Raw genomic sequence first — 72,089 nt, 5'->3', positions numbered from 1 at the left:
ATAACAAGCAATACAGTAGTGCTATGTTGTGTTTAAATAAAGCATCTGGAAGGACAGTTCTGTGGAAAAAGGTATATTGATTGGAGTTGCAGAAGAATATATTGGGTTAGTTATGTAAGTTTCATATGTAGCCCCTGATGCTGATTGCCCAAGTAGGATCTGTTCCAGTTCTGATTTTTAACAACCTACTACCAAATCTTCCAATAGCAAGGGGGCTGTAAAGAGCTATTTCCAACAAACAAACAAAACAAAAAACAAAAAACACCCTATCTCTAGCTGTCAACTATTTATGACTTAATTATACCATTAAGGAATAGCATATGGTACATCAATAGTATAACACCAATACAATAGGAACTTCAAACGTGCTAAATTATTGAATTCAGTGAGTGAATCTTCTAGTCTGTTTCTTATCTAGAAGGCTGAGCAGTCTCCTTAAAGGTATAGCACATTTCTAAAAAAATACATATTCAATCTAACGCATCCTTCTTGCACCTGAGCTTTCCACTCTACCACCAGGCAGAAGGTGGCCTGCAACAGTTGTCTCTGTGATGAAGCTTTTCTCACTCTTTTAATACCTCCTTCTTCATTCCTCTTTCATGGGTCAGGTCTCCAATCTGAGCATTCATCCTCTTCAAACTCAATTGTCCCTCAGATGTTCAGCTGATCTTACTGGCCTCTCTCCATCCATGTTGGCCAAGGCCCCAACAATCAAAACCCTGAATTCTTTGCAATTCTCAAGTTGCAAGGAGTGGAATCCCAGTTGGATATGGGGTATGTGTGTGTCCCTGATCTGTTGGTTCTAAATGCCCTTCCTTCTTTCCTTCTTCTATCCTGTGACATCCAAACTTGGGGCTTTCAGAAGCTTCTGAACTAATTCTCTGGCTATTTGCAAAACTAGCTTCTTTCTCTTCCATTTTATCCCCCAATCCACTACCTAATCCACCTAAGGCCTAGTTAAACTGTCCTTATCTTATCTCTAGTTTCTTTGTCCTGCTTTTGTTATTTAACCTAATATTTTAACTTTTTCCTGACTTGCACCAACTTTAGTGCAACCGGGTATAAATTGAAAAAAATGAATTCTGGAAAACATATATAAAGCTCATTGAATTAGAACTATAGATATGCTAGATTTCTTTTTAAAAAATCATTGAGAAATTAAATGGAGCAAAATAATTCCTATGTACATGTAGAGTGGTAACAAGATACTTTTCCACTGACCCAAACAACCTTAATTCATAATCTGTTTTTCAAACACATATTTTTTTGTGAACAGATTCCCAGATAAAATGCATTGAATACTTGTATCATTTCTATAGAAGATTAGTTTGAAAGAGAAAACAATGGAAAAATCATGATGTTGACATGCAGATTTAACATGAACTTTTCCCTGGTGTTTCACAAGGATCTGGCAGGCATGGAGAACACCTTTAAAACATCAAATGTCTGTTTAATTTTTGCATTTCTACCTTTATCATTGTACATTAAAAAAATTTCCATTCCCTTTTTGACTGTATGAGTCATAGAATACAAACAACAATTCTGTAAAAGTTCACAGAGACTCTATTGGGAAACACTGGGTAATTAAAAGGGAAAGTTATGCAGCACCAAAATTGTGCAGTAATAATGCTCGGCAAAAGCTTCCAAAGGGAAAGTAATTTTTTTTCCCTACTGGAAGCTTTGCTAGAAATGATGCTGCAATTCCCCAAATGTAAATTTAAAACAATCAGTAACTTTCACTTTAGTATAGAAAAAATAGACTTTTACTTAAAGAAAAATGTAGATTAGTCACAAAAAGGAGCAACTTATTGATATAAAATAACATTTCTGCTACTCCATTTCCATTTCACCCCACCCTAGAAATGTGACCTTGTTGCTTGTTCAGCTCAGCCATTCGGTTTACAGTCACTGGCCATTCGGTAAACATAGAAACTTGCACTTATAGGCCTGATGGCTGGGGGACAAGTCCTGGGATGTTCGTGAAGTTCTATCTCCGTTGGCTAATCAACAAGGAACATCAGGCTGTCATGGGACTTAGATGACAGCCATTCTTTCTCCTCCTTTGGAATGTCAGTAGGTTAGATTTGCCAGATCAAAGTAGGACACCTCAGGCTGTGGGACACAATCTACATTTAGACTTTCCCACCACTTTTACAGAGATGGACCATCACAGCTATCAGAACTTAGGGATTATGGATAGAAGGCATCATGTCTTTTGCTATCTCATTTCCATCATTTTTGAAGTGTTCCTTGTGAATTAATTGATAAGACAATTAAAAAATAGAGATGGGTAATTCCAGCCATTTTGCTTTTATTGTACTTCTCAGTTACAAATTTTGTTTGATTCTGCTCTTCATGAATTTAGCAGGAAAAGTTGACAGGAATATTCATATGCGTTTCTAACATGCATATGTTTGCATGTACATTTCATAGTATGTGTACTTTTTGCAAATGTTTTCATAGAAACATGCCATTTTTCTCTAAATTTCATACTTTTGTGTTTATTACTCTTGACTGTTCATATGTATATGAATCTTGTAGTTGCAGACCATACCATTAACTTCTGAAAAGTGCCTATTTCATTGTATACCTCACATGCTTATATATTTTTGGCAGTATGAAATAGCTTATCAAAATACCTGTTGTGTTTATGAGAAACAAGAGCTGAACTTACAAAGGTATGTTGCCATCTTCTGCTGTAGAAGCTTCTAAAACTATAACTAGGCCACAGGAATTATAAAGAAATAGGTCAATAGTCACAGCTCAGAGGGAGGTTTTTGATGCATGAATCTCCAATGGTGGTCTTAGCCCATTCAATTGCTACCCTACCCCTCAGCTATATGTCTTCCCCAAGAATGACAGAACATACTTCTGTGAACCATCTTAACTATTTGATAGGTTTCATACCATTGATTTTAGTGGTTAAATAAAATTTAAAAAACAAAATATCATAAAATCATATGTGTTACGTTTGTTAAAACAAAAAAGAGTGTGTAACATTGTTGGTGCTCTTGTATTGGTGTTAATGAACATATGCAAGATTGGCCATGGTTCCACCAGAAGCATGGCCCTATTCCGTTACCTTGTTAGCTTCCAACAAAGTGACACTGATATAGAATCTTCTTTCCAGCAGTTATCTGCTGGCTCCCCTTGTTGCCTCCATTTAGAAAGTTTATTTAGCATACTTTTTATAAGAAAATGTCATTGGGACTTCTGATGATATGTTTTAGCTGCTGCAAGTGGACTTCAATATTTGGGGGCTGGGAAATTTAAATATAATTTTAAATTTGTTTTTATTCCTGTTTTATTACACAGAATTCCACTACAGTTGACAATTGTTTGTGATGTTGTCTTAAGAAGATGTTACCTGTAAAAATGGTAAATAGAGCCTTTCACTATAAATTTCATTCATTCATTCATTCATTCATTCATTCATTCATTCATTCATGCATGCATCTTCTAGGGCTGCCCAATTGCCAAGCAACTAAGCACTATGCAGAGAGTTAAAAAGCATTACAGCTAATCAAAACTAATACAATAAAAGAACTACGCCAAGGGAAGACAAAACTCAAAATGCATAATATTCCATGGGGTTCACCAATCACCCTGGCCCAGTGCCTGCAGGAAAAACCAGGTTCTGAAGGCCTCCCTAAAGAACAACAGAATCAGGGCCATAAGGAATATGGGGTGGGGGTGGGGGGGTGCTGTTCCAAAGAGTAGGCATACTGATGTATATTTATAAATATATAAATATAGCAGCTTTCTCTCTCCAGATCCAGAGATACAGATACGTGCATCGAATCATGAAGGAGGAGGATTTTAAATCAGAAAACAGGAAGGAAAAGTTTTAAGGATCAGCCTCCCAAAGATATTCCATATACATTCAAACTGTGCTGGATCCAGGAAGCATTATCTTGAGTCATGTAAGCTGGATACAAAACCAGCTTGAAGCTACTTGGATGTCTGATTCAAGAATTTATTACACACACCAACTTTCAATGGAATATGCTAGCTTTCTGTACTGCTGGCTGTTTCACAGAATTGTGTGGTCAATGATCATAGAGGAAAAAATATTTTCTCTTGGGTGGGCTGAACCTCTCAACATATATAACAGAAAACTTATTACCGCATAGCATTTCCATATGAACCTGACATATTTAGTTGAGTCTGGGCAACATGGGTGGGAAATACCATGTGTGAATAAATCAGGATTTTTTTTTCAAACTTTAATGCATATTCTCCCATCTGGAATCATTGTTAAATTTATACAATTACACTATATAATTATACTATTAAATTTGTACAATGCTCCTAAAAATGCCAGAGAGCTAATGATTGATATATATATCCCTCATTTATATTCACACCTCTTTGTTTCTGAAATTGCATTCCCACAATGTGTGCAATATTCATAAACTTGCTTCTGATATATGTTTTCTTAAACATTTATGGTTTCCTCTGGACAGATTTCTGGTTATTTTAAAAAGTGCAGATATTTAAATGAAATTGGAAAAAAAACCCCTACAGTATTGACAATGGTGAAAATCCATTTAGGATTGATTTAACATCTGTTGTAAAAATAATTGCTCAAAGCAGCTGTGCTACATCTCTAATTTGGAGAACATCCAAGCCACCTCCCACATTATTTTGTTTTCATGTAAAATACCCTAGGGTGGAATGTAATGAAATTTCACTGACAAAAACAAATGATCAAAAATAGACTTCATGTCTGACAAAAAAGAGATGCTGAGTTTCAAATCTTTTTAGAAACACAATGCTTTACTTTGAAACCCTTCTCTCAAAATTCTGAAATTTCTCAAAAGCACCACTTCTTGTACTTCATATGAAAGCAGATGCCAAGATTAAGTGTTGGATGAAATCCTTGCAAACAATATCCTTAGATATATTTGCTTCCCTCAGAATTAAGAATTCAGGGAGGCTAATTTTCCTGCCATTACCATTCTCCTCTGGGGGGGGGGGCATTAAATTTCACTGCCATCACCATTCTCCTCCTCCTCCTCCTCCTCCATCTTCACCTTCATCACCAGAATGCTATATACTATAAATGTATTAGCCATGTTTTGTGCAAGTTTGACAGCATCACAACTATAGATGACCCTATGGTAACAATAACATTTTTGCCTACAATGTCATATTTCATGTTTCTTCAGTTATGCTATCACTCTGCTGCTAGGTGGCAAATGAATGAAGATGAGCAGTAGAAAGTTGCATGAAGAGAACATTGTCACTGTATGAGAGGACCTAGTAAGTCAGCAAACCTTCAGTTAAATGAAATCTTTGTGGGTGGAATTCAGAAATGAAAAGGGTGTTCAAGGGAAAAACAACCAATGTTTCCATAGAATCATAGAATTTGAAGGGGACATTTAGGTCATTCATTCCAGCCCCTGCTCAGTGCAGTAATTCCAATTAAAGCACCCCTGACTGAAGTTTGTCCAATCTTTGCTGGAACACATTCAATGAAAGGCAGCTCAACATTTTTTGTCAGTAATTGGCTCTTCTTTCAATTGGCTGCTCTTACAGTTATGAGATTTTCCTAACATTTAATCAGATCTGCCTTTTACTAACCGAAAGATCATCATTTTGTGTTCTAAGTCTGCATGTATTCTAAAAGAATTTCCTTTCCTGCTTTTAAAGGTATCCTGCTCAAATCTAAATGCAGCAAGTAAATATAATTAATAGGCTGTAGGTAAGACCATATCAGACAAATATGAACATAGTCAGGATTTCCCCCCAAAAAGGAATAACTCCCTGGTTTAAGATGAACTTGAATCTATTCTTTCTGTGATCTGTTAGAAAGTCTGAAAATCAAATCCTGCACTAATTGCCTGATACAGTATGCTGAATGTATGCAGCTGTCTGGAATATGTAGAATGCTCTTCATGTTTTTAATATATAACTTCTTCAAGTGGAACATAGCAATAATAATATAACAAATTATAATAATGAACAGAGACAAATTAAATACTTCATATATATGTGAAGTGTGTGTGTGTGTATATATATGTATGTGTGTGTGTGTGTGTGTGTGTGTATATATATATATATATATATATATATATATATAGTTTTTATTGAAAGCTTTAACAACAATAAGAAGAACTAATACAAACTAAAATAGAATGAAAAAGAAGAAAGAGAAATGAAGGGGGGAAAGGCTAAAAGTGCAGAAAGAAAGAAAGGAGAAGAAAACTAGAAGAAAGAAAAAAGGATATATAAAGAAAGATATAAAGAAGTGGCTTCCAATCTTCTTCACAGTAGTTTTAAGTAGAATTATATTTTAACCTCTTTCTCGAAGGTTACATCATGACTCTCTACTTTCTATAGCCTATCCTGTCTAATCATCAAAACCATAAATCACAAGTTCATTTTTTTCTTTTTTACGCAAAAAGTCCATAAGGGATTTCCGGTCACCAATAAATACAAATCAAATACTTCTGAGACATGCACATGTCATTTACTGCCAAAGGTCAATGCTATTTTGAAAGCATTGGGCATCTTGAGTGCGATGGCTTGTTGGTTGAAAGCTGACATGCAATAAGCGACCTGCTGTGATCTCTTCAAAATACTGTACCACTAAAATCCCACCTTCAAACACAACTGCACTTCTATTATTCCTTAGGTGCAATTTCCAAGTATCTGAATTCACCAAGAAATTCAGCATCAGTGTAACCATGTACTAGTGAAGCCTCATAGGAATCATCTGCATATATGGAGGACAGATAGGCAGGTTCTTCCAGGAGTTCTTCTTAGAGGCATTTTCTGTATGGTTTGTTTTTAAAAAAATGCAACCACCAAGGGAGAAATGATGCAGAAAGTAGGAACTCCAAACCCCCTTTTCTGTAGGCCATTTTGCTGTAAACATTATTTAGTGTGGTTTTATTTCAGGTAAAAACATGTTTTCGTAAAAAATTAAAACACACTTTTCCTGGGCACATGGGAAAAAACCTGCATTATAGCTGACATATAGCTGACTCTCCCTCAGTGGAGGAGAAATATATAAAAGAGCCTGGTGAATTTAGAAGGAAGGATGAAGACCCACCCCACCTGTCATCTTAGCTTCTTGCTAGAGTTGCTGAAAAACTCTAGAGCAAGAATTTTATTTGAATTGTAATTTGAATTGTAATAAGATGGGTTAAAGCCATTTCAAATGCACAACAGTCTGTCTTGCTTTTGATGCATAACTCTAGTTCTCCGTAACTCTATTATCATGGACAGATCACTGATTGGTCAGCTTTAAATTGGCATTGGCTACAAACCTCTGCAGTGATAGAGAAGCTACCAAAATGTTCTGACCAAGTGCTGGATGGATCTGAATGGTTTTCTGAAAATGCTTAGGAAATCGCCCACCTTGTTTGTCAGTGATATTGTTGAAACTTGGTCAAGCAGTAGAAGACAGAAATAGCCTAGGCAGTTGACACAATCGCTCCTAGGTATCCTCTCCCCTCCTGCAGACGAAATTAGCACTTTGGTTTCCCATAGTACTGTACAGTGAAGCAAATAATTAGAGGGATGGAGCACAATGCAAATGGAGGAGCCTTTGGGAAGGATCAGATGCAAAACAGTGTTTTAAGGCACATTTGATATGTTCTGTGACAATCCATGCAAAGAAGAGGGCTGAATTCTATGCCTCCATTGTGTTGGCACAAAGCAGGCATCTCTCCCACAAAATATTGGGGGAGAGACGCCACTTGGGGATCATTGTGAGCAATTTTCATAGTTTGACTGGATTTGCCCCAACTGTGGCTTCAGAGTTGAAGCAGACCATTGCAAGATGACCTTTTATCCTGTACATATGGGTCTCTATACCTTGTAAAATTTAGGATGTGGACAGGTTTGCAAAGAAATCAGGTTTCTATCCTTGTCCCACCTGGCTGATTAAATCAGCTAGCTTGGGATTGGCCCCATGATTAAGAGAGGTGATCATTGCCTTCTTGAGTGTAAGATGTGTCTCCTCCTCCTTAAAAGAGGACATTATGTTGTATGACCTTTATAGAAATAGCCCTCCTTCAATTCAAAAGTGCTCTGTGATTCTAGGCTAGGTCTCAAACATTCCATTCTGTGATAAGGTGACCGAGAAGCAGTGGCCTTGCAGCTCCAAATGCATTTGGATGAAACTAGATATCTAGGCCCATTTCAATCATGGCTTCATCCAGGATAAGATCTTGAGATTGTTTTTGGATGCCTTGACTGATAAACAGTGTCAGAAACTACATGAGGGAAATAGAATCTCCTAATTCTTCCAGACCTCTTGGTGGCTTTCAGTATCAACAACCACAGTATCCTTCTGGACTAATTAAGCATTCAGCACACTATTTTGCAGTGGCTCTGTGCCTTCCTGTCAAGTGTCTCTGGAGGAATGTGCTAAGAGATCAGAATCATTGACTTGTTATGTCCCACAGACTTCTATTTTGTCCCCTATATGAAAACAGTGAGGGGGGTAACTTGGAGGTTTAAAGTGGGGTGCCATCAGTGTGTAGACAACAATCAGTTCTATTGCTCCCCACCATCTAACTCCAAACCATTCAGTTCTCCTGAATATTGCCTAATCTTGATAATGGACTAAAGGATGGAAAGCAAGCGAGAAGCTGGTGGTAAAAAGAGAACTAGGCTCAGGAATTGAGATTAGCCTGTTTGAGATGTGACTGTACTCCCAGAAATAATAGATCCACAGTTTAGGAGTGCTGCTTGATCTCAAGTCACTGGATTCACAAGAGAGAGCTGTGATGAGGACTGCATTTGCACAGCTGTGGGTAGAGCACCAGCTGTTGTCCTTCGTCACTTGGTCAGACATGTCAGCATGTCTTGGCCACAGCCTGTCTTAACTACTATACAGCAATGCTCTTCATGTGAGTCTACCCTTGAAAGTATCCAGAAACGGTAATTGTTGCAACATATGGTGACCAGGTTGCTAATTGGTGCAAGGTATGGTGATCACATGATCTCTGCTCAGAAAGACCTGCACTAGTTGCCAGCTGTCTACTGGGCACAGTTGAAAGGGTTGGTGTTGCCTGATTATTGAAATCAGCAGGAGAGGCACATCCTCTGTTGCTGTTTGAAGATGCCTTCTTCAGCATGGCTCCCAGGGTATGGCAGATACTCTCCAAAGGAGGTGTGTTTGACTCCCACTTTCCAGGACTGAGGAAAATGGCAAAAATGTATCTCTTTCACAGAACCTTTAATTGATTTTAACAGTATCAGTGTTAATGTCATGTTTTGTAATTTGTACTTTGGTTTAGGTATAAGCTGCCTTGAATCTTATATAAGCAGAAAAGCAGAGTATACATTTAATGACAAACCAACCAAAAAAGATATTCTGTCTAGAAATGCTAGTGTTATTCTAGAAAATGGGAAAGACAAAACTGTTACCTCAACCATTACCCAAACTGTTACCTCAATTGTTCAGTATTCAGGGAATATACATCATTTCTCAAACCAAGTAAATGATGCAATCCTGGACACACAATTGCATATGGGTGTACTATAGAGTGGGGAAATGTAACAATTTGAGTTTACACAGGTATCTTTAAGGAAGCAATATGTTCCCCTTGTGAATGGTTATGTTTCATCACCATTGCAAAAACAGGAAGAACAAGCAGCACAATGACCCATATTTCACACAAGGCAACACCTGCTTCTATTAGTCTCTCAGCCCTCCTGAATTTTTGTTTTAATTATTTGGGGTTTTGTTTTTGGTTTTTGCAAATCTCACAATCCTGGAAATTCCCCCATCTGTGTCTTTCTCTTTTGGTGAGCATGGAAGAATTGCTCTATCAGTACAGCACAGTCCTTCACTTCTCTCTGTGTGCTTGATCTTTTAAATAAAAGCCAAGATTAGTTTTCATGAATTTTCTCAGCATTTGAGATGATTTATGTAAAAGATATGTGTTATGGAGAATACAAATTACCCACCTCTGATTAATGTCATATGCATTGATTCAATGTAACATCTCTGCACTGCAGTAATTACTTTTGTTAAAAGTATTCAGAACTTTCTTGTTTTGCAAAATTCAAGCAACGTGCCAAGAATGCTGCACTTCTGCTTTTAAGTATGCTTTAATGGGCCTCCTTTGTAAAGAAGATGAAGATGTAATGAGTGTTTAGAAAGTAAAAAGTGCACTAGAGAGTGACAGAACTAAGTAGTTCCAATCTACTTCGACATATATAGGTGACAGAAATAAGAAAATACATCTGTCAGCAATACAGATACTTGTCCTAAAGTGGGGCTAGCATTCCAGAAACTGGACCAACTGTCCGATTGAAATCTACATCCAAATGCTTCTTTCTTCCAAGGCATGTCACTAGTTAAGCACTAGCCAAAGCTACAGTGTTGCTTCTAGTACATGAAAAACAGCATTAGCTAAACTTCCCTTTTCTACACAATATTTGAAGAAGCGGAAAGTCTGTGATAAGAGGAGTTCCTCCTTTTAGTTTTTGCTCGTTTTTCTTTAAGTGATATGTTAAAAACAGGGCTTAAGGACTGCAGAAACAGGGGGCTTGAAAAGTTGAAATGTTGCATTTAATTTAGAAAAAAGTGTTTCTATTAATGAAAGCCAATCCCTATTATCTACTGTAGACATCTGATATATATTCACCTTTTTGGAAGGTAAGGAGGAAAATGAAAAGTGGTTATCTGAACTAACATGAATAGAAGGGTTTTCCACCAAAGCAAAATCACCATGGGAGATAACTCTGTATGTTGAGTTATTGCTTCCTGCTGAGTAAACAGAGACTATAGGAGGAATATGGCAGTCAGTTTCCAGGGAATAAACTTACTGTGTGAACAAATACAGACAACAGGAGTTTGACTGAAAATTTCAACAGTAGAAACAGATAAGAAAGAGAGTAACTAGAGAAATTAGGTTTTCAGAGTTTGTCAGGTTCCTCAGACTGGGACTTGGCTGTAAATCCACAATCCCCCATTCTACATAGTTTAACTTGGCTCTCAGCTCAAACTCAGCAGAAATTTCTCAGATGCTTGACACAGGACAGCTAGATCAGAATCTTTCCTGAAAGCAAGACTGACATTACATCAAACAGTTGATTACCATCTCTCAGCATTAGGATGCAATTCCCTCTTACAATTTAAACCCATTGCTGTTTCTTCTCACCTTTCCCAGGTTTCAAAAGACTCTGCTCTCTGCTTTATAGCCTGAAGTTGAACCATTGCTGATTGTTGGCATAAATGACATCTCTGCCCTGAGAACCTCTGGTTCTTGATTTTTCTCTCACAATTGTATGTTCGGCTGTGACAGGTGAAAATGTCACCCTCTTAATAGTTGCTGATTGCAAGGTGAATGTCCCGAGACCTGCTGATGGTTCACTGTAGGGGATTGAGCAACTGCTTCCTGCTGAAGAAGCAGAGATTGTAGGATGGACATGGCAGCAAACTTACTGAGCAAGTGAAAAGGGAGAGTCAACAGTTGCTGGGGGGAAGAAGGGGGGAGCAGAAAGAGAGTTTTAGTTCCTAAACAATTTTCTTTTTAAGCCAGCAATGTGCACTTAGCTAACCCATGAAGAGATCAAATAAAAGCTTTCTATGGCAGTGTGTTAAGAAACCAGACTGAAGATGAATGCACAGGATTCTGCAGCTGTAACTTTCAATGCTTGTAGCAGATGGCTTAGTACAGTCTGGTATTTATTTACAGCAAGTGCAAACTTGTTGTGGGGCTTGACAAAAAAAGTCAGAGGATTGAAAAAACAAGTAGTCAGACTTCAGCTGATGAGAGAGAATAAAGATTTATCAGATCAGACAAACAAGGTGCTACAGAAGGTGCTATCAAAGAAAACAATTCACCAAAAGAAAGATAGTAAAGCAAAGGAATAAGATCCATGGATTATAAATGTGACAATCAGAAGCAAGAGATGTAGAAGACATTCTGCCACTAATGATAGTCAGAAACAGCTTTTAGGGTCTTCCAAAATAAAAAGGCTCTGAGTTTTTAGGGGAAGGAAAAAACCCATTGCAGATCAAGGGACATGATGGTGGATGTGGAAGAAATTTGGTTGTGCCCTTCAAGATGACAAAGATGGAAAAAAATATTTATGATAATTAGTGATTTTCTACTATGAGGAATCAAAACAAATGTGTGACAATTGGGCCCATCAACTTGGGAAATGTGCTATCTGCCAGTGGCACAGATCAGGGACTGACAAAAAAAGCTTCCACAATTTATCAAGTTCACCAAAAGTAATCTCTTCCTGCTGAACAATGTGGCAACAAATAATGCTGAAATGAATGGCATTGTTATGGACTCTGAAAGTCTAAAAAGGAAACTTAAGAACCTGGAGAATCAGGTGTCTTCTCATGTATCCTTCCCATCCACAGATGAAAACTGAAAGAAAGAAAATGACCCTGCAACTCAATGAATAGCTACACAAATGATGCTGAGGAGAAAGATTTAGTTTCAGATCATTCTAAGTCTCAGAATGTTGAACTACTGGAACAGGGTGAGTAGCATTTTACAAGGACGGTAGAAAAGCGTTTGGCCAAAGCCTGGCAAACTGGATTAACAGTGCTTTAAATTGAATTGTGTGGGGGTAACAGACAAAAAACACTGAAGTTAGGACCTCAGATAAAGAGTTGTGATTTGTAAAAGGAAGTGGGAATGTTGTTGCATTAGGGATCACTAATACCCAATGTATGAGAAATAAACAAGGTAAGTTTGACTCATAGTACAGGGAGAAAAGCATGATTTTATAGGTATAATACAGATTTGGTGGGATGATCCAGGACTGAAATACAGTAGTAGTAGTACACAGTTTGTTCAAAAAATCAGAAGGAATCTGGTAACACCTTTCCTGACTCTTCATCAGATGTATAGAATGGATTGACTGACACAGAATTTCATACATTGCATAAATTACATACATCAAAATCACATACCAAAGGTCTCAGGCTATCTCAAAATGTCTCAACAAACACAAGGGGTCTTCAACACATTACAGTTCTTAACTGATAAGAACTTGTAATCTGTCTCACATGTAACCTGCATCTGCAATAACCAACTTGTTTTCCCTTCTTCCCCACCTCCCCACCTCATCTGAATGTAAATGTTGTATCAATCAAGTCATTCTATGGATCTGAGGAAGTGAGTTGCATTTTATTTATTAAATTATCTATCTATCTATCTATCTATCTATCTATCTATCTATCTATCTATCTATCATATTTATATAGCCGCCTGTCTCACATAAAGTGACTTATGAAAGCTTATGCTGATGTTACACTACATGTTAAAATGCACTATATTCTCACCTGCTCAGAAATTCAAGTAAATGAACTTGGTGATAATGTAGAGAGCATCAAGGCTAAAATAAGTTGAACTACAAACGAAAACTATACTGTTGGTGGATTACCCACCCAATCAAGAAGAAGATATAGGTGGACTTTTCCAAAAGCAAATTGCAGATCTTTCATCAAGGCATGAAATGGTAGGGATTGGAGAAAGTCATGACTTTTGACTTCTCTTGGGAGACAAATTTTGCCAAATACGATCCTTCCAGGAAATTCCTGATTTATTCTTGCTGACAACTTTCTCCTTCAGAGGATGGAGGAAACCACCAGAGAAGCAGCTATCCTTAGCTTGATATGAAACAATAGGGATAACTTTGCTGAGGAAGTAAAACTATCTTGGGAGGAAAGTGATCATGCATTGCTAGAGTTCTAAAGGGAAATGAGCTGAATGCATTTCTTGAACTTCAAGAAAATGTTTTTAAATAAACTCACAGCAACAATAAATAGGTTTCCATAGCAGCAGAAGCTAATGAAAAAAGAGCTCGATGGACAGTTCTTTTTTTAAAAAAGGAGATATTGAAAGCACAATTGCAAACAATTCCAATACAATATAGAAAAAAATAGAAGACAGCAGAAGAAACCAACACAGCTGCACAAAAAGCTTAGTGAAAACACAAACTGACACATATAGGATATAAAGAGAGAGAGAGAGAAGCCACCAAAGATTTTACATAGATAGTCCATAACTGTAGAGATGGTGTCATGAAAACTAAAACTCAGAAGGTTGAAGGATGATAAAAACAACAGCTGGTATACTAGCTGCTTAATGAAGATGATGAAATGTTAATAGATAACAAAGAAAGGCAGAGCTATTCAACTCCTAATTTAGTTTGGTCTTTTTCAGCAAGAAGATATGTACTCCACCAGTCAACTGTGAATAACAGGATGAAGGGGCAAGACTAAAGTTTGGAACTGATATAAACAAAGAATGGTCAAAGAATACATATTTATTCTGGATTACGTTAAATCTCTAGGGTCAGAAGAAAATTACATACTGGAATTTTTGAGGAGGGCAAATAATTGCCTTGTCCTCAGAAGGTAGGATCAGAGAACCAAAGGCCAATCAATCTGACATTGCTAATGGGGAAGATTCTAGAACAAATGATAAAGAAATTAGTCTGTAGGTAGTTTGAAAATAATGACATAATTACTAGAAGTCAGAATGGAGTTATCAAAAATACATTTTGCAGATTTACCAGATTTCATTTTTTTGATCAGATAATTTTCTTAATAGATTGTGGAAATGCTGTAGACATAATGCATCTTGATTTCAGCAAAGCATGTGACAAAGAATATGCTATTAGCATGCTAGTTAAAGATGGCATGACAATTAAGGGGACACATTGCTAGCTGGAAAATCATACTTGAAGGGCACTTCCAGTGCAATGGTGAATGGTGAACCAAAGATGGCTTTGCTTTCAGCGGAGATGACAACCATGGAAAATCATATTTGAAAAACACTCATCAAAGGTTCCACATTAGACTAGAGTAAGGTATTGAGTAAGGAGCAACAAGATTCAGTTATGGACCCTATACTCTTCAATATTCTTATTAATGATTTGGATGAAGAGGTGGAGGGAATAGTTGTCAGATCTGCAGATAGCACAACAATGGGCAGAATAGCTAATAATTTAAAATACAGAGAATACTTATGAAGGCTTCAGTCAAACTGTTTCAGAGAAGGCTGACATAGATAATCAGGGAGGCTACAAGCTATTTTTTATGAAAACAGGCTGGAGGAATAGGGAATCTTTAGTCTTGAGAAGACGAGGACAGATAGCAGTCTTCAAATACCTGGAAGAATGTCACATCAAAAACGGTCTTCTGCCATCTTAGTGTGCAGGACATAGAATTTAAGTTATGGAAAGAGATTTTTCTTGGTTGTTTAAAAAAACATTTCCAATTGTAAGAGCAGTTTGACAATAAAAGCAATTACCCCTCCAAAATAATGGCTGTGTTTAAGCAGAGACTAGACAACAATCTGTCAGGGATATTATCTAAATGGCTCCATCCAACTCTATGATTTATCTGATTTATTTTATTCAAAACACTCCTGTGGGATACAAATTGCTCCCCTTAACCACACTGGAGTGTGTGAAAATAACAGTGGAACCGACACATTTGCAATGTCTCTGGGGCACAGGTGAACAGATAGTTGAATATAAGAAGAAGAACCTCTCTGATGGTGAACAATAGAAAATAAATTCTACTATGAAAAACAACAATAATATTTTTAGGAGGCAGAGCAATGGCCTTGATGAGAAACACTTGCCTGAATACAAGTAAGGATATTATCAACAGAGTGCTATTAGCTGTTTAATGAAGTGTTCGTTTTCTCACTAACAGGGAAGTGAAGGATTTATTGCTATTTCCTGTCAAAATCCACAAGCTCTTCATGATGACAAAATAAATAAATTTTTAAAAAAAATAGTGCAAAGAAGGATTTTCCCTGTTCTCTAAGACATCCTTGTGCCATATGTAATTGATATCTGGCAGGTAGACTAGCAGAAGTTCTTATGGGTTTGCAACTTCAGTAGGTTTATTTGCAGAATCAGTTTATCAGACACATTGTATAATTAAGTTATAATTGCCATTCATTTTGCATAGCCCACTGTGCCAGCCAGGGATAATTGAAATCTGCTTAATCTTACTACTGCTAAATAACTTCAGAACAGTTAAAAAAAAAATAGAAACATGCTTATTGTGTCAGAATAATACAGCACAGACAGTTGAAAGATGTCTTTAGTTGTAACTGTGTTAATGTAGAATTTTCCTTCTTCTCCTGACTCAATTTTGGCCATGACTATGTCCTTGCATGCTTCATCAATGATGTAGTTGCTGATGCAGTCAAAGACAGGATCTGCCCAGCTCCTACTGACCACTTTAGGCTGCTGAGGGCATGTCCCCTCCTCTCTGGCCCCTGGAGTAGCCTTCCATGGCCATTTTGGCTTGAGCTGTAGGAGAAACTGGAATCTGGCTTCTGCAGAGTCATGTGCCCTGACAATGTCTGACCAGTGGGCTCCCAAAGTGCTTGTCAGGTTCTATATATGCTCTTTATATATATGGCTTTAGCACTGTTTTGAAAAAGGGCTAGACCTGGGTTGAAAAACAGGTCTGGTAATCTCCTGAGAGAGCAGTAGTCTTGTACTGAGTAGAAGATAGATTTAAGCAAGAAGAGAGCCAGCTTCTGCCAGATGTGCATTGCTGGTTCTGTGGTACAGGTTTTCTGCTGTCAAAGGGGCTTTTTTGTCAGGGACATCATCTTTACAGCTTTAATTACTTTGGTGGGGGAGGTTTCATTTTGCTTATCGGCTGTTTCCAAGTGCTGGCCACAGCCAGTCACCATTAATTAGCCTTATGTTGAAGGCCACTCAAGGGCAGAACTTGTTTGCTATCAGTTGCTCCATTCCACTTCACCATGTCTGTGTGGGGTCAGCAAAACTACTTGGGGACATGGGTTTAGTGTGGTTCACCAGAAGTGCTAAACTTGTGGTTAAAAAACAGTTCTATTGCTTTTTCAGAAGAGTGCTAGATCCACGTTGAAAGGTCACAGTGTGGAACACCTCTGCATCTAACCTGTTAGGTGGACAACTTGAGAGGTAGCTAAACATGCTGATCCAAGCACTCACCTACACCCTATAGGTAGAGAAAATTATTGCCTGTGGTTTTCAGACCAACAGGTACCATTTGGTGGGAGGGAATGTGAAGGAAGGGGGATCTACTTATCCCTTTCCTCAACTTATGCTGCAGAAAAACATTAAGGAGGCACTGTTCATCAGCCATGTAAGTGAGGGAGAATAGGGCTCTTTGATGAGGGCAGCCCCCATTCGGTTGTATCCTTTTCTGCTGGCTCAGGGATTTAAAGTGGCTGCCTGCTTGTGCCCTTGGTTGTTACAGGAAGTAACTGGTTTTTGGCAATGTACATTGCACGCAGCTGATTCTATGCAGAAATATACAGCAAGAAGTCCCACTGAGTACAGTGAGGCATGGCTCCAAAACAGTGTGCAGGAGAGTGATAGGACTGAGTGGCGACATACTAGACTGGAAGAACCAGAGCCATACAACAAATGGGTTCATTTTATAGTGGGAACACCAATGTGTGAGTTCTTTTGTAAAGGCTTCTGCCTTTGTCCTACCTGTCAGTCTTTCACAAACAAGCAGCAGAGAGATTTAAAAAAAAATATGTGTGGGGAGGAAGATTCCTAATGGAGTCTGCCTCAGACCTCTGAACAAAAGTTAAATTTAATCTTTCCAGCTAGTTGTAGAGAAAAAGCAGTATGCCAATCAATTCTCCTGGGAAGATCTCTTATTTTATTCTGAGCAAAATAGATTTGCAGTCTTCCACGGGCCAACAAACATCCCAATTTACTGTACTCTTTTATCAGGAAAGTCCAACTTCTCAGCATGAGGAATAAAAGTATTCGGCTCTACCATGGCAAACTTCGCCTGAAAAAATGAATAAGGTGAAGGGTTTTGAGCCTTGCTATATGTTTCCAGAGCTTCCCGTCTGTTTCCACAGAGAACTGGAAAGTGGACAAGAGGATTTCGCAGAGTATCCCAAATGGTCTTTAATTTAGGAGAAGACAGAATGCTGAATGGGATCTGGACACAGATCAACAAAGATCTGGATCTCTTATTCTGTAACAATAACAGCAATAAAATGACCTTCCCCTTCAAGTTACAGAATTGAAATGAAGGACGTTTGAGACAATGGAGCAGAGATTTTTGTGAGGCAAAACTGTGGGCTGTGTTGGGGTTTTTTTTCACTCAAAACATCTTGATAGCTCAGGAACTCTTTCATAGTATACTGTTGCCCAGACTTGAGTTGGTGGATCTCAGGGTTCCATTAAAAAGCAAAGTAGACTCCATGGTGCAGAAAGGGACATGACTTATTTTTCGCCAGGTCTGAAGAACCCCTAATCCACCATGCTTCCAGTTGAAGTGGCCTTTCCCACCACTGGATTGGGATTATCATTCCAGAACTGGTGGAGAATGGCAGCGGTTGTAATCCCAACCTGCAAGATGTCAAGCTGGGGAAGGCTGAGTGAGAAGGGGGAAGGCAAGGCACAGCCAGAGCTCTGGAGAAGTGTTGTGTATAGATGACAATGATATTCTCTTTCCCATTCTTGGGATTGCAAGACAGGGAGGACCTGAGAGTTGCCCTGCTGCTCACTCTCACCCATATTGTGGCTACTATCCCAGAAGTGTCACCGGACAAATACAACATCCTTTCCTTGCTTGAGAATTAAATTCCCTAAGCAGGAGAAATGGAGACAGTTCATTTTGATTTTGCACAAAAAACACATTTGGACAATGGAACTGATAAGGTCCTGTGTGTTTTGAGGCTGACTATGGTTTTTGAGAGAAGGGAAAGCCCTCTGTACATGCTTTGAGGTTCCTATGATGTTATTTTGGCTAAGATCAAATATACTGTATTCTTATCTATTATTTTGATTAATTGATTGATTGATTATGTGCCATCAAGTCATTTCTAGCAACCACATAGATAGATTTTCTCCATGACGATCTATCCCTAACGTCATTTCAAGTCTCCCAATGATGCATTCATTGCCATTGTAACTGAGTCCATCCACCTTGCTGCTGTCCTCTTCTCTTTCCTTCCAGCTTTCCCAGCATTAGAGCAGCTCCTTCTCCTTCTCCTTCTCCTTCTCCTTCTCCTTCTCCTTCTCCTTCTCCTTCTCCTTCTCCTTCTCCTATGCCAGGAATCCATTTATGATTACAGCAGGAGATAAATTTGACTAATAAATGAATAATAGTATTATTCAACGGCTGAAACTTGATGCTTAAAAAGGGTCTGTTCCTTGCAGAAAATAAGCTCTGCAACAGCAATCCATTCGATGCTGAACCCTTCCCGTCTGCCATCCCTGCAGCAAATGTACAGTAATGGTTTTATCAATAGTTTTGCTCCCTTCATCTTCCCACGTCCCTCGCATCCTCAAGTCCAGCTTTTGGGAAAAGAAAAAGAAAAAGAAAAACGGTGGTCCTTCCAGCTCGCTTTGTTGGTTTGCTGCAGTCCTGGGATCTTGGGAGGAACAGAGCGCGCGAGCCAGACGCAGCCTGGCACACGGCTTGTTCCCCTTCTCGGTGGCACCGAGATGGCTCTCCTGAACGCTCGACCTGCCGGTATTTCTGCCCCCCTCCGCCCTCCGGAAACACATCGCCTCGTGCGCTTTCGGCGCCCTTAGTTTCCTCCTATCCCTTGCCTTGCTTTCTGCTCGAATGCTCCAGCTCCCTGGGGCTCCGCGTCTCCCTCTGGAAGTTGCCCAGTCAATCTCTCTCGCCTCTCCAGCCGCGGCGAATCACCTCAGAAGAGCCGCCCGGAAACACGACCGCACCGAGCCGAGCCAGGGTCCCGTTTCCCCAGTAGAGATTGACTGAGGGTCTCTGGGTGCGCAGCAGCGTCGCTGATGCGGATAGGGGATGCTGGGGGTGGGGGGTGGGGGTTAAGCAAAAGGGAAAAGGAAAAAAGGCAAGGCAAGGCAAGAGTGGCTGCTGGTGCAGAAGCAAGCGCAGCACAATGAAGGTGTGAGGGCGAAGTCGCCTGAGCAGAGGCTGCGCTGCCTCTCCGGTCCTCCTCCTCCTCCTCCTCCTCCTCCTCCCGCCGCCTCCTCTCGCCTCCTCCTCCTCCTCCTCCTCGGTCTTCAGTCACCGTCTCCAGGAGGGACATGGAAGGAAACGGATGTCCGACTCGCTAAGCAAGTCCTGCTTTGGATCTATCCCTGCGGACGCCTTTCTCTCTCTCTCTCTCTCGGAAAATGGTCAATAGAGACATGAATGGCTTTCCTGTCAAGAAGTGCTCTGCTTTTCAATTTTTTAAGAAAAGGGTAAGAATGTTCTCAGCACATGGCTTGTTGGTGCTAAAGCCGATTTGATTGATAAACGCATCTCGCGGTGTGTGTGTCTGTGTCTGTGCGTGTGTGTGTGTGTCGTTTCGAAGGGTCGTTTTACAAGTGCAGTGGAGTGACATCACAACTCTTATCTGTTTTAAACAGAAAGCGGAGGAGGTGGGAGTGCATGGCACTACATAAGCATCGATCTTTATTTTGTGGTCAGAATGGGGTCTGAACGGTAGAATGATGCCTGAATAAGAGGTGTATATATACAATGTGTTTATATAGAGAGAACTCGGGAGGTTAGATTCAGCTTTCTACAGAATTCAGCAATGGTGGCTAGATGGAGCTTCCATGCTCAGATGCAGTGTATCTTTGAATATCAAATGGTGGGGACAAAGGATAGAGAAGTTGTTGCCTTTGCATCTTGTTGTGATCTACCTAGAGGCATCTGATCATCCATTGTTGGAAAGAATTCACTGAATTCAATAGATCTTTGATTCAATCCATCACAACTTTGTTTATAGCTTGGTATTCTGCATTTGGCTGTATGCTCTCTTTGGGAGGTCTGCTCATTTTTCTCTCCTTCCTCACAGTTCCTCATCTGAAAATGGGAATGCACCCTGACCTACTTTGCTCCTCCTGTAAAATGGGGATTTGGTCATTGGACAGAGGAAAAGGGCAAACCTTGGAAAGAACTGTGCATAGAAATGGAAGGCAGCATATTGAGGAACAGCAGAATGGTGGTTCTCCATCCTTGTTATACCCTCTCTCATGGTGTGGCTCTTCTAATTTTCTCCATTTTATCAGCCAAGCAGTTTGTGACCCTTTCATTCATATTCTCCCAAAGTGCTGCATTATTTCGCCTCCATTCATCTCTGGGTGCTGAGCTGTTTGCAGGTTCAGCAGAACGGTGCCACAGCCTATAGTCTACCCAGTAACCATGGTTTATTCTATCCAATTGCAATCCTAGATGCAAAGGCAGGAAAGAAGAACTGGAGACAATTGTTTGCACTCTTAAGACTGTGACAGAGCCCCACTAGATTTCACTAGATTCTCTGGCTTCTTCTTAGCTTGTTGTATTATGTGATAGAACAGATAAATTCGAGCTTGTTTCTTGTTTCTGAGGTGAGGAAAAATTGTGCACATGAGGTAATGCTTGGCTGATGAAGCCTCCTTGGTCCTCGGTCTGGGTGTATGCCCACAGCTGCCTACAAAGGGTTCCTTGTCAGTCCCATTAACAGCATCCACTCTCATTCAGCAGTTCTGGGCTCCGTGAGATTCAGCTAATTTACCAGGCAACCTTTTCCCTCTCAGAGTGGCGATACAGAGACGGAGAGCGGATTCACAGGAGTGAAGAGGTTTCCAGCCCATTTCTACCTAAATTCTTTCTACAAAGATAAATATGTCCGTGTGTTTATATTAGGACCAGAGATTTCATGTGATGTACAGTAGTAAAGGCAGGCAGATTGTGCTGTTCATTCATTCACCAATTTCCATTCACCCTCCCTCTGCCTTATATGGAGGAGACTGTCATTTCCATTTAGCCCAGTGGTTGAATGCAGAAAAGAGAGATTCCAACAGGAAGCTCCATCTCTCTTAACTCACCACAGCAGAAAGCATGACCCAGTTGCACACTGCTAAGAACTAGTTTTGATGCACGAAGTGGAAATTTGGAAGCGATCCCCCCAGCTTACATTTGGTGTAACAGTACCTGGCCCTCCTCCTCTCCCTATGGCCAGGCTGCTTTCCTCAGAGCGTGCTTACTTTGGAATCTTACACAGGTCTATGGAAGAGTAAAAACCATTGAGTTCAATAATGCTTACTCCTAGTTATAAGTGAGGGTCACAGTCCTAGTCTTAAGTAAGGCCACAATTGGAACAATAGTCTTGTGTAGGTGGCCTTTCTATAATAATGTTGCATTATTGTGGATAAAGATTCAAGTTCACATTTGTTTGGTTGGTTTTCTGTAATTTAATTGTAACTGTAGTTGACAATAGCTCTTTGAAGCTTTGTCAGGGTTAGCACTGCAGCATACCAAAATCTCTGCCCCCTCCCAGTGCTATTTGGAATGGCATCCCTGGTGGACACATGTCTCATATAGAAAATGTCAATGCTACTGCAGCTGGCGCCTTTTCTCTCTCTCGCACACACTCATCAATCTGTACATTATGACCGTACTGTGGAATGTGGGAAGTGTCTGCCATAATAACTGGTTTATATGAACACCCATGCCTTGTATTAGATTCACTTGAGATGAAATTCCAGTTGAAGAAACTTCTGGCTTTTAGTCACTCAGCACTTCAGGCCAAAGCAAATTCTGGGACTATACAGATCTATGCCCATCTGAATAGTCCCAGTCAGGCACATTAGAGGTCGTGGCACCTATTTATGTTTTTAAAAAAGTTTCTGCTTATTTTGACCCATAACTATTGCCTTGTCAATAGACAAATCAACTTTCTCAGTAGAGACCACAGTGCTTGGTGTGAATGAATGGGTTTTGCCCCATGGATGGTTGGTTAGTCACTAGAGTAATATTAGGGATACACAGCAGTATGAAACCCACTGGTATGGAACATGTGGCTTAGGGTATTCTGTAGATATCGGAGGAGAAGCATTAGAGAAAAGGACTTATTTAAAGTCATGGGAAATTGGATGTTACATGGGGATGCACAGGAGTTAAATACTGTGTTTAAGTTCAAGCACCTATTCTAGATTTCACCTGTCTTGTTTTCTTCCACACAGTTACTCAATCTGGTATCTAATCTGCACTGATTTAAAGATATGTTTCTCTTTGATATTGTCATAAAATGTCTGCTGAGTTGTGCTGAAATTCCTATTGCTAGATGTTGCAAATGTAACTGTATGGACTAACCAATAGTAGTGGATTCTAGAGCAAAATAAACTTGCTATTGCCTCCATTTTAATGAAAATTATTTGCATGCAACCTCAAAGTGCATTTTTCAGATAGAAACAATATATAGTAATTCAATATCAGAAGAATTTCATAAATTTATATTTCAAAATAGGAAAATAAAAGTAATAAAAATAAATACAATGACAAGTTGGAAGGGGTATCATACAAGGAATATCGTACGTACTATTCAACAAAACATGAAGTTAGTCCACTGTTCATTTCTGTAAAAGTTTTGGGAAGAAACTTATTTTGTCTAGGCTTGCTACCAAGCTATGCCGATCAAAAGGGAACTTATGAGCCAAACTGATTGTAACAGATACATAAAATAAAGAACTAGTGCTCTTTGGCAACAGTTTCCCCAGTGATGGTGCATTTGTCCTTGAAAAGTGCCCCCCATCACAATTCTGCTACAAACACCCATGCAAAGCATCTAGAATCATGGGCCCGTGTGACTATTATTTCACAGGGGCATAGGTGGTGTGGGTGTGTGTCAAAACCTGCAAGAAAATAGGTGTGACATTCCAATCAAAGACCTGTCACTTTTTGTACATGGATGGAACCCCTCCCCCCCATTGCTTCACCTTCCAGATAAGCTTAGCAACTTAGTCACATGTTCTGCTTAAACTCAACAAGTGTTTCTCATGAAGATTGCAAGCCCACAAGCCTTATGATGCTGACTGTCTGAGCCACTGTCAGATTTTTGAACTGAATCTTAAAAGTGGGGGGTTTGCCTATGCTTCTGAAGTTTGACTAGATCAGGGATTTTCAGACTTTTTCAGGCCATGGATTTAAACAAAAATCCCAGAATCCCTGAGCAAGAGGCAAATCTGTAGTGATAAAAACTGGCCGCATTGAAGTGGACTTTAATTCTTTTCCCCTTAGTCTCTCAGAGACCTCCATCAGGTTCTTGCAGAACCCTGGAACACATTTTAAAAAACCCTGGACTAAGAAAAGAAAAAAGAAAGGGAAGGCTTTTGACTGAAAAGACAAGAAGACCAGAGACTTGTTTGCATAGTCCTTACGCACCATTGAAAAACATATTCATATTATTGTTATAATTGTTAACATAAAACCATATTAGTTCACATATTAGTTCAATTGTTAATTCACTTTGGAATAGTTATAAGGTTACATATTCTACATGAATACTTCCTTTTTCTAGTGCAAATCAAGAGTCAAGACTCTTTTGGCAATTACTGTACTTTGAATGAACAATAAGAACCATTGACAAGGTGAACCCAAAAGTAATTTTGACGCACTTCTAGATTATCATTCCTTGCTTAACACAAACCTGCACATTAACTGTTTCCCATTGCTATTTTTCTCATGTACTCCATTCTTGGCATCCCATACATACATATTCAAATTTGTATCAAGCTGAAATCCCAAAGGCCCTACTACTGACAAGATCTGAGTAATATGAATGGCTTTTATTGTAACCCAGATTAAATGTAGCATGTTTTGAGTGGAATCAATTTCCACTAAGCTTCTAATGTTAGTTGAGGAAAGATCGATTACATTACTTGCTTCCATGGGGATGTGCTCCATCTCTGTGGTTCAAATTATCCCCATAACAGTGCTGTATTCACACAGCCTATGCCCAAGCTAGAATTCAAGACCCATTACTTTGCAGAGACTGGTTTGCAAGCAACATTAGCACGCTAGTTCAGCATATATCCATTTAGATCCCTAGTATGCTAAAACTGCACATATAGCTGCTTCAAATATGGTATTAGTTAATATCCACTAATATTAGGCAGTTAAAGAAATCCTTTTCACTTTGTCCTTCTGACTTATAAGAAGTTTTCAGTTGTAGTGGAAACGCACTAAGTATTCATACTATGAGCAATGAAACTGACTTTCAGTAAACCGGAAATAAATGCATTCTTGTTCTTGTCTCTACAACCCTATAGTCATAAGAGCACAAAAGCAATAATGTACAATTCATAATTGATATACACCCTGAAGCAATATTCTGGAATGCATTCTGTATGCATTCCTGCATTCTGAGTTTTTTTTTTTTTTCCTGAAGTTCATGTCATCAGTTTAAAATATGGTACAAGCAGACTCTCTGTGTTACATGATTTATCAGTATCAACACACAAATGGCTTATACACATAGCCACCCACACACTGTTAGGGCTGCTAACAGTAAGCAGAAGGTCAAAAAGAAATAAACTGCAGACAATATAGATTATCTCATTCACGTGAAACCATTTTACAAAAATATGCAAGATTTTCAAAAAATGAAAAAATCACTTTGGATTCAGTTACATCCATTGACAAGTCTATGCAGTTTTCCTGCCATGATATGGAAACGGTTTGCCTTTATTTTCTTCTGGCATGTTTATTTGTTTCCTTGATTTTACTTCTCAGTCAAGGAGTTTGTGGAAAATATTAATTCAGTTCAGAAAATAACCTTAAAAGCACCTTTAAAAAGAGCAAAGTTAAAGACAGAATCCTTCCATTTTTCAGAGGCTGTCAGATATATCTCCTGACCCCTCAAAAAGGACCAACACTGGCTTATTTCAAGCAGAATCTTTAATATTCTAAATATGTTGGATCAACTTTAATTAGAGAGCAACAGATCAGTCATCCATCAGCTCAATTCTGTGAACAAACTCACCGAATTCAAAAGCACATCATTCCTCCAGATCATGCAATTATACTTTATTTAAGTTTGCCAAGCTAAGACAAATTTCTTCCTTTCAAAAACCTTATGCCTTACCATTTGAACTGAAATTGATGTTTAACCTCTACATCTATTTGATAAGTATTAATAGAGTTAGGTAATCTTAGAATTACTCCAGTTTTCTGCCATTTTTGAGGTAGTTTTTACAAACAAATTTCCCTTCATTCATTTATGATTACTTATAAGCTGGACTACTTCTGGGTTCTTAATTCCCACTGGTTCCATCATCCTGACCCCTGCGCATTTGCAGAAAGATCTTACATACATATCTTACATACATTCAGCTACAAGGGAATTTGTGGAAGTATTTTTAGTCAATCAGCATTTACAGCAAAACATCATGGGTTTTAGTGAACGTTCATTATGCTTGTTCGATAGGTTTTCTATATTCTTCAACTTTAATTTTCTTTCATATTTGTAGTAGCATGATTTTTTTCAAACAAATACAATATTCTGCAAAATGAAGTACTGGCAGTGAGTGTATTCATTTGGTTTTGAATTCTACTAAAATCTGATTGTGGGGAGAATATATTTTAAATGCATTTGCTAATACACACACACACAAACACACACACACACACACACAAACACAAACTAACTATAAAGTTTCCACCTCTTTGTAGGTCTAAATTGTCTCCAGATGGTTTTAATAAGAGTTCTTTTGAAGTGCAAGATTTTGTTCTTTCACTTGTCTTGGCTTTTCATTCTGTAAAGAAAGGCTAATTGCTCAGCCTGTTATGATAGATCAGCTCCAAGTTTCATGAAATCATGTGGTGTGACATCAAACCCTACAGTGTGGGAGAAAAAGAGAAGAGAGGAAAAAATGGTTGCAGTTTCACAACTTCTGGAATGATGCTCTCATTAAGCCCTGTGACAGATAAAAGCAGTAAACTCAACTATCTCCAATCTTACTAAAAGAAAGCTTATTTGTCCATTGATAAAGGCTAAAAAGATAAATAGATGATGAATGGGAACAAGAATGTAGCATTCTTCAAGAGACAGGGGAATTAATCTTTATTTTTGAAGAACTGAAGCTTTATGAATCACAGCGCTGACAATGGATTTGGTTCACTTTTTAAAAATAGCTAGTGATTACCAACTTTGTTGAGACTGTGGAAAGATGTGGAAGACAAAAGAGAAAATTCTTGTTTCACATTTATTATTATTATAATCTTAAATAAATGTAAAGTGTTTATTTTCAGGCCAAATTCCTCCCAAGATAGCTTTGAAAAAATAATATAGCTTCATAGCAGGATTGGAATATTATGCTTCTGAGTTACAGAAATTCTTCTGTCCAGGTAACTAATTATCTTTCTTTTACTCTTGCATATTTGATCCATTCTTTCATGCTTCTTGTTGTTTTTTCCAACTCGTACGCCTTTCCCTATCCCAGTCTTGACTTCACCTCCATGGTCCAGTGTTGATGTTCTAAAAGTATTTCTGAGTTTTGAAGATACCCAAACTTGCTTGGACTTTACATAATTGGGCATAATTTTCACCCTAATCAAAACACATTGAATTTGTTGTCACAATGCAATTCGTTCTGCACAAATTCAGATTCTCTTCTTAAGAGGGTGTGAACTCATTGTGTTGCTGAATGAAATCTGGTCTAGCATTTCCAACATCAACCTACCAGATGCTTCCAGGTGCTTACAAAGAAGATACATCTATGATGGCCTTTCCCTACTGTTTGTTCCTAGTATCTGGAATGTAAAGCTACTCTGATTTTGAAGAGAACAATTCCATTGAGCTTATCAGGCTGAAAACAATTGATTTATCATTAATGAATGTTTGTACTTTCAAAAACATTTCTAACTCACCCTGTGTCATAGATCTTATATGAGATACAAGAAGTATAACAATTGAACAATAGACATTAAAACACAAACACACATGCATCATTATGAAATCAGTACTTGTAAACAAACCAAATCTCACTATCCTAATCATTAAGATAAAAAAGCTTATACTGAATAACCAATTCATAGAGTTTTAACCAGGTAACAAATAAAGTCAATTTTAGCATCACCTTCAGGGAATCTGAGTATTTTCTACATCCCTCTTCCCAAGACTGTGCTTGGTAGCTAAGCAGAGTTGGATCTCAGTAGTACTATATTGGGAAATCAGGAAATTACAGCACTGGAGGCTGGATGAAAGATGAAAAAGATAACTGGAAGAAGTCAATGACAATCTATTTCCATATAATTGCCAGTTGAACATTTCCATGAAAAACTAGGATTCAAGCTCAGCTTGAACAAAACTTTACTTTTCTCCTCAGATTTAATTTAAAAATTAACAACAACAAAACATTACAGCATTTTTCATTCAGGGTGCCACAAGTGAGAAGGTTCTCTCTTTATTCTTGCCTCATATACAGCAGTGGATATGATAAATCTTGAAGGAGTCACTTAGGCCATTATTTCTAGTCCTTTCCTCCACCACCACCACCCACTTGCAAGAATTAATATTAAAGCATCTCCAACAGAAGGCTGCCCAGCAAAGCCAAGTCTTCCATTCTCTTCGTAATTGGTTCTGTGGTTAAACTGTTTTTACTGTTGGAAATGTAACCTTCAAGTGGAATCTGCTTTCTTATATGTAAGACCTTCACTCTGTATCCTACATTCTGGGATGATCAGAGTAGATATGGCCTTCTTCTATGTGATACCCCTTCAAGTATTTGAAAGGGGTTCTCATCATTCATCCTTCTCTTTATAAAGCTACATACACCCAGTTCCTGCTCTCTCTCTCTCCCTCTCATTGTACAATTTACTATTCTGTCTTCTTGTTATCTTATTCTTCTCTGAAGCCATTCCAAATATTTGTCCAAATTCTTCTTAGTGTGATGTCCAGAATGAACAGAACACAGTCTATTCCTTTTAGGTAACATCTCTCAGAGTTGATTTCCTGCACTAAGAAACTTTTCTAGGAGTGACTCTTTTCTTTAATTACAGTTTGCAGGCAAAGTAGAGGAGATAAATTGCAGGCAGGCACAGGCTGCATGGAACAGAGTGCTGAGCCTGCGGGCTTGCTCCTGGGAAATGACAGGTTGCAAAATTATTTGCCTGTAACTATATTTAAGGTCATTTAGAGCTGCCTGGCTGTGGTAAATTGTATTTCCAGTATAATTCATCTGAAAGATTCTTTATGCTCTGTCTTCTTGCAATATTGCCATTAGAGAACCAGGAAAAGATCCAAGAAATGGCTGCAAACGAGACTCTTTAGGATGATAATGGTTTTTCCTGTGGGAGGAGGGGGGAATATCGAAAATGCCAGCTAGATCTGGGATAGCTGCCTATTTTTTAACAGAGCTCTACAGCTATAAAAATAAGTGGAAGCAATCTCTTTCTCTCTCTCTCTCTTTTCCCCTTTTCCCAGCTTGGTTATAGTAAATAGCATTTAGAACAGATTTCCAAAGAATTAGGTGATGCAAATGTTGTTCCCATCATGCTTTATTCCTAAAACTAGTCAACTAAATCACTGAAATTCAATTATTTTTAGTAAAAGTAATGCAAATGCTTAGCATCTCGTTGGCTGAGTCTTAGTGTGTTTTTATTTATTACATCAGGGAAGGCAGATCCTTTTGGCACACCATGTGCTACACAGATGGAGAGGAAGACATGCTTCTGAGAAGCTGATACTTGTGTACAGATTTAATTCAAATTGTATAAATATGCTGATACTAAGACTATTTGATTGTCTGACCTAAGTTCAGTTTAGGCATATGAAACATTGAAGGAGTTGAGTGGTGCTCTTTAAATTCCTAAATGTTGCAAAAAATAAAGGAGATAAAGATGAGGACTGGTGGAAAGCTGCTCTTCATTGTAACTACATATTGGATAGCCAAAGGATTGTGAAGGGTGGGATGTTCTGGCTCTGAAGCCTAACCATTTGTTTGGCCTTGAACACTGTGCACCTTAGATATAAGCACATGCCAGATTAAAAATGTGACTAAACACTACCTTGTATTAGGCAAGTAGGAGGCATCATTTGCTTCTGCTCCTTAGGCAGCAAAATTTGTGGGGCCTCCCTTTGATCTCTAGCTTAAGGGCAACACTAAAATCACAAGGAAGATTGCTTTGAAACTTCTGAGCAATAATATGTAAACATGAAAGGAGTAGGGGAAACCTGACAGAAGGCTAAAAAAAGGGAATTAGGAGAAAGGAAATATCCACTCTTCTACTCTCAGTTCTCATCTGAGGTGGTCATGTTCTGTTTTTATTTCTTTATTTCTTCTAAACTTTGGTTTCTTTGAGTTTCTAATTGTGTGAAGGTAATATGGGACCAAGAGAAGAAAAGCAGAAAATCTATGGGGCCTCAGAAAGAGAAAAAAGAGAGAAATAAAGAAATATAATATTCTTTCTTTCATTTTAGGGAGGGGGGTTGAGGCAAAGGAAAAGGTGGTGCCTGGTTCTTATTCTTCATATAAAAGCTGAATGGATTTCTAGGCTCCACCACATTTGAGGGCACATGTATCAAACATTGCTTCACTTCATTTTGCTCTTCATTCCTGTCCTGCAAATTGCCTGACTACAGAGTAAGAATTGTGAAAGCCTCATTTTTACATGTTTTGCTATACTTCAGCTATATCTGTCCTCCAGAAGGAGAAATAGGACTTGTTATGCAGATCCTAGGATTGCTTGACTGATGATCATGTTTGCAGCATTGTTCTTATAAATCATCTCAACAATCTTGTTAAACTTCCTTGGGATCTACTTAGCTAGCAAAGCTGGGGCCAGGAAGGAATTATCTTTTAACCAAAATACTGCTCTGTCAGGTTGGCTATGAATGCTGGAGATTAGATATTTTCTTGCCCTCACTGCTGAACCTAGCTGACATTTCAAGAATTGTACTTCCCTGACAGCTCCCCTATCAATCTGTTAATTGTGTCCAAAAAAGAAGTCTGTGAGTGTGACTTTCCATCCCTGCCAAATTTAATCAGAAGTCCTAAATATGTGATTGCTTTGCAAATATTCTTCCCTTTGGCAATGAAGATATGACTTTACATATCTGATAGTGGAATTTTGGTCATGGAAGTTTATTCTATAATCTGCCTGCAAGATGCTAAGAAATTACTGTTTTTGCTACTACAGGCCAACACAAGGAAATCTCTGAACTATATTACCCTTACTTCACATTCTCCAAGCAGTAGATAATTTGAAAGAGAAATGAGAACCTAGGCTTAACCACTCCAGCTTCTCCTTCTGCCAAACAGTTGTTCAGCTTTATATAGGCTCCTTAACCAGAGCTATAAATATATAACCTTGGTTGTGGCAGATGCATTTTTTTGATCAGAGCAGCAGTGTTTGTCCCACTCTTCACACCAGTTAATTAGTTGGGAAACCTCTGCTGTTAAGCATTTTTTTTTTAGTTCTGTCATTTTCAGTGAAATGATTTTAGCACACACTTATCACAAGTGAAATCAGTCAGACCAAGAAGTGTTTAAGTTTGGCTGGATGGTAGTCCGTGAATAAGGAATGCTTACTCAACGCTTCTGTTGAATGTGCTCACCTTAAGAATTTCTTCATAGAGTGTTACCCCTATGTTTTGAAGTGTGCAGTGTGTGTTGCTGTATTTAACCATATTGGAGGCTGAAATGTAGCCAGTTTTTCAGCAGGGAAACAGCTAACACAGCCTTATAAACATCACTTCATCCACTGGTGAGGTTATTTTCCTCCATTATATTCTGTCCAAAATTCCATAAACATAAACCACAATCTTGCCATGAGACCAACCATCTCTCTGAATCTCAAGCAAAGGAAGAGGTAATTCATCATCATTAGCTCTGCCAACATTATTAAGAAGTCCCAAACTGACAAGCTAAAACAAAGTCTGTATCCTACTCACTATCTTTTATTTCCCCACTGAATGTCATTGTGTCTTATTCCCAGAGTGTAGTGCTGGTAAGGCAGTAAGTACAAAACTGTGTAAGAAGTTGGAATTATCAGTCCTTCACAGGCAATTCACAGTCATCTCCTGAACCCATCCGAGGCCCTAGTGATTCCTGGGATCATGCACTTGAAACTTGGCAATTTCTCTAAAAAAAATTAGCAGCACTGAGATGCCACAGATTTCTGATGGAAAGTTAAAGCTTTTAAAGAGATGCAGTACAGGTAGTCTTTGTTTAGCAACTACAGTTGGGAAAAGCAACTCTGTCATTAAGTGAAGCAGTCACTAGGTGAAACCATGACTGTGCTTATGATCTTGCTTCAGCTTTCCTTTGTGTTGCAGACCTGCAAAAGTCGTAAATGTGAGGACTGGTCACAAAGTTACTTTTTCATCACTGTCGTAACTTGAACAGTCACTAAATGAAGCAGTCACTAAACAAGGACTACCTGTATACCTAAAATAAATTTTTTAAAAATCCTGTACTGTTCCACAGAAGGTAAAATTGCCCTTTCCCAATTCTGTGATAGAGTTTGCAGCCCTGGAAAAAAGGAGACCTAAAAGAAGATGTGTCCCTAACACTAAATTGCCAATCTTCCACCTCAATTTCCATCATCCTCAGCCAGCATGGTCAGAGAATGGAACTAATGAGAGATGTAGCAATATTTGGTACCTCAAGATAAAGCAAAGCATATTTACATGATGTAGAACGTTCAAAAAGGAAGATAAGCTATTCCTCAGCATTCAGCCCTAGGAAGGAAAAATGACACTAAAAAGGTTCATCACAGCACAGCTGTACAGTACAAACTTTACCTGCACAAAATCCCAGTTCAGCCTCTTAGCTTTCCAGATCTTGAGTTTGAAGCTGATGGTCTGGAAAGGCTTCTGCTATGCCTGAATCCTTAGAATTCCATTCTACTTTAGGGTTAAGAACTGCTGGCTGCAGGGCTCGGTTCCATTTAAACCAGGTGCTAGATATCCCAACAGAGCCTGTTTGGTGTAATGGTTAAGGCACTGGACAAGAAACTGGGAGACGGTAAATTCTAGTTTCACCTTAGGCACCAAGCCAGCTGGATGACCTTGGGGCAGTCACTCCCTCTTAGCCCTAGGAAGAAGGAAAGGGCAAACCACTTCCAAAAAACCTTGCCAAGAAAACTGCAGGGACTTCTCCAGGCAGTTGCCAGGAGTCAAATACTGACTCAAAGGCACTCCCCCCACCCCTCCCAAAGAAAAAAAGATACCAACAGCAGCAGCACTGGTATAACCAAGATTGCACTACTGGGTAAATGCTTTTTATTTTTGAGTAATTAAGGAAACTGAATACATTTGGCTAGAAATAAACTAGATTTGAATGTAGACTGGGAAGGGATGTACATTATACAGTAGATAGGCTGAATGCCATACATTTTGGGGAAGAACATAAACTCTGACATACGAATGTCCTATCTCATTACCATGAAATGGGATATGCTTATAGCTCTAGATCTGAGCCCTTGCCTAGGGACAAGCTGCAAAGCGAAAGCTGTTATCCTTGCCCAGACCCAGAGGGAAAATTAGTCATTGGTTTCAGGCTCCTGTGGGAATAAGGTTGCTGAACAAACACGTGAGCCTCCTGATCAGTGGCCTTCTCTGGTAAGAGCATAAATCATTAGAAAAACACACCTGGAAAGCCAATTGACACTTAAGAAAGTAAAGCGCACTGCAGTCTTGAAGGTGAAATTGGAAGCTGTATATTTTGCCAGGATTTCATAACTAGAGGGAATGGAGTGGAAACAAGGACTCTTATAAGCTGCTTTTCCTTTCCTTTTATGCTAGGCTCAAGTGCGTATGGTCAGATGAAAGAGGGCACCTGAGCAAATTAGTTCAGATTAATGTCATAAGGAGGGATATATTCATGGGAAGAAAAAACTAGGAATGCTCTACATATCCATAGCTTTTTCAGTGGAAAGTGTGTGTGTGTGAGAGATGGCATGCTTTTTAGAATGTTTACAAGATAGATAAAGAGCAATCAGAATTCCTGCATCCAGAGTCAAAGATGCCCATCACTTCTTGAAAAGATTCATTAGGGAATTCTTGCCTTCTAGCAGGATTGGCTCCTGCTCTTCCCCACCGCTCTCCCCTCCGGACACTAATTGGCATTCATGCTATGCTCTTTTTGAATTTCCTTTGAGCTCTTCCAGCATGAAAGGCAAGCAAATATATCAGAATATTTATTTGTGATGCGCATTTCCAGTAAAGATAAGAGTGATCTGTTTCCTTCAAAACTCTGTCTAACAAATCAAGGGCACAATACAGCCAGAAATTAAGCACCCAGAGGGCTTGCTAATTTCCCTTGGAACAATAAGCCACAGAAATTGAGAGGACTAAAAAGGCTGCCCAACAGAAGTTTCTAATCCTTCAATTTGAGTAGAGGTAAGTAGTTAGTGTGCAGGGTCCATTGTAGACAATGCACAGCTGGTGTGATTTTGAAGTGTATGCTGCTCGTTCCTGCTCTCCTTTTCTGGGTTTAAAGGTAGTTTCCCTTGGCCTCAACTCCTGGAGACTCAAGAAACAATAACATGGAAGTGGTTAGGTTTTGCCTGTTTTTGATTTCTAATCTAGCCTATAGATTTGAGGCTTCCCAGTGATCTCTCATCCAAGTATTTATCAGGAATGACCCGGCTTAACATGTTTTGGGCTCAGCCAAGATAGGGTAGGTGATGCCACCTGCTGCAGCTCCCCCTTCTAGAGGACTCATTGGTTGGCATGGAGCAAAGATGGGCTTAGAATTGGCCTACAGTAGAGATTAAGCATGCGGGAAGATTCTCCTTACCCCCAGTGAGAGTGTTTTCAAAGCAATGCTTTTTGTAACCAGTAAGTGACTCCTACAAGGACAGAGTTGCCATCTTTGGAAAGCCCCTGTTTAAATCTTACAGGACAGAACTACTGGAGACTTTAGGATGACTATAGAAATCTCACTCATTCTTTGGGACCTGCTGTTTATCTTGCACTTGTACATTTCACCCTGAGAGTGGCTCCTTGGTGATCAGCATGATGGTTATCTTCCTCCTGGGTTTTGTGTAGGATGGTTACCCTTTTAATAACCAGGTTTGCAGCTTTGATTTATTGTGTTGCTTAACATTTCCTTTAATACCTTTAGTGCTGATTCCTCCTTGAGTCTCTCATTTATATACCCCATCCTTCCTCTAATCTGCTCAGGGGAAAATATTTCTCAGTTTGGCTTGCTCACTGGCAGCTGGTTTTGTTCATCTTGTCCACTTTTTGCATTGTTCCCTAACCAGGTTACCACAGAAGCAAAAATCACTTTAAGAATGCCATTGACTGATTAACTTTGGAATTGGCTGTGGATTCTTAAGTGTTACTATCTTTTGGCTTGGCCCCCAGTTTGGGCCACTTGCCCAAGGCAATTGCAGGCCAGCATGCATGAGGCTTACCAGCAAAATATGCAATGACAGCCATGTCAGGAGTGTAGATTACTCTGTCATATTCAAGGAAACAAATAACACCTGAGCTTGTTTATAAGGTAGTTTCATGAAACAAGATGGAACTGTATTTAAATGATTGTGTAGCAGATGCTATCAAACATGCCATTAAACTTCAGCCCTGACTGTTGCTTTATAAAGCAATGTTCAGATATCAAATGGGTTCCTTATATAAATGGGTTTAACTGTCTTTTGACAGAGTGCTAGACCTGTATTTTAAAAGCAGGGCTATCTTTCTCTGTACTAGCTGTGCAAAGGGTTAATTTAAAATCAAGAAAGAAAGCCAGGATTTGCCAGCTGTGTATTGGTGGTTCTGCCCAAAAGAATGCCTTTTTGGTTTCCTACTACTGGCAACCAGAAGCATCATATGGCAACTGTATTTACTATTTCTATATCTGAGGCAGGGGACTTCATTTTGCCTATTCCTGCATTATTTTGCATACTCCATGGGCTATTTCCAGGTGCCGCTGGCCATGAAGCCAGAACTGGATTACTTAGTTGCTGACAGCAAACAACAGAATAAGTCAATTACATATTCAGTTACATGAAGACATTTCTATGAGGAATGTTTTTATGTCTGTACTCCATCCTCGTTGGCAGGACACAATACAAAAAAAAAAGGAAGCACCTCCAATGCCTCATGCAATCCATTTTCCATGGCGGTCACCTTTTAGTCAGGCTATTTTTGCATATGGGTTTAGCAGATTTCTAGAAGAGGGCTAGACCCATATTAAAAAAAAGGCTGACTGACTGGTCCTGGAGGGGATGTGGCAGGAAGTGCCTCAGCGCTTCTAACAACTCCACTACCATGCTTGTCAGTCAGGAGTGTGGAGCACTTTCACGCTTCCCATCTATTTCAGAAACTTGACAAATGGCTAAACCCTCCATTCTAGGCACCCACCTATTCTTGTCCAATACTACCTCACCACGTATTAAGGACATACTGCTGGTTGTTTTGCCACCAGCATGTAATGTTAAGTAATGATGGTGGGAAAATAAAGTTAAGGGAATGCACCAATCACTTTCTATAACTTATATTAAATCTGTATGGATAATACCAGTTTCTGGCTTCATCTAAGGCAGAACAGGGCTCAGTGATTAGGGCTAAGGGACTGATGCCATCATGCTGCTCTGCTGACTCAAGGACTGGAGGAATGAGCATTAATGTAGCTACAAGAAAGAGCCCATTGGCTCTATAGACAGCTTTGCATGGACACATGGAGATCTGTGAATGGGAATCTAACTTGCAAAGCAAGTGCAATTCTAAATACTTTGAGTAGAGAAACTAGGACCACTCTGCTACAAGCTTCTTTTCTTTTTTAAGACAGTGGCTTCAAGTAAGCCATCATAATTGACAATGATTCCATACCTCAGAAAGTCCCATTGCTGCTGCACCAGGGATCCCATACACAATTGTTGCAATCGCTTTGGAGCCATCCACCCAGCTATGGTAGCAATACCCACATGCTGGCCCCACTCTAGTCACTCACTGTATTCCCTCATTCCAAAAGAGAGTTGTTGGTGATTGTCATCCATGGTTAAACAAGTGCACATTAACCGGTAGTGCTACATATGCCACCTTTTGCTCCTGAAGAAAAGATATAAACACAGTCTATAACTTCCAGCCTTAAATTGTAGCTGCCTAAGTCTACAGACATCTACATTATGTATGTATGTGTGTTTGTGTAATAAAATTCATATCCTAGTAATATTACTTGCCTGAAAGTAATATAACTTTCTTTCAAAGTTCCTTTGAGTTACTGTATTTCTATATCTTCAGATAACATGCCAACAAACTTGCCTGCACCCAATATTGAAATAACAGGGGACATATACAGTTCCTATAATTGAATGAAGGCTGATCACAATACAGATTATTCCTCTCTGGGCCTTCTACACTTCCCATAACTGATGACATCATTTGAATATACTTCTGGGAATAGAGAACTGCACATAAACCTTTAAAAATAAAGGATGTCATTTTTAAAAGGACACTCCCACTTGGTTAGGTCATCACAACAGACTTGATGGTGTGTCCATTAAGAAAAACTCTTCCTGATGAAGTTTGCTTTATGTGTATGATATCTTGCATCGTATTTGCCATAACATACTGCCTGACGCATCATCTCTTCCTTGGATAGAATCATTTAAATGTGAAGGAAATTTGAGCTATTTTATTTTGTCTGGGACACACTGACCCAGAAGAGTAACATGAGGATGTATCAGTGCCCAAATGAAATCCTAGGCAACTTCCTATCTGCTCTCCATCATATAATGCACCATTTCTGTCTCAGGTATGCTGTGTAGCCTGCCATCATGCTGTGCAGGTTATTCACCAGAATAAACCTTAAGATCCCCAGACACACATTCATGGGAGAAAAAAATACAGGGCATGTGTATAGCAAGGAAATAAAAACAAACTACCTTAGGCATGTTTCTTTCAGAAAGTGGCAATGCTTGTGTGTCTAAATATAAGAGGTTTGGTTTCCCTTAAAACATAATGCATATCAAAAGTATATCTGTCCTCCATCAAAACAGTGAGTTTACTGATCCTGATATTTTATTGCTCCAAATTGGTCCAAGCCCCCTTCCCCATTTTGCTTTGATCACCATAAAACTACCTTCCCAAAGCTAATACTCTGTAGATGTCTAGGGCTACAATTCCAATAGCTGAGGGTGATAGGATTATATTTCAAATTATCTACAAGATAGCAGATTGGGGAAGTCTGTCATGGTTTATTTGGTTGTTTGGTTGCCCAGAAGTCCTCATATAGAGAAGAAATGGCGGGTGGGGGGGGAGAAAGACACTTGAAGAAAGTTAACAGATCCATAAATGAGATTTATGAGTGCAGTGTTATTTAGAACACATAGTAATATTGCTAATAAATTACTTTTTAATATTGTTTTTCCAGCAAGGCTTCCAAGGTAAACTGTATTTTATTTTGTTCCCTATATTATCATCACAACAACTCACTTTTCCAATGGGGCATAACAAAACAAATCAATCAGAAAGGCAACATAAACTGGTGTGCAGGCTATTGAGTAGCTGAGTATACATCATGGACAATAGCTCTTTCATTCAGACCATCTTTTTCACAGTCAAAAGTGGATTTCCTGACATTTGTATATGTTGCACAGCTTGCAATTGTAAAAAAAAAAAAAAAAAAGAGGTCCAAGGTGTAATGAGATAATGCCACAGGAAGAAAGGATGGATCAAATGAACTGAATTAGACAAGAGGGTGAAAGATCATTTGATATCACTGAGACACAGAATGCAAAGTCCATCAGTAGATAACAAGTACAGTGTTAGCTACTGTCTGGTGGAAAAATGAATATTCATGATGTAGAGCCAACTTTTTCAACCTGTTGTACTTCAGACGTGTCAGGGCTACAATTCCCAGCTAGCATGTCCATGAGGAACTGTGATAATTGCAGTTGCATTCCATCTGGGAAGTATCAGATTAGAAATGGTTGGATTACAGATGTAAGAAATAGGCAACTGAAAGACAAACAGATCAATGAAGCAGCAGTGAGGGCATTTTAGAACTTTGATTTCAACTTTATACCAGCATTCTCAGATGTATAAAGAAATTGTCATCTTTGATGATCAGAGAAGCAAATTGTAGGTGGTTATGAAACAGTTCAAAAGCAGAATGGTATCTGCTTACCATGAGAAAGTTTTGCTTTGCCTTGTTTGAGGCTGGGTTATTTGAGGGACCGGGGCTCCCCAATCACATCTACCCATCCCATCAGGTCTGGCAGGAAGGCACATTGTGGGTCCTGTCCATGAAGGAATATCATCTGATGGGACCCAGTGGGAGACCCTTTTCTGCCACAGCACCCGCCCTTTGGAATATCATTCCCTCTGAGGTCAGATTGGCCCCGACCTTGCTGGTCTTCAGGAAGGACCTAAAGACATAGCTTTGCCATCTGGCCTGGAGATCCAGTAACATGGGTATGGAGTCTGCAAAGTGGCTGTATTGCTAGGGAAACTGAGTGCATGCACTCTCCAACAGATTATGGTTTTTCAAAATACGTTTTAATAGTTTTTATTGTTTTTAATGTTTTTTAATATTTTTGTTACATTTTTGGTTATTTTGTTGTGTTGTTTTTATGTTTTTAACTTGGTACACCACTCAGAGTCATGTATGCAAGATGGGCAGCTATATAAATTTACCAAATAAATAAATAAAGTTTTACTTCCACAACTTGTGATTCCACAGTGGCTATACTATCAGAAATGTGCCATATTTGGATACCTTGTCTTTTGGTTTTGACAAAATTCAGCCACCACTGTTGAAAGAAGTTTAAGAAACCAGGATTATATCTCTCTGCTTCCTTAGATGTTAAGGACCAAGTATCTGACACAGAACTTTTGTGACAGTACAACCAATCCAGTGGTGTCTTTAGGCAGGATCAACCCAATCAGTCTGATGTTGTGTTGTGCTATTGAGATACAAGCTCCACCCCTTTTATATCTGCAGTGTGACATCACACACACGCCCAAAAGGAGAGGAGCTAGCAGGGCAATGGTGCAACACTACTTTGGTCATTTTAAACATCCATGAAATGTAATTCCAGCTTGATGTCCTCTGCTTACTTTTTCTGTGTCACCAAAACCTCACATCACAAGGATATATAGTATGTTTTATCAAACTCAACCTATACTTTTTCCCCTGAAAAGGGTAATGCAGTAAGTAGCAGAAAAGTGCTCTCAAATGTGGCTGGAGCAATTTCCCTGGCAGTCTGCTCGTGGCACTGATGCAGCAGAAAGAGAAAAAGCCAATCAGAACTTCTTTCTTTGCAGCTCTGTCTACATCTTAAATGTTTTTGGATAATTGTCAGTGTTACATTATTCCTTTTTTCCATTGAATGTTCCAATGATAATAGTCACGTGTTTTGTTAAATTGTTTAACATAGCCATAGTACAAGGTAGATTTCATGTCTGCCAACTGACAGAACTGCTAAGAAGTTTACTGAGTGCACATGATCTTAAAGGCAAGAGCTTTGAATGTCTGCTCAGTTTCCAGGAGCTTTTGGCAAAATTCAGCCTTGGCTTAATTGACCTTAGAAACTTTCTGTGGGTTGTGGGGTTCATTTGGAGCAGCTCTCAGAACTGAAACTTAAACTACTTCTGCTAAACTAACAAACCACATAAGTCTTGGCTGAACACTGAGCTTAAACTATGCCTAACCAAACACTATCAAGTCAGGTTTCATTGATTCCAGGAGTAGAGTAGGCAAATCTACATCAGCTGGAGGACAAAAATATTTCTTCAGAGTTTGGAACTAACAGGAAAGCATTTTTGACCATTTCTAAAAATTATCAACTTTTCCATTCATGGTGGTGTTCTTAAACTATCCAGTTGCAATAAATTCAGATTTAGACATTTTAGTCCAGTGTTTTTGCTTCAAGTACTCAATTCATTGGCTAATGATTCTTGACAAAACTATTCTTAAAAAGAAAGAAATACTGCTATAGATGTTCTCCTTTTTCAGTGCCCAGCAGATCCCTGCTGGTATCATTTCCTCCATCACCTGTTAACTTTGTAACTGCTAGCCATGATCAGCACTTATCCTAGCCAACAACATAGGTACCATCCCTATTTCCATTTAAGTATGTCTGGCAGAAAGTAGAAAATGATCAGAACTCAGAGATACTTAACTGGAAATAGGGGTGGCACTTATGACTTGAATGAAAGCCAACACCATTTCTATATTACCAAAAAGGAATTGTTGTTTGCCACCTGGTGCAGATGAGAAGATGATGTCTGCAGCACATCAAGAGTTAGGGCTGCAACTATCTAGTGGTAGTAACTCGATAGATGCAGTGGGGTAAGTGTTGGTCCTGATAGTTGCCCAGCTGTGCTAGATGCTGATAGCAAGCAGAAGACATTCACCTTACTTACTAATAGAAGCCTTGCCTTCTCTTTCAACCATTAATGAGCTCCCAATGGTTGATGCTCTTACCCACTAGATTAGTAATGGTATTCCAGTTTTCCTCATGCGTGTAACGGGAACAACTTCTTGCTTTGTTTCTTGGATTCATTCCAGTTAAATTTCTGGTTAGTTTACAGTAAGCCAGGAACAGGGTTAAGACTGGACTTAAGGAAGTAATTATGCTGGAGCAAAAAGCATCCTCATGCACATGTTGTTCTTGGCTTGACATGGCTTCTTAAGCCAAGTCTGAGTAGTTTTAATTCCAAATAAAACATATCTTTAGAATCCAAAAGCAAAGGAGTGGGGCTAGTAAATATTTCATTTCTTTTTCATTGCTTGTATGCCACCCATTCCTGAAAAGGCGCAGGGGGCAGTTAACAGTGTCAACATAAAAGAAAATAACAATCCAAAGCCCCAGGTGCTCATTAAAAAAATGACAAAATCAAAAAAAGATTTAAAAACTGAAAAATAAAAACGTCACGTGCTCACAAACCCCACCTTCATTTATAGGAAACCCTCTTCCTGTGCCAGGCAGAAGAGGTAAGTCTTCAACAGTTTCTTGAAGCTTAAGAGGGACAAAGCTGGCAGATCTCTAGTGGTTCCAAAGAGTGGGGGCAGCTACTAGAAACCCCACTTCCAAAGCCCCGTCAGGTGACAGTCCCTACGTGTGATGAAAGGCATAAAAGACTTTGGCAATTCAGAGAAGGCAGCAAGACAGTGAACATGGGAAGCAGGACCATTATAGAAGTGTCCAGGGAGGGTGAAAGCAGGAGGCTCAGAGTAACGCTGCCTCAATTACACTAGGTATATGTTGTTCAGAAAAATTACTTTGGGAAGCTTTCCAAATTAATGTCAAGCCCTGGGAGGCTGGCAAACTCAGGAAACAAGAACTGCTTGGATTTCTGGAAAGTTCTTTTATTACTAGAAGGGTAATATAACAGAATGTAACCCTCCTTTCTCAGCCAGGTTTCTTTGATATTAGATTGTGGGTGAGTATGGATCAGACAGACAGGCCTGGCTTTCAATAGCAGGAGCCAAAGTCGCTAGGCTTGAAGGATGTGGAGCTCTGGCTCCTGATGTGAGAACTGAGAGCTAGGAAAAGGAATGAGTCACAGGTACTAAACCTACCTTCTATGAGTACACTTGTTCTCAGCCTCCTGCCATGTCTCCTTTTGCCTGTCACAACCAAAATCCCATTTCTCCAACCCCTGCCCCTTACTGGCCAGCACTTCCCTCCAGCCAAGGAATTCCTCAGACATCTAGCACAGATCATATTCAACCAGGCTACTTTCTGCTTCATCATCCCCAATATTGGCCACTCACCATTCCCCAGGTACACAAACAGATGATGCCATCCTCCTCCCACTCCCAGCTCATTGTAAATGCACTCTGCATTGGAAAGAAGGGCAAGAAACAGGGGAATGACCAATCTGGTCTTGCAGTCACGATAGTCCAGTCTGACCACCAGCCTGACCCCATTGCCAACCTATTGTAATCTGAATTTTTGAAGTTGGCTTAAGGAATAGCTGGAAGCAACATGAGAGACAAGAAGTTTGGCTGAAGTGCAGAATTGCCCTGAATCAGCCCCTCAGACATGCCATTCATCAAACTGCCATCTATAATACCTGGTGGTCTCCACTGCCTTGCTTTCACCTGAGACAGGGAAGCCCTCACAAAACTGGGAAATCTGAAGCCCAGTCTTGGATCTCACCTCTGGAATAGCCCAGACACCCATCCCCCACCCCAAGGTCCAAACCTTGCAATGTCCCTTGAACTGTCTTGTGGGGGAGCAGTTCCTAGGGATTGGTGCTCATATAATCCAGCAGCCCGATTGTCCCAGGCTTCATTCTCTTTCCATCCAATAATAAAAGAACTAGGCAGCCGGGAAACACACTTCTCCAAACCAGCTTGTAGAGTGATTCAGGTTCCATCAGGTTGTGATATAAATTAGTTAGACTTAGATTTACTAATCACTGCAATACCAAATAGGCTGTGACGTGCATAACTCAATAACTCAACAATACACTTTATTTTCCAGCTTGGTTGTATGTTCATCCAAGTTTTTTTTTCCTTGTCAAGCTACCAAGCCTTGGTAAATAGGTCAAAGCACAGTTATGATTTCACCCTTAAGAATGTACATAACAATCATAGACTCATTTGTCTTTGGCAAGAGGAATCCCATGCAAACCTGCCAATTCCTTTTTAATCAAATTGTTGTGCTTGAAACAGAGGAGACAAAACAGCACACATGAGTTTTTAAGAAACAGAGTAGTAAAAGAATAGTGCTTGTGTCCTATTAAGGAATGTAGGAACTGTAAAAGCTTTAGAAGCTAGATCAAAACCATATTTGCATTTTGCATCTTGGGAAAATAATTTACTTGGTGTTCTGTCCTCTGTGTGTGTGTGTGTGTGAGAGAGAGAGAGAGAGGGAGAGAGAGAGAGAATTTTCTGTGCTTTGTTGGAAAACCTAGACATGATGTGAGTCAAGTACCCATCTGCAAATGCTCTGAGATTCTGAAGGACTCAAAAGAATAGAGGTCTCAAAGAAACATCAAAGGAACCCAGTCTTAAACTAATCAGCAGACACTGGGGACTCTGGAGGGGGAAATGCAAACAGAGAAAGCAAGGAAAAATGACAGGCATGCTCTGTATTTGTTTTGTGTCCATAGAGAGGTTTGTTTATGTGATTAAGAAACCTCACAGCCCTATAAATGTGATTTGAGTAACTCATCAGTCACCATTTGGGTCTATAGTGGTTGTTTACCATGCATCCATGGCAACCAAGTGCCAGGCTTCTTCTCAGGGTTTTTACAACACACAGGATGATTCATGAAATGGTTAATTTCCTCATTCAGAGCACAAGCCTGGCTATACTCCAGTACATATAAACAAAAGCCATCCCAAATGCTCTGCTGAGTGACACCATGTGTGATACAGGAAGTTGCATGGGGAATTGGTCAAACCATCTTGTATTACTGTAATTAATTAGTCATCAAGTGCTTTCCTCATCAGCTTAGCAACCCAGTAATACAGTTTAAGATCCATCCCCATGTACAGATCCATCCAACTGCATGCTGCCTTTTGGGAGAGGAGCAATATATATTTATCTTCACTGCAACACGAGAAGAGTTTAACCCCTGCTCTGCCCAGCATGGTTTTGATCTCCTCTTCCCTCACCCCCTACCAATGGCTGTAATTTTTTAAAAATGTACAAATACTAATGTGCATTTAACATAAAACTTAACTTGGCTGTGCACATCACTTCAGTGTCTTGTGAATGAATCATTGGCTGCCGTTTACTTTTTCTGTGGAAAAATAAAACACTTAGTAGGTTGAAACCAGATTCGTGGGATGAACATTGACTAAGGGGTGTGTGGGTCACAAAGGCAGACAGACACACACACACACATGCAGACAAAGAGACCTTTCTGATATGGTATTGTTTAAAAAATGAAAAATTGCTTGTGAATAGCATCCAGCTGGAGATAGATGGGAAAAAGAGGAGGAGCATACAGCTTTCCACAGTATGCTCGTCTTCACATGGCTAACACAGTTTCTACTATCCCCAGCCACATTAGCCAGTGATCATGCTGGCTGGAAATCCTGGAACTTGTAGTCTAGCACATATGGAGGGGGATGCTTCACTGGAGGCTCAGAACTGGCTCTTTCTATCCCGCCAACTTATTTCCATTATGCTAGGATCCATGTAATAGAAAGTAATGAGAAGGCAAACCAGCGTGACAGTCCAGCTCTAAGCAGAAACAACAGATACTTCCAAAATGTATAACAACAAAACTATAAAGCTTCTGTAAAGTTCAGTGCTACATGAACTTTTTTTATTCTTCCTTTCAAACAGACTTTCAGGCTATTATTGTTGTTGTTGTTGCTATTATTATTTTCTTTGAAGGTTACATCCCAGTCTTGTTCATCATGACTATCATATTTCCATGTGAAAAAGGCAGTGATAGAAAATGTCCCAGATAGGTTTTGTCTTTACAGCTTTTATATTTACAGCTTTTGTTTTATATGTACAGGTACGAAGATGGATCAAGAGCCCAATGGTTAGCATGGAAAAACATCAGACAAGCAGCCTCAAATATCCGGGTGCCACTGTGATGCATATACCTCAGGGGGAGCCTGACCCTGAAGCCCCATTTTGCCAGATGTGCTTCAGTGATCACACGTTTCCAAGAGGGATCATCCCGCAGGACGCTGAATCCTGCTCCTGGGAAGGACCCCGAAGCTGCAACGTAAGCAGGCCTCTTTCTTGCATATTAGCAATCTGTGGCTGTACTTAGATTTCTACCCTAAGAAATACACACATATCTGACTGTTTTAATTAATCAGTTTATGTCCTACCTTTCTGTTCAGCCAAACACGTGTGGTGGCTAACTACAGTACAACTAAAATACCCAGAGCTCCAAAATACCTACTAAAAACCAGTGCTAAAATAATGAGCAATTAAAGACTGGCAAAAGAGACACCACTTTGCTTCTCTTTGAAAGGCAGAGTGAGTGAGGAAGAGGCCAAACATAACTCCCAAGAGAGCGCATTTCGTAATTTAGAAGAAATGTACGAAAGGGCCCTTGCTCATGCACCCAGTAAAAGGGCTTCTGAAGCAGATCTTTCTTCAGAAAGGCCTTTTAAATTTTACAGTCAGGACAGGATCGTAAAGGACTAAGGATCACATGGTAATCTTTATGGGGAAGGAGCTGCAGCCCCTTGATGCAAGAGTGAGGTAGACCTTTCAAAAGTGGTTGAGCTTCTCACAAAATCTTCAGTTCAGTCTTTGTGCCTAGATTGACTCTGCATTGAAAGCTAATGCCAGGTGGAAGAATATGTTATTGCAGCTGCCCCATATCTTACCATTTCCTGACCAAATCAGTGTAGCACCTTTCTGTTTGTATTATGTGAAAGGGCTTTTAGCATTTCATCTGAAAGATCCTGCCTGAGGTTCTGGAGAACTGTTGAGAGGCAGAGCTAACAACAATATTGTTGAATTAAAAACTGTGAATAAACACTGTGACCTGATTTAAGGCATTGCCTGTGTTCTTACTAGGGACATACTGAAAAAAGAAAGCAAACTGAGCCCCTTCTCCGTGTATAGGTTCATACTTTGTGCTAATGTGGGTAGTTATTTTGGTTAAATGTGTTTGTACTTAAGCCAACAGTTGTATTTCATAAACCAGGGTTACTCGCTGAACTAGGCCAACTGTGGCTTATTCAGCCAACCATGATTAAGCAAACTATTATTTGGTGCAATGTATACATCCAGAATTTGTGGCTTCTGAGATTCAGTCTCCAAGCAGTTTTAACCATATATCATGGGGCCTTGTAGCATTACTCCATTTCAAGAAGTCGTAGACAACTTGCCTTCCAACTTTGATGGTATTAAGGTGACTGGGGAAATTCATGGGGGACAGATGTATCAAGATTCTTATTCTTGAAAATTTAATGTAACTCCAGGGCATCATGTTTCCAAATACCAGTTCCTTTTTTTTTAATATAGTAATTTTATTAAAAATTACAGTTGCAGCAATAAAAACTAATACAAACTAAAAAGAAAAAAAGAAAAAGAAAAAAATAGAAGGTGCAGATAAAAAAATAGAAAAATAGAAAAGAAAGAAAACATAAGAATATTGTAAAGAAAAAGAAAAGAACTATATAAAGAAGTGACTTCCCCCACAAGTAGAGACAATTTTAGTAACTTATCACCTTCTCTTAAAATACAACAAATGATCTTTTCTTCCCATATCCCATCTCTTACCTATAGACAAATCCATAAAGCCTTGTCATTTCAGTCAGCAAAAGTTCATTAAGGGTTACCAGAGATAACAACATATTTATTTTAACCTTAATCATATAAGCCAACTTTATATTCCTTCCTTTAGCTTCTAACAATCTTGATCTTTAGTCCCATCAAATAATGTTGTAGAACTTGATTTCTTTTCATGTTTTCTTTGTCCCTTCTTACAAAATTCTTCAAAGGTTTAAAAAGCCTCTTTTTTAAATCCAATAGAGGAAAATTATCCAGGTCACTCTCTTAGTTCATATCCCTTTTAATTATTAAGACATCAACCGGTTTCTTTTGTACGTCCATGTTGGCTGGGGAATTTTGGGAGTTGAAGTCCACACATCTCCAAGCTGCCAAGGTTGAGAAACACTGCTCTAGAGGATCCTGTGTTGAGCAGTGGGTTGAACCAGATGAGCGATAAAGTCCCTTTTCCAACTGTATGACTCCATACGTAGACTTCCCTGGCAACATGTCCCATTCAGCTCAGTGAAACTTACTTCTAAGAAGATGTGCATAGGACTGTTCTATAGTTATAGCAATCTTATTATAGCAATAGGATGCAAAGGATCAGCGGGCATTACTTGTAATGATTAATATCCAATTGCACTTGCTTTTTTCTGTATGTGCATTCTGGAGTCCAAATTCAGCTTTCTCAGACAGCAGAAGTTCACCCTGTGAAAAAGTCATCAAGTAAAGTGCTGAATAGACAAATCTCCAGACAGTGTTGTGAGACTTTGTTTGGGCTTGGGTGGGGAGCCTGACAACAAATTAATGCCATGGGAGGAGAAGAAAGAGCAGGAGATGATAAAAATGTGTAGTCATAACATCTAATTATTCTTCAGAAGCTCAGCACTAATAATAACTTTTCTTTCTAATATGGAAGTTTACAAAATTAATTAAAGAAAAAGTCAGTTGTGTAACTTATTATGCAAACAGCAAATGTAGGCATTCTTGTGCAAGTTATACAAAAGCACTGCAATACAGGTAGTCCTTGACTTACAACCATTCATTTAATGACCATTCAAAGTTACAACAGCACTGAAAAAAGTGACTGACGACCAATCCTTGCACTTATGACTGTCGCAGCATCGCTGTGGTCATGTGATCAAAATTCGGGCACTTGGCAACTGGCATGAATTTATCACAGTTGCAGCAACCCGGGGTCACGTGATTGCCATTTGCAACTTCCTAACTGACTTCTGACAAGCAAAGTCAGTAGGGGAAGCCAGATTCACTTAATAACTATGTGATTTGCTTAACAACTACGGTGATTTGCTTAATGACTGTGGCAAAAAAGGTCATAAAATTGGATGCACTTAACAACTATATCGCTTAGTGACTGAAGTTCTGGTTCCAATGATGGTCATAAGTCAAGGTCTACCTGTAACTGGTTTTCATTATGCTTGTATGCTCATGGAAAAGTTTTAGCATATGTGATTTGCTCCTCAGATTTTTTTCCCTTTACCTTAGACACCAAAGAGGGATTGAGTTAGCAGAAGGATGTACAAAGCAGAAATGACACTTTATAATCTTGCCACATTTTCAAAAGGTCACTTAAGACAACTGTACAAATACACATTTTTAAAGCACATACAGTTTGCTTATGGAAAATCAGCAGGCAAGGATGAAGAGAGAATCTTGACACATAGGGATGGAAAATTAAGCTAAAGTTTCAGGCATTCTTTAGGCATTCATCGAGGGGCATAGAAGCTGGTATCTCAAAGTGCAGATTCACATTACTGGAGTGTATTTGTGGGTTCAGTCAACTATGCATCTACTGCTATCTGATCAGCACCTTGCAGGCAGATCCAATTCTGATCAGAAGGTAAATTCCATATAATCAACTCTGTGTGTCCATGTGTAAGTGTTTACACTTCAGAGGAGACCAATTGAATGCAAAGATTAAGTAGTCAGTCCTGCTGAGAAGTTTGGGAGAGACTCATGCTTAGCCATATGGTAGGAGCCATGTGGAAGTTATGTGTATCATGCAGGGACTTCTCTGTTATGTAATAGATTACCCAATGAGGCAAAAATGGTCCCCACTCTTGGGGCCACTGGAAAGCTATAAAGATCTAGCTTTTCTGGAGAGCCCTTCATAATTGATTCTGGAGCCATCCACAGATGTTTTAGCTTTTATCATAATTATATATAGCTTGTTTTTATATGTCTGTATTGTTATTGTTGTATTTATTATATGCATTGTAAACTGCCTAGAGTCCAGTTGGATTGAAATGGCGTATATATTTCATAAATAAATAAATAAATGATGCCACCATACAAATGACACAAACACAACTTGTGTCAGTCATGTTGTAATGCAAATGACCTAAAGGAAGTAATTTGTATCATTTGTGCAGTGATATCATGATGTTGTTGTTTGTTTTTGTATGTCACCGTAGTCCCATAATAGACTCCTGATCTGTCTGTCTGTCTGTCTGTCTGTCTGTCTGTCTGTCTATCTATCTATCTATCTATCTATCTATCTATCTATCTATCTATCTATCTATCTATCTATCAATCAACATTGTATTTGCAACCAACCAGACCCTCAGCAGTTTATAGTATTTAGGAGCATAAAACAAGAACATCCCTATTAAAACATCATTGGCAAGAACTTAAACAATCCAACCCCTCCCCCCCAAAACAAAATATGTAAACATTGGTAAACCATAGACATCCCATCACTCACCATAAGTCCTCTGAAATAGTTTGGCTTTCAATACTTCTAGAAGGTGAGCCAGTTTGGTGTAGTGGTTAAGGTGCTGGCACAGAAAGCAGGAGTTCTAGTCCTGCCTTAGGTGTGAAAAACTGCTGGATGATTTTGGTCCAGTCCCTCTCTCTCAGTCCTACTCACCTCATAGGGTTGTTGTGGGGAAAATAGGCAGAAGTATTAGGTAAGCCTTGAGTTATATATAAAAATGCAAGATAAAAATATAGTAATAATAATAACAGCAGCAGCAGCAGCAGCAACATGATTTCCAAGGAGAGGCTATTCCATAACATAGGCATTGTATCTGAAAAGCAGTACTTCTGAGACAATTTTGGGGAAATGGGGGATCACCAGCAATTTCTCCCAGGATACACAGGTCAGGCAGGTTGATTCTGGTTGGAGAAGGTTGTCCTTGGGAGCACCTGAATGCCAAGCTTGAGAGGCTTGTGACCTCCTGCAGATAGCCATGGGCTTATGCACTTTTCAGGGTTCCTCTCAGAGCATTAACGAAGGCATACTAGAGATGCTCTCTTTTTGTCAGATATCTCAATCTTCACTGCTATATGTGAATATCAGTAATGTTGGTATGCTAAATTTATATTGTTTTCTCTTAGGACTCCTAATTGTGCCCTAAAACAGTATGCACATTTGAAATGGAGACATGAGTGAAAATGTCAGGACAATGTTGCAGAAATCTTATTTATGCTATCCTAGCCTCCTGGACACCTGCTATGTCATCTTTAGTTTAACCCTAAAATGCTGGTCTGGGAGCATGGGATTGATGCGGATGGATGGAGGGATGGACAGACAGGCATGCTACACAGAATTTTGGAAGGTAAAACAGGCAGCTGTAGGTCAGTAAGGAAATACTGATTCACATTCGATTGACAAATGTTGACCAAGCTAAGGAATATTGCATGATTTTTTTTTTATTCATTTGACTTCTGAGTTTACATGAACCTAGTCAATGAAAGCTATGGTGTCTACTTAATTCTGCGCTTTGTTTTGGCATATTTCAAAACAAAGTAAATTATGCATTATTATATAATAGAGGCTACTGTGAGTAACCTAACTTTGAAAGAGCTAGCAAAACAAGTTTGAAGACCAGTTTTTCATTTAGCTTAAGATGGATAATGTTTTCCTTCTCTAACAACTGGTTATACAACTCTTAGATTAGCATAAGCCCTTCAGGAAGACTTTCTTAGCCAAAATTAACTGTCTTATTTGTTTGTTTGTTAGCTCACCCTAGAAATGTGATTAGCAAAATTATAGCAGTTTGATATGCTTATACCAAGAGAGAGAGAAAGGCAAACTCCTGGTTTTAGTGTTTCAGAAAAAATGACTGAAAAACTTCAATAATGAGCTCTAAATATTTTCTCCATAGATTCAAAAATTGTTTTATTAACTGCTGCAGAAACTTCTTTCCCTTCCTTCCTTCCTTCCTTCCTTCCTTCCTTCCTTCCTTCCTTCCTTCCTTCCTTCCTTCCTTCCTTCCTTCCTTCCTTCCTTTCCTTTCCTTTTTTTAAGGTTTTAATAGCTTATTAATGTACACAGTTACAAGAAAGTAGGCCCCATTTTGTTCAGGGGTAGCTGTTCCCTACTAAATTAAGACTGCATCCAAAGTTGGCTCAACCTGGTCACAAAATTAATGTCATTCAAAAAGAGTTTGAATAATTACATGCTAGCATTCTTTAACTTAGTCAAAAGTTGCCTAAGAAATGTGGGATTAAATATCCTCCCATTGCTCCAGAACTGTTGCTGTGTGTTTCGAGGCTGTTTGTGACATCATAGGCTATAATCCAGTTGTTGTTATAAGAAACAAAATGGGGACATCTCTATTCAGTGCACTGCTTTGAGTTTTTAATGATGGGGGTATGGGGAGGTTGAGGGAACAGTTTTTTTAAGCTGCCATAAAAAAAATGACATCACATTTAGTTGATGGAAGTTGGTTTTGTAGGCTGTTGGTAAAACGATTTTTAGGATGCTTTAAAGCTATTATAATTTCAAAAGGTTATGCACCCCCCCCCAAAAAAAGTGATGGCAAATTGTACCATCACTATTTGATGCTTTTACACCAAATTTTGGAGTTTCTGATCTCAGGCTACTCCAGGGGATGTACAAATGGGATTCAGAAGCTACGCATGTCCCACTGCCTTCAGATTGCTCCATTCTGTCCTAAAAGAGTAGCTGGATATACATGGGAAAAATAAGTAAATAAATGAATCAATAAAACTCGACATTTGTGCTTTTCTTAAGTAGCATGAGGATATTTTGGTTAGGTCTTGTAAATTTGTGGAAACTGATATTACGGCTTAAGATATAGATACCCTTCAGGCACTAAAAAGCCTGGCAGCTCTTTAACTTTACAGATTTGCACTTTTCTTCCCTCCTTTTCCCTTCTGCCCTAGAAAATGGGTTACATTTTAGCTCTTTTGCTCAGTCCCAGAGTTTAGCTATTTCTTCTGAAAAGTTAACATGCTGTTGGAGAAGCAATTAGAATCTGACATCTTCAGTGTTCTTCACCGTTAAGTCCAACAGCAGCTGGCATACAAAGTGTTATGTTTATCTGACTTGGCAAAAACCTCTAAGTCATCATTTAACTTGGCGGGCCAACACTCTGCAATGGAAAATACAGTTTTGCAGTCACAGCTTCAAGCTATTTCCTAAATAGTCACTTCTCAACAACTTGGCTGACAGTTGATATAAACATTGTGCTAATGTGATTTCAACAGAATCTAGGGCTGATCAAGTCTTTGCCTCTGGGGAGGTATAACGGGGGGAGAATCATGTCCGTATGGTGTTTTGTTTGGACATAGACTGTAATCTAGTATTGCTTCCTCTATGGCAGTCTTCCGTAGTGGACGATTCTGCTCTCAAGTAAGTCTTGAGACCAGAATTCATTGTTCTGTCCTCTTGACCCCTCTTGCATTCATCTCAGTCCCTGATCTGATCACATTGCAAAGTGTGAAACAGAGGCTGAAAGATTCAATAATTGCTAGAAAGATCAAGAGCTTTTACTTACCCCTCTTTGCTTCCTAGACAGAAAATAAACATGAGCCTTTACCTTTATGGAGCCAAGTCTTTAATTCTTAATGACACACAGAACTGCCCATAGGTCATGGTCAACAAGGGGAACATATCTGAAACACCCTGTGGCTCCTTGTCATATAAACTGGGACATTGTTATATTAGGATAATAATTTGGAGATAACAGCTGTTGAGCTCTGATTGCAAAATACTTCTTCCCTTAAAATGTTCTCTCACTGTAAAATAGTTTCTAAGGATAAGAAAAAAAAGCATTAAGATAATTCTGGCAATGTTTGGACTATTGCATATGCTTTTTAAAGGTATGTACTTTTATACACTCAAAAAAGTGAATTAGAAATGTGATAAGCACTTATTTACAAATGTATTTTTATAGAACATAAGTAAGCCTGGTTATATTACCTCATAGTATATAGTGTGGCCCCTAGTATAGGGCCTTCATATATGAATGCCTTCATCCATGTATGTTTGCTTCCCATTATGTGCACTAGGTTACAGGTAGACCTTGGTTAACAATCACTTGTTCAGTGACCATTTGAAGTTACAATAGCACTGAATGACTGGTACTTATGACTGGTCCTTGAAGTTGCAGCCGTTGCAGCACCCCTGTGGTCACGTGATTGCGATTCAAGCGCTTGGCAAATGGATCACACTTATGATGGTTGCAGTGTCCCATGGTCATGTGATCACCATTTGTGACCTTCCTTGCCAGTTTCCCACAAGCAAAGTCAATAGGGAAGCCAGCAGGTAAGGTCACAAGTCACTCCTACTCCCATCACTTTTTTTCCCAAGGAGTCCTGCTACAGAGTATGAGATCCTAGGGATCTCATACTCTGTAGCATGCACCCACCTGCAGCACCTTTCTGCCTGCACTCCATAGGGTATTCATGCACGCATGGCTGCCCTCACACTGCACTGCAGCACCCCCCACAGCCACAGTTGCACTGGGCCACAGCACCTTACCCCTGCTCACACGTACTTGTGCCTCCCCACAGCATTCCCCAGCCTGGCCATGTTTGCGCTGGGCTGCAGTGTCCACCCCCACTCACCCCCACTCCTCAGCAGTCATCTGCCCCGCCAGCCTGCTTGCGAGCTGCCTAAGGAAAGGCTTGTCGTGACCAGGACTTGCTTCCCCATTGACTTCGCTTGTTGGAAGCCAGCAGGAAGTTGCAAGTCCTAGTCATGTGAGGTCCTCACTTAATGACCCGTGATCCTCACTTAACAACAGCAACGGGGACTCCCGGGATTGCCCTCGCTAAGCAATGCAATCACATGACATCACGCTTTATGACTGCATCACTTAGCGATGGAGATTCCGGTCCCAGTTACTGTTGTTAAGTGAGTCCTACCATAGCTAAGAATTGTTCTTTCTTTATTTAAAATATTTCTATTGCTCTTTTTCACAAGGCACAGATAAAATTAAAATGCATTTAAAACGAATCCTTGAAATATTCAGATTAAGCTCGTAACAGAAACCTTCTCAGAGCTAAAGCCCATGCTTTCTTGCAGCTCACCAAAGACTTTCCAGAAGAAAATGGACTCTACAGAGGCATTTAATGTTGGTCTTACCATTTTCTTGGGATTTTATAAAAACAGAGAAAACACTGAGGAAGCACTCCTTTTTGTCCTTCATAATTTAGATGATAAAAAACAGAATCTGAATTAAAATCTCAAGACTAGACTCAAATAAGGAGGAGTCCTTGGTACCAGGCTACAAGATTCTGTAGCTCTGGTACTCAACATCAGTTTTTGGTTGTGAATCATCTTCAAGGGCAGTCCTATGCAGGTACATTGTAGTAGTGAATCCTGGATATAACACAGTTAAATAACTGTTGAAACAACATCTTGGTTTTTCCCAAACTGTAAAGGCTAAAATGACTTTTTATTTTCTTTGTTTGCACAGTTGAAGTAATTGGGGGCAGAAGAATCAGCTGGGAAAGCAAGGTGTTCATTCTGAGGTTTAAATTTAAACAAAGTATATACCTTCATGCCTTTATAATGGATGGACATGTTATTGAGGACAATATTTGTGTGTCTGAACTGTAGAGCACAAAAGAGTTATCAAATGGGGAATGGCAAAGGACAGCCTGCAAACAGACTAAAATTATGTGAGATTCTGATCAACAACACAAAACTGTACAGTACACAGCTGCTACTCCTCCTCTCTGCAAATAGTAGAACAAATGACACACTAAGGGGAGTTTATAAATCTGTTGCGTGACTCAAACTGGAGACATGATAGGTCAGTCACCTATTATGTAAATAAGCCCGGACTGAACCCAGCCATTTATAAGCCAGTTCTGAATTGGCTAAGTGGTGCAGAATCATCCTACAGCAAATCCTACTGGTATAAATGTGACTGTTACTTCTTTCCAAGTGGAAAAGTAAAGAGAACACTGATCTGGATAGGCATACGTAAGCTTAAGCTAGTAAGGACCATTGATTGCTTACAGTGAGACTGACTTTAGATAGCCAGACCAGAGATACCACTACTGCAACAAATGTCTAGAAATATTTCAGATATAATTTCATATATCTGTATGACAGTAAGGACACTTACAGCATAATGTCTTTTTAACAGTGGATTTATTACATCAAAATAGCTACCCTGTCTCTTACTTTACCATACACACTTACTGTTTCAAATGCATCAAGAAACGCATTTCTAATTAAAATTACAGAAGACTTTTGCCAGATGGAATGTATGTCTGGTCTGAAGACACATTGTAGAAGGTTTTTGGTTATCAGGATAAACATTGTTATATAACATTATATTACATTAATATGGAATCTTTTAAATTCTGCTTTCACATATTTCTCAAAAACAATATTTCCGCAAGTATCAAAGTGTTCTCCATCAGTATTTTTCAGTCATTTTGAGAAATTACTATGCAGGAATCTGTGGCAAACTGGTTTGCAAGTTGCAAAATTAAAGAGATTTTATTCTTCCCCACATCACTGAGAGCTTTACTTTGATAGTGCTGCCTAGAGCTGATCCAAAGGACAATTATTGATCAGGATCTCAGAAAGTTAGTAGATATAGGGATGAACTCCCAGCTGCTGTTTTTCTTTTCCCCTAATTGGGGGATGCTAAATCCCAGGATTTTAAATTACCATTTGAAAAAAAATGACTTAGTATGTTCCAAGCATACCTGTTTAAGTGAATACTTTATGCTAATATGTTAAACAGAAATTTATTATAAAATCTTTACAATTTACAAATGTAATAGTGGATTTCTTGGGAACTCATTATTTACAAGGTCTCTGTTTCCATAGGCGAACCATGATTAATTGAATAAAGCTGCTTTCATTATATGGCATATTCTGTTAATTTTATTAGATTACTCTAACCCAGAGAGTCTAACTCGATTATTTCAAAGCTATTGTTTCTTCATGTCTCTTTTTAAAATTCTGGCACATTGAATTATATTCTTTCTATTTTGTTAGTTAGCTCTTGTGATTGAACACTCAATGAAGATGTTAAAAGGTATGTTGTTATATTGTTGCAATCATCAAAAAGCATGAAAATACAACACAGTTTGAAGAGTTTATTTGCAATATTGCATACAAGTAGAATTTTTTGTATCCTTCATTAACACTTTTTAACATAAAGAAAATCTGTTGCCCATATTCCTGATATACAGTCACATAAATTTAGATATAATTGAAATCTGTTGGGTTTACCATGCTTATTTCTATGTTCGATTGTAATTATTATAGTTAGGAAAAATTAAAGAAATCAACAGTTATCGAACTGTAAACATGGTGAATCCTCGGCATCAATACAATGGCTAACTTATTTCTCACATTTCAATTATATTAATCCATTTTACTGAAATGTTAACCAATACCCACATCAGGAGGGATTTTCTACAACTTTTTGAATCACTGAGCTGAAAAGATAGAAAAATCACCTATTCATATCTTGTTCTCTTTCCTGATTTGTTCCCAAAATATGTCTGGTCCATGTAGGAATATATGCAATAAAGAAATATGGCTGGTCCAAAACTATTAAGGCCTTTAAAGGTAAAAATACCGTAATTTTCCGACTATAAGACGATACTTTTTTCTAAAATCCTTACCCTAAAAACTGAAGAGCGTCTTATTCAAGGAAGTCAGCCGAGAATCGCGCGGTTCCAAACTGCCCATACTTTGTTTCTGCAGAGAGGCTTCCTCCTGTTGCTAGCCTCCAATCATGAGTGAAATAGCTTGTCTCCCAAACAGACTTCCTCCAATCACGAGCCTGATGTAACTGACGTCAGCTGATGCTGAACAAACCAATTAGAGGAAGGCTGATTGCAGAGACAAGCTATCTGCAGTTTCACTCGTGCTTGAATGTAATCAGTTAAGCAAAAGAGCCTGGAAATAGAGCTGCAGAGAGACGGTTTGGACCTCCTCCCACCGAGTGTATCAGGTCAATGTTAACTAATTACTAAATAAAAATGTGTTCTGCACTATCTTTAAAATATTGATTTTTTAAATTTTGGGCTGGAAAAGTGGGGGTCGTCTTGTACATGGGGGCATCTTATTGTCGGAAAAATACGGTAAACCCTTTGGTTTGGGTTGAGAATAAAATTGGGACAGATGTCAAAACACTACTGTATTTTTTCAAATTATCAACTCCCTGTTGACAGCCTTGCAACCATATTTGGAAATAACTAAAATTACCAAACTGTTTTTAAAAGTGATATGATGTACTGAATATTCAGTAATATTCATTACATACCCAAATAAAGACTACCAGAGCATAAGTAATAAAAGGAAGGTTGTCTCCATCCAGGTAGGGTCACAGTTGGTGTGCCAACAGAAACAGATGAAAAATGAAGTATTGAAGCCAGTTGTCCTTTTAATGACAGTGCTTGATCACTTTCAGACTAGAAAGGATCAACTTAAGAAAAGTACCATCCTCTTTAATAAAGATTAAATATTTCTTATCACGGCAGATGAGCCAACCACTAACAGTACTTCCATATGGTTTGGATTGAACTCCAGTCGATGACCGTGTTCAGGCATTTGTTTGCAGGGATTTGAATAAAAGAGAAAGAGACAGAGAGATAAAAGTTGGGCATACTTGCTAATACATTCAGATGAAAGAGTGAAAGATTATCACTCTTTGCCGTTTTGTGTAAATATTATACAGCACTGAGAACAGATCAAAACTCTGCAGTATTTTCTGAGATTGGCCATCCAAGCTGAAGCAGATATACTGTATGGATGAGCAGCATTCTAAATTCTAACTCAGACTGTCCAGATGGATGGTCTGGATAGTATCATGAAAAACCAGGGAGTGGCCTGCTTGCTTACATTTCCATTGCTCTACTCTTGACCAGTGTGATTCCCAAGACCATCAAGGCAAATTCCAGTCCAAAGCAGGGCTAAAGCAAGATTGAAATGGGAAATCAGTTTTATTCAAGAGCTGGCCAGAGCTGGTGTGCAGTATGTATAGAAAACCTGTGTGTTCAAAATATTGCAAGTAGTTCATTTCAACTGTTGTAAGCAAAGCCAAGTAAATTAGTGCCAAAACGTCTTCTGCTATGGAAGAAATAATGCCTTAAGAAAAGGAAAGGACAACTACATATGAAAAGAGGGGGGGGGGGAATGCACTGATTGATTTTGAGTGAGAGATACATGAAATTATGCTGTTGAAAGAAAGTTGTCAAACTCCATAGTGCATTGTTTAAATTTCCAGAAGGATAATGAACCTTTTTGTTCCAAGTTCAACTCATGATTAAGCAACTTTGTGGAGGTCAGACAGACTCTGCATGCGCCTGGATGAAAAATAGCATTTGGGGAATACATAGGTGAAAAATATACATGGTAAATAAAATAAATTCACATAGAGCTAGCCCTATAGTTTAAAAATAAGCTGTGAGTTTAGCTACAAATTAATTGAATTATCAAGGTGCATGTAAAGCTCACTAAATTGGATGCTTTCGGAATATTGGACCAGAATGGGCCACTTTAAATTAGATGATTATGTGATATACTATTCATAGTATAAGGCCATATGAAGGAATGGAATGGCACTGATACTCAAAAGAGACATTATTACGTATGTACTCATTTAACCCAATAAATGACTGGATATACGTAGTTATTAGAATTAGTTGACAACCACGAACATCAATTTTATACAATCGTATGCAGCTACTACAGATATAACAGTGGGAGACACTATTTTTATCACAAATTACAAGGAGTACTATATGCAATATCAAAAAAAGGCATAATGCTAGTAATGGGTGATTAGAGTGCAACAACTGGAGAAATGAAGGCACTTGGAAGATATGGATTGGGTAAATCTAATAATGCAGGAGACAGGTTAATAGAGTTTTGTGACAAATAGCTTAGTTTACTGAAATTCCTGCATAAAGACACTTAAAGGCAGACTTTTCACCAGGCCCTCAATGAATAAAAAGCATTAGAATCAAATATAATACGTAATCGAAAAAAATAAAATGGAAAAGTGCAACCCAGTCAGCCAGGACACTTCCAGGTACAGACTGTAGAATAGACCATTACTGGAGTGAAATAAATCGGCTGAACTTGGAAAATTAAACAGACTAGATGTGCCAGCAAGACCTGGATGACTTGGAGAACATATCATCAGGATATAAAATCAATATGAGGAACAGATGAAAAGAGAACCTGTGGAGCAATGGGAAGATATGAGATACAGTGAAAAGCAAAGCAGAAAAGAAATTCCCAAAAGTTCAGCGAGGGAAAGATCCAAGTGGCTTTCTGGAAAAGTTCTTGTGCAAAAACTAAACAGAGCATGAAAGCCTTGGGCAACAGAAATGACATAAAATGACCCAGCACAAACTTCCAGCACAAACAAAAAAGGATGCTTCTTGTTGACAACTGAGAATGTCAACAGAGGGAAACAACAAGAGATGGACAATAAGGGAACATATAGAATCATCACAAAAAAGATATAATGAGGCAAATGAGATTCAAGGAAGATGGAAAGGCTATACTATATGAGTGACAGAGAAAGAAGCTGCTAAATTTTAAGAAATAGACTGGTTCAGAATGGGGAGCAAGTTAGACGTGGATGCATATTGATTCCACATATGTAAAAATTATTACAATATAAGAATGGCAGTATTGGAAAAGGTGGCAGCTGGAATTAAAATTGGACGCCAAAACAGTAACAGTTTGAATAGGGAGATCACACCACTTTGTTAGCCAAAGTGGTTAATATGCTTTAAAATGTAGATATTTCCTTTTTTATTTTATATTCTTCATTTCTTTTACTTACTACAGTAAAACTTCAGTTTAACAGACTACTGTTGGGAATGGGTGTCCATTAAATCCAAATGTCCTGAAATCCAAATTTATGTCATTGATGTTGTTTCTGTAATAATGCAATTGATATTTTTATGTCATTTGTGCAAGTTATGTAAATTGGTGCAAATGATGCAAAATATAATTGACATTATTTCATAAATGACATAAGGTGATACAAATGCTGTCAGTTACATTGATTGTCTGGACTGTTTTAGAAACAATGGACTTTGTTGTTTGGGGTTGATCCCTTAAGTGAAATTTGTCCATTGCATCTGAACAGAGGTCCAGAAGATCAAGGCTGTATTGTTATTTCTTATTCCTTATTCCTTTTCTGCATTTGATATAACATTGCTTACCCCCAATAAGAACAGCATTCTGGATATATATTATGAGACTTTTATTATTCTTCATTACCTTGAAAAGGGCCATTACAATAATGCAATTACCTGTATAGCTGAAACAGATCTTTGTACATATGCTGTGAAAAATAATATTCTAATTTGGGGAGAGGAGTATGGTACCTACTTGCTTTATCACATATTAATATTTCTGATATCTGCCAGGCCTACTATAGGTAGCTTAAGAAACTCTGAACAGTTCCCCACTGTCTTTGTAATTGCCCAGCCAGCTGCTATACTAACCCTGGTTGATCATGCAGTCTGAAGCATAGAGGTCCAAAGTTCTTGTACATAATTTCCAGTTTTCCTTTCAAGTTGCCTTGGGCATAATGCTTATGCAGAGAGGATGGAAAACACCTGATTCTACATGTTCTTTTTACCAAAGTATTATGTCCATTTCTCTCTCACACTCACTAGATAAAGATTCTGAGAAACAGTAAGTGTGAAGCTATTGCATTTCCTGTTCTCTTTTTCTGGCACGAAACCTTTCTTGGTTCTCATAATCAAGAGTCAGCTAAGGGCCAGGCCCAAGGTTCCCAACTGACATTTCATTGCCTGACAACGATCATATTATTCCAACAAGCCACATGGCAAAACAGCTGGCTTCTGCATGACTGGGCTGCTGCCATGATGCACTGTTTTTGGTTTTTTTTGATTGCATTGTTATTCTGACTTTCCATCAAAAAGGCACTGATACACATTTTCCTGTAGGTTTTTCTTTGGGTGTGGGGAGGGGGGATTCTATGTACAGTAATTCTTTATGGGGTTTGCTGATGGAGTCCTTAATTGTGAAGTTTGTGGTTAACTGTTTTTATAATTATTGTTATCTGGTTTTGTGAAATAAAACATTTGGCATCTTTTTGTAAATCGCTTTAAGGAAATTTCCAAAAGAAAAGCCACTTTTAAATTTAAAAAGTATTCTATTCTGTACTTTCCTGTATGGTATTATAATGTACTAATAGTGGTAGTGAGCTCATAAAAATTTTCCAGTAAGCATTGTATTCCACTACCTCGATAATCATCAGGTGCCTTATTCTATAGATGAGAATCATTCAGAGAGATCAAGTGCCTGCTTGTACTGTATTGTATTTCTGTTGGTCAAAGGGAATGAACTTGGGAAACTAGAGCCTCTCTTTGCAGTGTCTCATAATACAATAGGCTGCACAGAGTTTTGGAATCCTGATCAACCACAGTCTTGCTAGCATTTTAAAATATTTGATCGGCTTTAGTTGTAATCTGTCCGAGCTTAAGTGTACCAGACAATCACAAAGAAGAAAACACTCAATCATCTGATTATCCAGACTAACTTAATCTAATCTAAACACTGTATCTCTATCTCTACCTCTACCTCTACTTCTACCTCCACATAAGAAATTTAGAAAACACCACTGGGAGTTATCAAAAAGCACACAGGAGTCTATTTGCTGGAGCAAATATGTTTTAAATGACAAAACTGAAGGAGGAAAAGATACATTCCACTGGCTTTGAAGGAGATGGTAATCCATCTGCTCTTCAAGAAGCCATTCTTGGATCCAACAGTACTGGACAATTTTTGTCCAGTTTCCAACCTTCCCTTTTTAGGGAAAGTTGTTGAGAGGGTAATAGGCTAACAGCTTCAATGGGCCCTGCAGGAAGTGGGAGTGGTCTAGCCCTAGATCCCTGAAGTGTGCAGTGCCCCAGAGCTCAACTCTCTCTATTTAACATCCACATGAAGCTGCTGGGTGAAGTCATTAACTGGCACAGGGTAAGGAATCATCTCTGGCCTGAGCTGTACGAGTATGCCATCAAGGTTCTTACCCAGTGCCAGGAGGTGGTGAAGATCTGGATAGTGGAGAACAAGCTGTATCTCAACCCTAGCAAGACTGAATGGTTGTGGGGTTTGGGACTCCCTGAAACTAAAGATTTTCCATCATTAAATAGGGTAGCGCTCCCCTAGACATTTGATGCATGATCTAGGGGTCCTTGTAGACTCTGAAGTCCTGTGTGAGGAGATGGTGCCAGGTATGGCTAAGTGGACCTTTGTACAAATTGATTTTGTGCACCTGTTGTGCCCATTCCTGGATTGGGAGGCCCTGCTTATAGTCCCTCGTGTCTTAGTCACTTCCTGATTGGATCGCTGTATTGCAATATGCTCTACATGATGCTGCCCTTGAAAAATATTGGAAAGCTTCAGCTGGTCCAAAATGCAGCTGCATATGTAGTATTGGGCACATCAAGGTGTGCCCATGTGACGCTACAGCTGCATGAGCTGCACTGGCTTCCAGTATGCTTCCAGGTGCAATTCAAGGAGCTGGTTGCCACCTTTATAGCCCTGCATGGTGCAAGGGCAGGTTACTTGTGGGCCATCTCTTCAATGGTTTCTGCCTACCCGATCAGATCTGGTACAGAGGGTGTGCTCCAGGTCTCTTCTGTAAAACAATGTCATCTAGTGGGACCTGGGAGATGTGCCTTCTCTGTTGTGGTGCCTGATCTATAAAACAGCCTTCCTCCCGAGATCCAGATGGCCCCAACTCTGTTGGCCCTCTGGAAGTCCATGAAGACCTGGCTTTCCCCTGGGTGTCAGCACCAGGTTGGTGGAGTTTGATATGTGTGTTTCGATGTTATGAGTTGGTTCGTGAAATGCCTTGGTTATTGTACCTTGGTTATCACTGAATTGCAGTTTTTTGGTCTTGTTTTACTATATGGATTCTTATGTGTATTTTTTATTAGCTGTCAGAGTTGTTTGTTGATAGGTGGCTGTATAAATTGAAATGAAATGAGTCATTAACTGGGAACCAGGTTTTGGCTCTATTATGTCAAAATCACCACCATCACCAAAGCAAAATCAAAACCTGGATACATCTCACCATTCATAAGGTGATCCCATCCTCACCCACATGAGAGCGCCCAACATAATTCACTGCTATATCTCAGGAGATTCAAAGATCTATTCTCGGTATACACAGGAAGTATGTTGTGACAACTAGCAGCAAATCAAGACCTTCCTCCTGCTTTTAGCTTAGTCAATTATCTGTAACATCACCTAGGAATGTTTTGAACTTAAAAAGTGCTGGGAGGCATAACCTGATTATAGAATCACTCATAAGATTGTGGTTGGTAGCACTAGCAGGATGTGACATTTGTTCAGGATGCATACTTTACATTAGTATTTATAAACATCATATATACTAAAATAGCTTTCTCAATCTGCTGCCCTCTGGATGGTGCATCATCCCCAGCCAGAAAGCTGGGGAAGGCTGTATTATAGGAATTCCTACATCATTGGAGTTTCCTACATGTAAAGCATGGTCATTAGTTAATAACATGGATTTCCCCTCTTTGGGTATACATAGTACATTTTAGGGGTACCAGGATTCCACTCTTCCAGCTCCAGAGATTAGGCTGAACCTTAGGGGAAGTCTGGATAAAGAACTCCATTATCTCTCTTTATTACAGTATTTATTTTGACCACCAATTCATGCTGCCTGGAAGGAAGGAGGGTGGAAGCAGTCTAATTTCTCTATTCATCTGCACAGAGAATTTTAATTAGCCAAAGGGACACCAGTTAGGCAGGTGTAAACAGCCTGACTGGTAAGATTGAAATAAGATTCTTTTCCAATACTGTAAACTTTAAATCAAGCAAGCAAGCAACCATGGGAAAAATACTTCCATATTGGTTGACTAGGTTTATACTTCATGCAGATCTTATTTCCTCCTGTGCTTTTTTTTAAACACCTCCCTGATTCATAGAAGGGGTTTCTAATGTTTTCAGGCCACAACACTCTACAATAAGTTCTATTTTCTTCTTTCTGGTTTATAGATAAAAGAACTCTACAGTAAAGAAGATTTGCTGACTCAACCTGATCAGAGAACTTTCTGGAATACTGATGACTCTGGTAAGGATAGAAAAGCAAATACATAAGCTTCAGAGCACTATCTCCTTCCTACAGAGTCCAGAAATGTATATACTATGTATAGACTGTTACTCCCCCGACCCCGGCAAGTGAATTTGAAAGACAAATCTGTGAACAATGGGTTAATATTTTTTGCTTTTAGGGTTTTATTGTATCTAAGCAATAGATATATCTAAGCACAGCAATATATCTAAGCACAACACATGATCAACCCCCCCCCCTTTGCCCCACAACAACCTTGTGAGGTATGTTATGCTGAGAGAGAGTGACTCACCCAAAGTCAGCCAGAGAGCTGCCATGGCTGAGGAGGGAGTAGAACCTGGAGTTCTCCAACTCCAGTCCAGCACCTTAACCACTGGTTGTCAGGGTTCCTCTGCCTGAGAAAGAACATAAGAAATGCCATGTTGGGATGAACAGAGATCTAACTCATTAGAAATCTACTCTTCTGCTGTGGGCTGCTTGCTGTCCAAAGATTCTTCTTCCCCAGTGATCGGTGGCAGGGTATAACCATAATGATTAGTAACCATTGATAACTAGTATTCATTTATTTGTCTAACCCCCTTTTATATTCTCTGAGTTAGTGATCATAATCACATGTTGCTTATAATGTAAAACCATGATAAATTCTGAATTTGGAGATTATCTTCCATTCTGTTCAGTTTTCATCCTCAGCAGGTAGCCTCACCCGGCTGACCATGCCCTGGGCTTAGTAGCTAAGAAGTGTTGGAGTTGGTTCATACTTAGATGGGAGATCCCCAAGAATACCAGGCTGTAGGCGAGATGGGGAAGTCATAAAAATACCCTGTAAGAAGGCAAGGGAAAACCACAGCATGAATGTGTCTATAAAGCCAGCATGATTCAAGTTTAACTTGATTGGGACCTGACCTTTTGTTCAACTTCCAGAAGGGTAGCCATATTAGTCTTTGGCAACAGGATTAGGTGGCAATGGCCCATTTCATTTCACACTGGACAAACAAGTCATTATCTATGCAAAAGTATAAATAGGCAAAATCTGACCTTGGAAATCAGAGTGTACCCAAATTGGTTGTGGGGGGCGGGGGGGGGGGATTTTCAATTCCTCAGGCTGCTTTGTCTATAATCTCGAAGTGGTGATACTTACTGTACTTGAGAATCTGAATTACAAAAGCAAGTTCCCTGAAACTGTGAAACAGTCAGGCAGGAATTCCTCAGAAGATTTAACACCGCTGATTAAACAAAGATACTTTTTTTTCATCACACTGCGTATGTTAACAGCTATTCAAAACAAGACTACCTATGTCCTTCTTAAATGCCACTTAAAGTTTACTCACTCCTTAAGGCAATTCTGTCTCTCACTTTTCCTCTCCCCATGCCCTGTTTACTGGATTGTGATCCCAAAAGTTTAGGTAATAGTAAATAGATTTGTCTTTAAAATGCCCTGACTCTTTTCTTGCCCTTGTATTAAGGGAGCCCTGGATTTTTATTTTATGAATTTATTTTATACTGTTAATCACCTGGAGTATCCTGTGGGCAGAAAAGCAAAATGGAATTTGTATAAAAATGTAGCTTGGATAATTATTATAGGCTTTGGCTTCTGCAACGTGGATACAGAGAATCTGGACGGAATTTTGGCAAACCTGATGGCAGAGGGAGTCCCATGTCTAGTTGGCAAGCGGTACCAAGTTTTTGGGAAAGCTTACAGCACTTTGTTTTGGGAGATCTGCAAGTGAAAACAGCCCAAGAAAGAGACTGAGAAAATTGTTTGAAGAAAAACCTTCTTAGGCTGAAGAAGCACAATTATTGCTAAAAATAAATTTAGGCAATCTGAGAAAAGTCATTTTTAATTGCCCATTTAGTTTATCGGGTGCTTCTTATCCTATTTTGGCTTTTTTTCCTTTCAAAAGTGCAGCAATTGTTTCAAGGGCTCCAGCGTTTGTCTGTCGATAGGAGCTGAAGGGGGTGGGTTCCTGTGATTTGTATCTAAATGAAAATGCTAACTTTTCTTTACAGTCTTAAGGCTTTGTTCATAAGAGATACCTGTGATCCTTAGGTATCTGACACTTTTTTTTTAATTTGCCCCCAGGGAGATTGTCTTTCACAGGGCAGCTGAAGGGGGAAATAACTCCCTCTAAAAATGAATTAAATTACAGCAGCACAGTAAATCGATATGAAATGGTCCATAGGCCTAGTCTAGTAGGATTTTCTAGTATGATGACTATGGTATTTCTGAACGTATTTAAAATATTGTTAAGGGTATCTTTATTTTTGCATGTTATTATTTTTAGCAGCTTGACTGATTTGAGTAGGAAGGCATTACAGCAATTGATTAATTCCAATAGAAGAGAATATATGTAGCTCAAGGTTGAACTGTGGAGTTTTTGGTGTTCTCTGAGGTTGGTTGCTTGCTTGCAGACGTTTTGATGATGTTACCTAGTTGGGTAATGAAATGTTGGGTAAAGAAAACACCAAGAACTCCATGATTGATTGATTAATTGAAATTAAGTATGACATTAATCTGTCTAATCCCGATACATGCAAATATGTTTTTTGTGTGTATGTGTATTACTAGAACTTGGTTTACTTAACAAATTATCTCTTGAGTAAGAAATTTAGCTATCAAAGTGGGCCTGGACCCATCCACAGCTAAAATCTGAAAGGTTCTACCAGCTCCTAGAGATTACAGAATGAGAACAAGCAGTTTTGTGGTGCAATTTCAATGATTAAATAGCAGATACAAAGCAGATATAGTAATTTGTAGCACTATTTCTATCAAATATGATGTTCATAACAAAGTTTTAGATTTGCTTTTATCCCTGGAATGCAGCTCTTTTGTCCAACGAAACATGAAGATTTAGGGAATCTGGAGTTCAGAATCAACTACCTATTATAGATATAGAAATCAATTGTCATGATTCTTATAATTCTAATATCTTAAGAAAGTGACCCAGTCACATATTTTAGAAATACTTGTATATCTTATTGTATGTATTTAAAATATGTAGGTAGGCAGGTAAATAATCTTTGAATTGCATATCTGAATTCTTTTGATGTCATGTATGACTGAAGTAAGTTGTATAATATACTCTTACTTGATATCCTCACTGTGTCCAGCTAACCTTGGCTGATCTCAAAAAACCAGAGTCAGATCTGAATAGTACTTTGATGAGAGATCACCAAGAAATCCAAGTTACAAACCAGCTGGAAAATAAAAATAGAAAATAAAAAACACCCCAGAAAAACATTCCATACCGTTAACAAGAAAACAACATGAACGTGTCCATGTGTCAGAAAACGACAGACACGGGTTCGGTTGTCCAGTAGACAGAAGTTTTTTTTATTGGGCACGTTTGCAAAGGTGGGTCCCTCCCGCAGCAATGGAGGAACCCCGAAACAAGGTCTGACAGGTTTTTATACCCCCTATCTGTCCTCCCCCTCCTACGAGGGCTTGGCTCACAATCTCACCTTTTTTTACCGCCCCGGAGCGCCGCTAATTAACCGCAAAACTGCAGACATTCCACTTTCCTAATCCAATCAGCGCAATACATATTGCAATACCCACTTGACCCAACAGCCGCCCCCTGCCGTTTCTCTTCACTCTGGTGCGAACGTGCCTCTTGCCTGCAGTCTTTCCTCCCTCCTGCCGTCCCTCTTCACTCTGGTGCGAACGTGCCTTCTGCCCATCCTCCCTCCTGCCGTCCCCCCCAAGGCTGCCCCATGGTGCACAGTGCTCTCCCCTAGCAAACATGGTTCGTTTGAGGCCCTCACTTCTCCCTGCCTTCTCACACATGTAATCACCAAGAGTTATGCTCAACTTGAAAGAGACTCTGCTGTGATTATATAAGCCACCAGATAACAGATTCAGCTTCTGTTTTTCCTGGCAGTCCCTGGGCTCCAGATGAATGTTGTTCCTGAGGCTGCTTGCTAAAATGTGCATTATAGTGATTCCAACCCAACATTGAAGTTAAACACTGACTGAATCCAGTAGTGGACCCTCTTGTTCTTGAGCTATTGATAAACAGTTTCACTCCAAAATGTATTTTTTTCCATTGTTATGGCTGGAATGTGCCTTTTATGTTGAAAATGTTTAGATTTGTGTGAAGGACAGCAAATAATTGGAGAATGGTGTAGGGAGAGGGAGTCTTTCTATTTCTGGTACCTGTAGTTTTCTATAGTTATATGCTGCATTTTACATGCATCTGTCACGTGAATTGGCTGAGTTTTTCAACTGCAGATTGACTGTCCTACTGAGGTCGGACAGTGATGTAAGTTTTTCTCATTGGCCATTTTAACTTTTCCCTGACCACACCTTTCAATCAGGAAATCATAACATTGGGAAGGATAGTAGCTGAGTCATAAAATACAGCTTTTGTATGAGAAGATCCTCTTCCAGGACCGCTCCTTGGCATCACCAGGTAAAATCTGGAGATAACTGTGTCACAAAATGACTGCTAATTAGTCTACAGATTGTGCTGTGGTAGATCAGAGGAGGAAATATCATATAAGCTAGTATCTGAACAGAAATGGTCAGCAAATATTTTTGGGCTCCTGGAATACAAGAACTATTACTGCATTTATTGTCCCTTTATCTGTATGAAATAAGAAGAGCCATTTTATTTTTTATTTGTTTATTTATTTAACTTGTCCATGCCCATCTCCCCACAATGGGGGACTCTGGGTGGCTTACAACACTAAAAACATAAATACAATTAAAAGTTATAAAAACCAAACATTAGAAACATAAAAAAGCTTAAAAATCCAAGAGGCCGATAGGGGCCACACCAGGCCGCTAAGGGGCCAGCCAACCCCATTTCTGATATTCTCCCTCCCTTCCCCAGGCCAGATGGCAGAGCCAGGTCTTCAAATCCCTCCGAAAGGCCTGGAGTGAGGGGGCCTGTCTCACCTCCGGGGGCAAGATGGTCCAAAGGGCGGGGGCCACAGAAGAGAAGGCCCGCCTCCTGGACCCCGCTAATCGAAGTTCTTTTACCGCGGGGATCCGAAGCATACCCTCTCTGTGAGATCGGGTGGGACGGGTTGAGATCGTGGGGGCGAGGCAGTCCTTCAGGTAACCTGGCCCCATGCCATGTAGGGCTTTAAAGGTGATAACCAACACCTTGAATTGGACCCGGAAGCAAACCGGTACCCAATGCAGCTCACGGAGCAGAGGTGTTATATGGGTCCTTCTTCAGGCCCCAAAAATTGCTCGCGCGGCCGCGTTCTGGACCAGCTGAAGTTTCCGGATATTCTTCAAGGGTAGCCCCATGTATAGCGCATTGCAGTAGTCTATCTGGGAGATAACAAGGGCATGAGTGACTGTTTGCAGGGCATCCCGATCCAGGAAAGGGCGTAACTGGTGCACAACCCGAAGCTGTGCAAAAGCCCTCCTGGCCACGGCTGCCACCTGCTCTTCGAGCAGTAGTCGTGAGTCCAGGAGGACCCCCAAATTACGCACTGGGTCTGTCTGGGGCAGTGCTACCCCATCCAGAACCAACGATGACAACGTCCCGGATACAGAGGAGCCATTAACCCACAGCCACTCCGTCTTGCCAGGGTTCAGCTGGAGCCTGTTGTTCCCCATCCAGACCCTCACAGCCTCCAGGCACCGCGAGAGGGCGGACACGGCATCACTTACCTCACCAGGGATGGAGATGTATAGTTGAGTATCATCAGCATACTGATGATACCTCATCTCATGGTGATGGGTGATCTCACCCAGCGGCTTCATATAGATGTTGAAAAGGAGCAGAGAGAGAACCGAACCCTGCAGCACCCCACAAAGGAGGGGCCGAGGATGGGACCTCTCGCTCCCTATCACCACCAATTGGGACCGGCCCTAGAGAAAGGAGGTGAACCAGCACAAAACTGTGATGCCCACCCCCATATCCCTGAGCCGTTCCAGTAGGATGCCGTGGTCGACGGTATCAAATGCCACTGAGAGATCAAGGAAAGCAAGGATGGTCGCACTACCACCATCCCGCTCCCGCCAGAGATCATAAGTGCGACCAATGCCGTTTCCGTTCCATAGCCAGGCCTGAAACCTGACTGATAAGGGTCCAGATAATCCGTTTCCTCCAGGACCCTTTGGAGCTGCGAAGCCACCACTTTCTCAACTACCTTCCCCAAGAAGGGGAGGTGGGAGACTGGACGAAAGTTGTCCAGTACAGTAGGATCCAGGGAGGGCTTCTTGAGGAGGGGGTGCACCAACACCTCTTTAAAGGGTGCTGGAAACACTCCCTCCTGCAAGGATGCCTTAACCATCGCCTGGATCCAACCACATGTCACCTCCCGAGCTGCTTTCACCAGCCAGGAGGGGCATGGGTCCAGATGACATGTGGTGGCCCTCACAGACCGAAGGATCCTGTCCACTTCCTCAGGAACAACAGGATCAAACCGTTCCCAGCTAACTAGGCAAGGACGATCCCCTGGTATCTCCCCAGACCCTGCACCACACTCGGAGTCCAACTTGGAATGAATCCGAGTGATTTTATCCTGCAGGTGCTCTACAAATTCCTCTGTGCGGCCATGCAAATGAACCACCACATCCCCCTTACCAAGGAGGGACCTGGTGATCCCAAACAGGACTGCCGGGCGGCACTCTGCAGACGCAATAAGGGTGGAGAAGTATTGGTGCTTCGCCGCCCTTATCGCCACAATGTAGGCCTTAATAGCAGCTCTAACATGTGTTATTTACCTTGTGCTTCTTGTTCCTATACTTTTGTTTTCTTCACCAAAGAATTGCTTTAGCAGACAAAGAGCTAATAAAGCAGACTTCTTCTTTTTTAGACTTATTAGGTGTGTTTCTGGATATAACTTCCAACTTTTTAATAAATCCATGTCCAACTTGCACTATTACAAGAGGCCACCAATACTCTTCATATTTTCTTTGGCTATCCCAATATTCAAAGCAATTCTCTACAGCAGGTTATACATAAGATTAATCAAATGGCTTATCAGAATCAAATGGCTGAAGAATAATGTTTTTAAGACGAAGAAAGAAAACATTATTTTCCAGCCTTGATTTCAGATGTATTTAGCTATCTCCTTTTAATCGTGATTTAGAGCCAAACTTTATGAGATGGCAATCTGTATGTTGTTTAGTTATGTAAACAGCCAGTGCAGTGAAGCCTCAACAGCCTTGGGACCCTGGGGTTGGAAGAAGAAGGTTAACTTTTTCTCTACAACATTTCTTCCCGCATTATATTAAAAAAAAGAGAGAGAGATTTTAATTACCTGGACACCAGTTGGGAGACAAATTTTGCAAAGTATGGTCTTTCTTGGAAATTCTGGACTTGTCTTGTTGATACTTTTTCCTTCAGAGAAAGGAGGAACAATAAGATCAATTATCCTTAACAAATAGACAAGATTTAATTGAAGATGTGGAAGTAACAGGAGCATTGGGAGTAGTGATTGTATACTGCTGGAGTTCTAGATTTTAAGGAGACTGAAGCTGAGTGAGGTCAGATATGTATTTTGCACTTCAAGTAATCATATTTGAATAAGCCAAACAATTATAAGTAGGATTCCTTGACAGGAGAAGCTGAAGAGAAAAGGAGTTCAAGATGGACTGAGTTCCTAAAAGAAGCAATACTAAAAGTACAATTGGAAATAGAAAAAAGGATTTATGTAAAAAAGAGAGGGCCATAGAGGCTTTCTGGATGTATCAATCACATTGTGAAGATCTGAACAGACAAAAGGAGACATAAAAAAGGGAAAGAGGGATAGCTCACCAAGGGAGAGTACATATAGGTAGCCCAAAATTGAACAGATATTATTGGAAAGGTTAAAACTTAGAACTGAGAATGATGAATGACAATAAAAAGGGGTTCAATATATCCAAAATAAAAGGAAGAAAAAGGAGTCAGTATTACAGCTGCTAACAAAGAAAGGTGGAACTATTCAATTCT

The 72,089-nt window shown here is 39.5% G+C and overlaps 1 protein-coding gene across 1 annotated transcript; it reads left to right on the top strand.

The window, feature by feature from the left end:
- Positions 1-19,950: 19,950 nt before the first annotated feature.
- LOC148217085 (uncharacterized) lies at positions 19,951-64,416 on the top strand. Its single transcript, XM_088141064.1, has 3 exons — positions 19,951-20,160; positions 45,114-45,329; positions 64,116-64,416. Exons 1-3 carry the CDS (start codon positions 20,092-20,094, stop codon positions 64,215-64,217), a joined length of 387 nt encoding a protein of 128 aa, XP_087997190.1. The 5' UTR covers positions 19,951-20,091; the 3' UTR covers positions 64,218-64,416.
- Positions 64,417-72,089: the final 7,673 nt, after the last annotated feature.

Source organism: Python bivittatus, unplaced genomic scaffold (assembly GCF_059951505.1).
Source record: "Python bivittatus isolate LINGU-HERP-01145 unplaced genomic scaffold, Pbiv_v1 ctg000020_np1212, whole genome shotgun sequence".
Taxonomy (NCBI): domain Eukaryota; kingdom Metazoa; phylum Chordata; class Lepidosauria; order Squamata; family Pythonidae; genus Python; species Python bivittatus.
Note: the sequence above shows the minus strand (reverse complement) of the source record. Positions and strands in the feature narration are given on the sequence as shown.

Bases quoted from the DNA above. Each gene is read 5' to 3' on its own strand.
- LOC148217085 (XM_088141064.1), top strand. From the start codon at position 20,092: ATGGTCAATAGAGACATGAATGGCTTTCCTGTCAAGAAGTGCTCTGCT. The intron at 20,161-45,113 runs GTAAGAATGTTC...TTATATGTACAG, and splicing joins TTCAATTTTTTAAGAAAAGG to GTACGAAGATGGATCAAGAG. The intron at 45,330-64,115 runs GTAAGCAGGCCT...TCTGGTTTATAG, and splicing joins AAGGACCCCGAAGCTGCAAC to ATAAAAGAACTCTACAGTAA.